The sequence below is a fragment of the Glossina fuscipes genome, unplaced genomic scaffold (genome assembly GCF_014805625.2).
Source record: "Glossina fuscipes isolate IAEA_lab_2018 unplaced genomic scaffold, Yale_Gfus_2 111, whole genome shotgun sequence".
Lineage (NCBI taxonomy): Eukaryota > Metazoa > Arthropoda > Insecta > Diptera > Glossinidae > Glossina > Glossina fuscipes.
Window position 1 is genome coordinate 2,071,670 of NW_023998454.1, and position 51,992 is coordinate 2,123,661.

Consider the following 51,992-nt stretch of genomic DNA (forward strand, 5'->3'; position numbering starts at 1 on the left):
CTGCGTTCTACTGCTCCTTGTACCTTCTGTGGCTACTAGTTATTAGTGCTGTTGACGTGGCGATGTTGGGCTTGCGCGATTACTGCTTTAATAAGAACTGATAAGTGCGCCTTTCTCCTGCGGATGATCTACGGATTTTATTCAAAAAGAACGTCCATGATGAGTGTCGTTAATCTCATTAAAAAAAAAAGTGACAGCCTTGCAAATTGAGGGATCAGAAGACCCATAGACATAAGAACGGAAAGTATGACTGCAGAAGAGGAAAGAAAGTTGCAAAAGAATAATGCAGTATCTTACGAAGGTTCTTGCCCAAAGTGATTTCGCGACTTTAATTATGAATCAGTATATGGGTCCCACATTTTTTCAAATCCTTTGTGTTAATCTAAACATTGCCCCTTTTCTTGTCTGTAATAATATATTTTCACCAATCTTTTTTTTTACACATTTGCTTTTCTTATAATTTTCCAAGAAGACAGCAGCAATATAAACAAGAATAATGACCCACACTGCTGCTTGTTAAATGCAGTACAGCTTAAAAGCCTTTCAATCATTTGTTGCCGTCGTTGCTACTGCTGCTGTTGTTTTCATCATTGTTGAAATATTCATGAAATCTTTACATTATAATGATAATTCCCTCTTTACGCGCATGAATGCACTTATAGCAAATATGTATATCTATCCAGGTACTTATAAATATATAAATTTGCACATATACATGTGTTTCAAACTGCCCGTCATCTTTTGTAATGCATGTATTTAGTTATTTATTACAAATTGCACGTCCGGGCTTATGTGTGTTTATTTTGTATAGATACGTGTGCACAAATTTGTGGTATTAAAAACTGTGAGGCTGTCGTCGTTGCGTATGTAGTCATAAAAGTGTACATCTTGTTTGTTGGTGCTATTGTGTGAAAGAAAAGAAGATTAATGTGTGGAAAACGCATAAATGAGGTAAGTTTATGAAAACACAATTTTCGACTTTTTATTCACTTTTTTTTGGAAAAGTTGCACTCTAAGCTCGACTACTATCTTTTATAATTTTTTCATATAACGATTTATGAAATGTGTAACGGATGCGCCACACTTCCTCACGTGATGAACAGCTGCTTGCGTCGCATTCTGCAATGATGGAAAATGTAGTTACAAGTCAGGAAAGGAAAAAGGCTATTTTGGTTGAATTTGAAAACACATGTACTCTTGGCTAGAAACTTCGGCCACCAAGCTTTTAAGCCACCACAAAAAGGCCTTAATTGGAAACAGAAAGAAGAAATTTGCAGTGCTATCGTCGTCAAACGAAAAGCGCGACACTGATTTGAGTTGCCCTGGAAGTGTAACAAGCGTGAATGTTACGTTTTACATCACATTCGATCAATTAACTCGTTTCGACAACGATCGGTAGACAAATTAATTCTTCAGAGCTTCCAGTGTAGCACAGATAATATGGTTAGGATGTAATAAGGAATCATTAGAGGGCACATTCCATACCGACCGTACCGAACGTACGGTGAAGCGACTGCGCGGACTGACGAGACAGTTCGTTCACTTTTTCCAAATACACGTTCCCAGAAAACAAAAGATTTGAAGTCGTTTTCTAGCATAAGATATGGTGATGTAACGAAGCAAACGTTTTATTCTGAACAATGTAAAAGAACAGTGACAAGATAACCCCAACTACGAAAATCACAATAAAGCTTGGAAGGGTTGCCAAAAACAAGAAATTTGAATGACAACACAGCTCTACTTTGTTTTATGTCAAATATCAAATTACCTCATAAACTATTTTATAAATCAAAAATGGCTAATATTTCTTACATAGCTTTATATTATTTGAATTGTGGTTTCATTTATTTTACAGCTGCACTGCATAAACACTCTCTCAAAGTCAATAATATTCAAATTATTTGAAGGTTAATAAATTTTACACATATGTAATGTTTCCTTAAAATTGATGACAATGTGAAATATGCTACGATCTAACGTGGCTAGGGAACTAGGGAAGACTTGTTGATTTGGCGATCGTACTTCCTCTACTCGGCTGATCACCGCTGCCGTCTATCGAACTGTAGCTTACCGCTTACCGGTGGGTGACCGAATTTTGTCATACCCTCATCGCTGGCCCGGTTTTCGGCGTCTCTCGAAGTCATATTTAATTTCTATGCCGTAAACTATGCTTTATAATGTTATCTTGAAAAAATATCTACGACTATTGTCGTAATGTCTGTTAAAGAAAATGCTACGTTAGATTTTGAACAAGTTTCCCTTTTCGTCTTTCTCTATATCTTTTTGTTGTCTTTATATGCACGGTTAGGCTTCCTGTGAAAATACTCTATAATTCGTTATTCTACACAAATTTAATTCCTCGTTTTTGTCTTTCAGAAAGCATCTCAATTTTCATGTCATTTGTAATCTGTCTTAATTTGCATAAAACACGAATATTTGCTTGAATTTTGGCAAAAGTTCCAATTAAAATTTCAAACATTTTGATGAGCATATGTTGTAAAGAGAAAATTAAAAAACAGGAAACCGAAAAGTTGTTCAAATTTACAAAAGGAAATTCACAAGCTGTTGTAATATAGATGGATTTATACGTTATATTTATGTTAGCTTTAAATCTTTAAAAATAGCTATCTAAAAAACTAGTCAAGCTTACAACAAGCTGCAGAATGAGGAAGGTGAGTAATTCACATCAGTAAAATTTGTCAATTTCGGGTGACATATTGAAACTACTTAGGTAGATAAATATTGTTAGACAATCGAGTTAAGGGTCTAGTTCTATATAGTAGAAATCTGCTATGATAGTAGAAACAACTCAAATTTGCTTAAAAAAATCATTCTATGTCTACTGGCAATTTGGTTCCAAGTTTACAACAAAGGGGAAAAGACAAGATACTAGGGTAAGGAGGTTTAAAAAATAGAACATTAAATTAAGTTTGAAGTTATCAGAGGAATTGTTTTTTTTTACTTATCATATTGCAAAACTATTATCGTGGATTATTATTTAATACATTGTTCAATGATTCGCGGGATTAGGTTAAAAAATTGACTTTATGACTGTCCCATTGTCACTCCTGTCATCAAAATAGTCTTCTTCAAGAGAAACATAGCCAATCAATATCAATGGCTTTTTAAAAGAAGGGCTGGCCAACGCCCTCAAGACCCTGTGGTTTGGAGCAATAATTCGAAGTTTAATTCATAATACTTTGGTCTATTGTGGAAAAAACGCGGTATTCATTTGAATAATAGCTTTCACTTGCTCATATTCTTATGCAAAATATTGAACAGCCTTTTGATATTATAAACATATCAGTTATCCCCTTCAATTTCGCTTTCCGAATATCGAGAATAATTGTCAGGATTTTTTGCATTTTAAGGAGCAAGCGTCTCTTGTGGGTCTCGATGAGATTTCGTTCAAATTCAATAATCTGCTGAAAGATTGCTCACTACGGGCGAGGAGTTTTACTATAATACCCAATGTTAAATTTGTCCGTTTTGTCTGACCATCGATTGGCAATGGTTTATGCAGACATGAAATTCCAATTTTTCCGTTGTCTTTATACTAAAAAACCTAGCGTCACTAAGATCACTGAAATTTGTAAGAAAATGGTCAAAAATAAATGAAGTTTCTACAGGCGTTGTTTCAGGATTTTGAGTTTCTGAAAAGAATGTAGACATAAGCATTGTAGGCGTGTCCTTTCAAAAGTTTAGGTTACAACTAAATTCTGTTGCAAATTTTTAGGCGATATCTTTATTTTTGCGAACGGTAGAATGTTTACCGCAGGTACTACACAGTTGGGCAGACGAACAGATTGACAATCGAACTGAATTAGATTCTTAGGTGCCTTTCAAATTTGAAACTGGCCAAGAATTTATATTACACATGGAGTTTTTGAAGCTTGTTTAAATTTGATGCACTATAATGTTGAGTAGGCGTGGTAATTTTTTCATTTTTGTATAGGCGCTACAGCATCGCTCGCAAAACGTGCGTTCAAATTTTTCTACATTTCCTGTTACAGTTTATCAGTAATGAGTAAAAAACAGTTATTTATTCCTTTTTAAAAACAGAGATGTTCTTAGTTTACGTGGTGTTGTGGGCATGTTCTTCGGTTGATGTGGCCTATTTTCAATACCAATCTGCGTGCAAGAACTTCCAATGTTTTGTACCCTTCATCCTTCGATGATGGGCACGAAAGAACCTTCTGTATCTGTATATTCGCAATTGAATCCAAATTAATTGAATCAGTTCAAAACAACAATCAGAACAAAGCAACGATAGAAAATTGTGTTATACAAACCGATGTAAGCCCAAATATTGCTTGAAATAAATTTAGGAAATATGGTTCTATCATGGATTGATAAATGTTCTTACGCGAAAGGGACATATATAAGAACTCTTGTGTTTCCACGGATAGTCTTGACGTCCGTTAAGAAATCTTCCTTTAGTGCCTCTCTGATGTGGATGGACTAACTGTACATGAGTTAATTAGACAAAAAAGAACTTCGAAAAAAGCGAGGCATAGGAGTGACGAACTGGTATTAAATATATACAGTGTTTATTTAATACAATGCAAGCTTCACCTGATTTTCTTATATCTTCATATCGGTTACATTTCACGCTAAGTTGTATTCTTTGTTTGTTTAAAATATCAAAAGTGATTTTTTCTTTGTTTACGTATGGTATTTACGTCAGTGTCTGAAGCAAGACCCAACATTTTCTCAAATACACTGTCTTCAATGATCTTTTATTTTGTTCTATTTATGCGGTAAATATTTATACCTATAATAAAATTAACGCTTAACTGTGAAAACGTTAATTTCATGTCTAAAGCATTACAGAAAATTGATGCTTTAAGAAAAATACAATGTAAGCGTTGTAAATTAAACGGTCATGACTTCGTTCTGATATTTGCGCCGAAATGACCTAAATTTTATTATATGTATAAGGAAGAAATTGTTAATCGGAAAAATAAATAATTTATTTAATACATTTCGAATTGTATGATTGCATGTAACTTTATTATATTATTCTTATTAAGCGATTCACCGAAAAAGGTAAGCATATGTATGTCAAAATCTTTGCAGAAGCATTGAAAGTTCTTGCGTAACCCTGTCTTGTATACAAAAATCATCCTCTGATGAAGTATGTGGTGTTATTTCAAAGATTTTTAATGTTTCTCTTAAACCAGATGCTTTCCCTTTATGTTGGAAGAAGAGTAGCTTTCTTTATCCACGTCAAAAATGTGGAGAGAGACATCTCTTTGAGAACTATAGAGGCATTGCCAAGTTGACTAGTATCTTATTTAAACTATTTGAACAAATTGTTACTATACAGTTAGTTTTTGTCTTGTATTTCAAAATTTCAACGTGGCTTTCTAAAAGGAAGATCAACTTTTAGGAATCTTTTAGCTGTCACGTTTTCAACGCTTTCTCTAGGGGCCTACGTATGGATGTCGTGTACATTAATTTTAGTAAAGCCGTTAATTTAGTTAACCATACATTTTCTTCAAGGCCTCCTTTTTTCTTTTGTACTTATTGGAACCGTCAAATCTCTTATTTTTTCACAGATTATTCAGGCTCCTGTCCAGGGTCCAGGAACTCTCTATCTCTCTCTTCTCTCTGATGAATTGGCCGTGGAGTTAGGTGCCCGTCAAGGCAGCTACTTAAGAACCTTTTATTCACCGTACATATCAATGGCCTCCTTTCATCTTTTTGATGAAAACGCCTTCGTATCATTTTTAATATGAATTTATATCTAAAAATTTTAAGAAGCTTTCACTCTCAAGGAGGACATCGCTCACTACTGAGTAGTTCCTCGATTCGCATAAATACAAATACAAATACTACAAATACAAATATACGAAATACAAATTTGTTCACTGTTTTAGCGGTTTCATTCGACTAATGTCTATTTTTAATTTCTATACCGGCTCCCTTTTTAAATAAAGCTAGATCAGCGCTTGGTTGCATTAAACGGTAGTCTAAACAGCTTGAGTATCCTTACATTACAAACACGCTACATATGAGATTGTGAGACTGAGATACCCAGCAATGTCTCTGTTCCGTGGCCTCCTTCCTATACGTGCTATGTGGACTCGATAGTATTCGTTCAACAGCAATTTGTGCTCTTGAACCCGCTTGCCCCTTTGCCCGCTTATGAAAATAGATAGCTTTTATTAGCTTTACCAACATTTGAAAAATGTTGATTTATCCTTGTTCTTGGGTTCTTTAAATTCTATAATATCAAGTCTTCTTATAATAATTCGTGTGATTTGCCTATGCCATATTTGAACTAACTTGTAATCCTGACACTTTAGTATGATTCGAAAATGAACTGAATTTGCTTACTATTATCGATTGCCAAGCTTTTGTATGCTTGCAACGACTTGGGGGTTCGCTCGCACATCAGATCTTTACCGACTGCAGAAGCGCCTCTATGCTCGACATGTTCATTTTTTTCTCTGTTCTTTACCACTGCTTTATTTATACATCAATTTTATTGTTTTTATTTTCTCTTCACATTTGTTGAGATGCTTTCTAATAGTTGTTAATAATAATTAGCATAAGACTTACTTCTAAGAGTCAATTGAATTCGTCTGTTAATTTATTTTAGCAGAACTTCATGTGCAAATAAAATACATAAATAAAAGTTGATAAAAAAAATGAACTAAATGAGTTAAACCGCACGCCTATGGTGCAACATAGATTGCAAACACATCTTTATTTTCGGAAGCACGTTATTGCTGCTTAGTTGTAACAGCAACACACATGACAATAAAATATTTCTTTATGTGTATGGGCAGTAGTATTGCGCCTGTACAAGAATAGAAAAAATCGGACAAACCTATCCAACATTATAATATCGCACTGGAGTATTGAAATTTCATATTCTTTTTCTTCTTCAATGCTCGACAATAGCCGTATATAATTTTCTTTGGTGTTATTGTTACTATTAACTGTATTAGAGTTGTTTATTTTAAAAGAGAAGGAATAGTTTTGTGCAACAAATACTTTTAAAATATATATTGTTTTCAAACAGGTAGAGGGTGTTAAGTTTAATAGTTTATTTAAAAAAGAAGGTTTTAAGAATAGCGCTTCGAGTTTCATTTCATTATAAATAAATTTTGAAGATTGCTTCACGTCACGGAACGGCGATTTACGAGTTCCCCATCTAAAAAAGAAATATATCTAATCCCAAAGACAAATCGAAAAAATTTTTTCTTCGGCTACATTGACTAAGGATCATAACTTCCACAGAGGTCAACGGCTCACTCGATTATAAGTATCCTGAGGATGCGCTTATTTTCAAGCAGAATCCAAGGCGAAATCTGGAGATTTAAAAATAAAATTTGGAGTCAACTAATTCGGTAATCGGATTAAGCTTTAAGCATAACAACAAGTTAAGGGATTACCAAGCCATATCAAACTACATTTCTAAAAGTTCTTTTAGACGTCTGAAAGCTTATGGACTCATTATAAGTTATTCAACTTTAGCGTACCAGAATATTTGAGGTAGAGCATTGGAGGCTTTTTAACAAACCGCTAATTTTTTGCGGAAACAACATAAATAGGCAACTTTCTTATGAAGAACATTGGAGACTTTTAACAAACCGTTAGTTTTTTGCGGAAATAACGTAAATAAGCAACTTTCTTATTAGTGAGACATTTCTGTCCCCTGGTGTTCGTTAGGTCTTGGTGTTGGATCAGTGTATTTATTTTGTTGTCCAGATTTGCAGCTACCGCATTCAGTCAGATATGCCCGTTTCGTCGATGACAATGGTGTGGAATGTTTCAGAATTTGCAATGTTCTCTCAAGGATTTTTTTCCTTATTTGTAAAAATGAGAGAATAAGCTATACAACAATAAATGTCAGGCAACCTATTTTAGAAGAAAAAGAAGCCTGTGTTTTTCCTAATCTACACCAAAACAATAATGAAACTGAATGGCTGGAAACCATTGAATATTTGGGAATTATTTTAAATCAAAAGCTTATTATGAGTAAACACATATCCAAATGTTTTTAATGAAATAACTTTGTATATCAAAATTCTTTGCCTAATATTGCATAGAAAATTGGAACTAAGTCTTAACAACAAAATTTTAGTAGTTAAAACTATTTTTAAAGTTATTTTATTATAAATATCGTTTTCCCAAACGTCACACCAACAAACTAAATATGTCACGGAACAAGACTATTCAATTAGCCTGGGATTCTTCGTCTACGGGGTTTGCAAAAATCGTGTGTGTACTCCGCTGGTTTTTATCAATTGCTTTTTACTTTTATTTACTGACTTTGTTTACTTACTGTACTTTTATTAATAAGAGTAGATTCAGCTAACTTTAAGAAAAAAAAAAATTGATTGGTTGTAATTTTTGATGATAATTAATTTTATGATCGTCATTATTATTTTTTGAATATATTCTGCTAGCGTAAAAAGCTGATGTTAATTTATTTCTTCATTTATACGCATATTTGACCTTAAAACTTGGTCTCGATATGAAGCGGTACGCATTACCTTAATGTACTCCGTATCTAAATTTAAATAGTATTATACTCTATTATAAATAAATCAGAAAGTTTCATATAACACGGTTTGAATACAGTGCGCTACAAATTAAGCGGGTTCTACTAGGGATGTCTGTCCTCACCTTCTTTATTCTTTTAGTAGCGTTTATATGTTTCTCAGTGTTTGTAACTCCGAAAAAATGAACGCATCGATTTAGATATGGCTATTTTCCCAAACTATTTTATTACAGGTCTTCAGAAGATGTTTATAGTCTGAATGTTAATAAAAAATTTGTAAGCAATTTGGCTTTTGTATATTAAAGTTTTAACGATTGCTAACTATGCACTTTCTTTCTAGATATTTCTATTCTTTTCTTAGTCTTAGTTGTTAGTACTGATCCTATTTTTAGTCCTAGAATTCATCCCTTTGGTCCAAATAAATTGTAATAATAAAATAATAATAATAATAAGAACAATATAATTTTTGAAATTCGTCTTGGTCCAGGTCCAAAAAAATAGGCCTTTCTCTTGAAACATAAAGAAAAAACTCCACCCCCCCGCCCTACGATATTGAAAATTACTATATCTATTAAATTATAATAAATATTGAACTTGCGAAAAAGTTTAACAAAATTTGCCTAAAAAATAAGTGAATATATAATTTAAACCTATGCAAAACTATACGCGATGTATTATATACTTTATACAGGAATGCCTGAAAAAGAATGTAAGTAGTGGCTTGTCGTAAAAAGCCGCCGTTCACTGTGGTTAAAAACCAAAAATGACGTTAATCACATAAAAAAAGCACATATTGAGCCGTAGTAACTGAGATTTTTTTATAAGTGCATTGTAGCTACGGAAGCGAATAGCTTGAAAGGGATAAGTAGCGCTAACAACTACTTGGAATGAAATACTGAACAGATGGTAGCGATTTGGATACCGATATAATTTTTATTTATAAAACGATATATTCAACTTCATTACATTAGTTTAGAAAAATGCTAGTGAATATTCGGAACATTAGAAAAACACAATGTATGTAAAACAGTTTAAGCGATTGATTTATGTGATGTGTAAATATGTGTGAAATTTCTACAAGGTTTGATTTCGATATGCTTTTATATTATTTGCATATAACATAATATTCAATAAATTCGTAGGATGAGGTACAGGCTGCTTCTGTGATTTGACAAACAGTGGAAAAAAATCTAAATGCCGAGAGTTGCTTTTTAATGAGGAAAAATATCATTCAGTTTGAAAGCCATAGCTTGACATGTGTTATTTAGACTCTGCTTCGTTTAGACAAATTGTAGAGAAGTGCTGTGTTGACTTTAAATAAGGTCGTATAAACAACGATGAATGCTGTGCTCGCCGGAATTCGGGACTTGTTCCGGAAAGCATAAAAAGTACATGAAGTCGTTTTGAAAGGCCAGCGTTATTATTATGGATGAACATTTTTCTTTGAGAAATCTGTATTCGAGACAGGTGCCACGTTTCCTCAAATTTGATCGAAAAAAACTCGGCATTGATGCTTCAGAGCGCTGTTTGGAACAGTTTAAGCAAAATAAAAGGTATGATTACACGTGAAATTCGATAATATTTAGCACTCCAAGGTCAAACCGGGAGTCAATCGAGTGAACAACAACCGGCGAAAGCGCAAAATCGGCTAAGAAGGTTACGGAGCTTCTATTTTGTGATGTGCAGGGTATAATTTTCACAGAACGTCTTGAGAAGATGGATCAATAGTGAAAATTATATCGCCTCAAATGAAGAAGTCTACGAAAATGCACAGGGTTACGCAGGGTCAGTTACACGAACTGCATTTCGGCTTTCTACCACGTTTCTCGTTGTCTCCAGATTTAATCGTAACCAATCATTCCAGTCGCGCGAACCTCGAAAAAATGCCATGATTCCAATGTAGAAGTGATCACCGAAACGGAAGCGTGTGAACTAACGTGTTAACGGCATGTGATCTTGTAAGTACTTAACGTTTTTTTATTTGATTTGAAATAAGAATGTTAGTAATTTTAAGACTTATCATGGTTATACTAGATCTATTATTGCTATTATAACTTTTAGAAATAGTAGATAGAAATAAATCAAATCTGATAATAAATTTACTGCCACTACAGCTGTCCACATTAGAGAAGGCTATGTGCACAACAATCTACATTAGATATTTATTTAAGACTTAAAACGGTGTCTGGCGACTTCTCCATTAGCCTGAGAACGATTGCAAACAAAGTTGAATCGTTACGAATTTCGCGTTTTTGACAAATATTTCGGGATTTTTCGCTCAAAATCAATGAAATATCGATACCAGATATATCGCTAGCCAGTGGTGTAAATGTAATAATATTTTTAACACCGTCTCTTATAGCTTTAATATTAAATTGTTTTTGAAATTTTTTTTTAACCCTCGATTCTTGTTGAAGCTACACATTTAAAAGGCAACATTTGTTACAATTATCCCCTTATATAGATATGCTTGTATATTTGTATAATAGTCATACAAAACAAGTGTTGATTAATTAATTAAATTGTAAGTTGTAATTACATTAGAGATTTCATTACGATCTGCTGACGACGGGACCATGTTCATATACAATATATCATTTAATGGAATATATTGGCAAGCATGCATACACACGCGTATGTTCGTATTCCTATAGAGACCATTGTGCCATTGGAATTGTTTCAATCAGTTAGCAATATATATTATAAATACGATATTTATATATCTTCGTACATAAATTTAAATGCGTGTATGTAAGCAATATATGCACGCTGTGTGATTTGTAAAGGAAGGACTTGATTGAAGATATTTTGTGAAAGTCATGCATAACCATGTACATCAATACCATTTGCATGATTATTAATAATAAATGCTCACACTTCACAAAAGCAACAACGGCAAGGATAACGAAAACAACAACCGAACCTGTCAATCTTAACAATGAAGCATTTATATTTTATATGCGATGAAAGGTTGCCTTTGTTTAACTGAAACATCCATCATTCTGTTTGTGGACCCCCACTGGAGAGACAGTTAAACGTAACTTTTATTAAAAAATTACATTCGAATATCAAAAGCAAAGGACTTCAAAAAGGCAAAAAATACAACTTATCTTGGTACGAGGTAGAAAAATTAAATTTGCAAAACTGGCCAAGTATATATACTCGGCATATAATATTGGGGTCGTTATGACTACTAGGTAAAACGTTTCGAGAAGAGTACATTGATGGCAGTCAGTGTAATTATTATAACATGGAGAAAAGAGCTTCTCGTTTAAGCCTTTGTTCTACCATAGATTGTTTAGATAGAGTACTTTTACAATGAATGTGAAAAATGTAACATTGCATGGATTTGCCCTCCAAACTCCAACTTGCTCACTTTGCAATTAGAAGATTTTATACAAAATCGTTTCAAATCAGAATTTAACAATGCGATCTTTCGAATTATTTGAGTGATTAATTTTCGCAGCCAAAATATTATAATTCTTATATTAGTGAAATATGCATGAAATAGTTATGAAATAATAATAAACGAATTATGGGGACACACAATAATATTTATATATTTCAAAACCGATAGCGGAATGTAAAGAATTGTACAATAAGATCAAAACAGTAGCAAGGTAAGATTTTGTATGAACAGCTACGTTCCTTTATTTTCATTAACATAACATTAACGTAATTAGATATATCTTGTTAAACAGGCCAAACTAAGTCAATCAGAGAGTCCTCCACTACTTTTAATTATAGTTTACATGGAGAGCTTTTGGACTCGGTTTCTAAATTTAGCGTATATTTCTTACTACAAAGGTAGTAAATATTAGGCCATTTTTGATAATAAGTTAGAAATGGGAGTTAATATTATAATATATAATTTTCATTAAAATTATTTCCGATAAGTTATGGAACTGAAGACCATCTTGTACACAAAATTAGATATTCTGATGAATTTAATATTACAGTATTACAGGCATTTTTGCGGTTGCTCTGTTGATATAATGTGATCTGATTTTGTATAAGTCATCTAGTTTTACCCCGTTATAAAGTCGCTTGGTATTGGCCGCATATTAACTAATATCTTAATGTTAAATAAATAAACATATAAAGGAAATAAAGCAAATAGAAAGCATTTCCACTTGAACCGAAAACCTGCGTATCCCTATCCATCTATCTCCATGCATCTATTTTCACTAAGTGTACGTGTGTCATTCTCCCACCAGCCATCAAGTGTATAGACTAAAAAATTAGTTTGAGAATTTATAAACGCCGTGTAAAAATCTAAGATGAAAATTTCAACTTTCAGTTAGAAGGTAACATATTTATTTGCATGTGCGGATTTTAACGGCCGAGGAATTTCATAGTTAATTCAAAGAGTTTCGCATCCACGATGTTAGTCTCGATTATATCCTAACTCTGTGCCGTCAACGCCCACGGGACAGATAATATCAATCGTATGACAAGAAAGTTTGGGCTTAAAAGTCTTTATACGTTATATGGCTTTGAATATATGTCGTTTCCTTCCCATCGTTTGTATGCTACCGCTTTCTTTCGCACATTATCTCCCTAAATGATAATCACAGACTTATTTCCTATCAACTCATTATCGTTTTCATGTTATTCAATTTTTGTGCTCGTTCTGTTTCAAGTTCCGAAGTTTACACAGTTTAGCCTAGAACCTACCGATCTTAATAGTTATAAAAATGAATTATCGAACCTCGTATGTAATAATGAGTTTTTCTTTCTGCTGAACCATTCCCAATTAGTTTCTGATAATTTGTAATTTACACATTTTTCCACTTGAAATGTTTGTGTGCTGCTTGTTTACTTTGTGAGAATTGTTAACGTAACTCTTAGGCTGTCAACTTAAGGCTCTCGTCTGTACTCTTGGTTTGAATTCTATGCTTGTCACTTATGGTGACATATGAACAACGTTATGTGTAAATGCAAGCCTTTCTTACTATATATACACAAGTATATAATATGTAGAGCAGTGAGTTATTAATGAGCTAAAAAGAAAGAGAGACAAGACAAGTCGTTTAACACGACTGACATTTCATATTGTTACAGTTAACATTAAGGTGACAGATTTCATGATGTCTCAAAGTTCCCAACAATGTGAAGAATTAAGGAAAGTAAATAAAATTAAGTGAAGGAAATACACTGCTTATACAAAGCAGAAATTTATCAAAGATTCTTGAAGTACATTTTAAAAAATTTCATTATTTAGAGACAAGATCATGGTTGTGCAGCTTTTAAGTGAAGTGAAAAATTAATTTAAAAAAAAAAACAAAAAAAAAAGAAAAAAGAAAATAGAGAAAAACGTAAAAAAGAGGAAACCGATAAAAGGTGAATTTATCACTTGAGCGTGTTTGGCGACTTGATTTGCAATTAACTTCAATTTTATTATGTGGTGAGAGAAAACAGTGAAAATGTTCAGGATTTTATGGCTTTTCGTTTGTTTAATGTTATTCGCAATTCAAGCTGATTTACAGGAAAGAAATGCAAACACCTTAACCTCCTTAAAGAGGGGTAAACGCTATTTAGACTTTACTAAAGGCTCCCGTATGTCGGTGAGGGATATCTTTTCTTTATTTCGGCAAAACGTTATATCACGAAAATTTTCGTTTTATGTTAGTGGCGTTGTAATGTTAAAAATAATATATTAAATGTCACAACCATATGGGGCTATGGCTATGGTTTTCGTGTTAATTTTCCCTTCCCGGATAAAAGTGAACGTCATCATGGAATATTCAAACGTGATATTTTTCAGGCTTTGACTGATATTTTAAATGGGTATGTAAATCCTCACAAAAAATATACGTAACTGATTTGTTTGCATTTCTTTATCTACCATTTATGTAGCCATGGTCTGGATGGTCAAGCTTGTCTATTGAAATCATTTTGTACTGCTTTATTAGATGTTAATAGCGATCTAAGCGATGGCATGTTGTATAAACTACTTAAATACATGTTTACGTAAGTATTTGTACAAGTGAATATGTAATGTTTGTTTACTAAAGTTAATTAAAGGTGCCATTTAACTGCCTCGAAGAGAGCCAGGATATTTTAACCTTTTTCATTTCCTGATGTAAATTTACTCTATTGCTGTATGCTATCTTGGGCTGTGTCGTTTTATACACTTTTTTTAAAATATATGAAAAAGATATGTATAAACTTTTATTCTGCGTCTTATTCTATGTTAGAGCAGTGAAGATAGCTCATCAAGATAATCCACATTTTTTCAGCTTTGTGTTTTTGTTAAAAATTAAAAATTTTCTTCTTTGCTAAGAAATGACTTACTTACGACTAAATTATCGTAAAAATTATATAACTGTAGAAACCATACATATATAAAAAAGAAAACGAACTCTTATATTATCATTACAAAGCCAAAGAATGAACTCTAGATTTTTGATATAAAAAAGCTATCGGAAAAGCTTAATTTCATCTGGAGAGATTTTAATGCTTTGACATTTTTTTGTAACATATTTTGCGCGACAATTCTTGTAGCATCCTGAAAATCTCAAAAAGTGAAAGTATTTCCTTTCAAAACATAAACGACCTTATCACAGAAGTTAATTAAAGAACGGCGTTTATGCCAACGCTTAATATTATCGTAATACTATTAGGCACTTTTCGTAGTTGCCTCGAATAGCTTATTTGGCATCAGTTGAAATGCGGCCCAAGTTGGATGTAATTATACCCGATCGATATGCTGTTTTTTCATATTTCGAATGAATTGCTGTACCCGTGACGTTTTTTTAGTTTCGCTTTGATAGGTTGATAAAACCACACAACTCCGAGTGGTAAAACGTTTGAAATTTAGTATTAAACAGGTAAGAAAATTATATTCGGTTGTGACGGAATAGTTATCGTAAAAAAGGGTAAAGAACTAAGTTTTCATACTCCACAATATTGCGTTGATTTTTTCTATTTTCAGAACAGAAGTGGAAATTTATATAATGTGTGTGTTGTGCTCTATGAGCAACAAGCATTTTTTGTAAAATAGACGTGTGGGCGTTGTAGGTATATCCTTTAACTTGTTTGAGCCAGTTTCAAATAGTTTTGCAAATTTGTAAGCGATATCTCCATTTTTGCGAACGGGAGAAAGTTTACCGCTGATACTACGCAGATGGGCGGATGAACAGATGGACATACGAACATGGCGCCATACTTACGTGCATTCCGAATTCGTAATTGGCGGAGACTATACACACTTTGTGAGGTGTTCGAAGCTTGTTTCCACGCGTCATAAAGGTACTGAAAAAAAAATTTTGTTTGATGCACAATAATAGTGAGTAGGCGTGGTCTATTTCACCCATTTTTGTACAACTAGATTTATCTGCGCGTAGTGGACTAAAAACCCATTCTTTATTACTTTTGAAAAGCAGGTATTCTTAGTTCAAATAGGCCTGTCCCTTTATCGATTTGGCCCATTTTCAATACCACCCTGTCTTTAAGAACTTCCAATATTTTCACCAAACTGGTCACTTCACTTTATTATTGCGGTCAAGAGAGTTTACGACAGACATTATGTAGACTTATAGATGAACATGCGTTTTAATCATATTCAAGTGGGCCTTAGTGGGGTCTCTAACTGTTTCTTTTGGGCCTTGCAAGCGTTTTGACAAAACGAATTTAATCCCCAGTGTTCGGTGACGTGGGTATAAAAATAATTGTATATATATTTCTAAACAGTTCTTCCAACCCAAAGGTGATTGCATTTTTTAACAAACTGTATTCACCTTTCGGGCTGGATCTGCAAGATCTTTCACGAAATGCATAAAGTTTGCTTTATATGCTTTGTTTCGGTAATGGATTAATTTTTGACTGCAAAATTACCTGACAGCTTGTCATAAATTTTCTGACTGGTTTTTATTTAAAATGCTTTTCAGATTTTGTATCACAAAAGTGACCTTTTGGTTAAATAAATTCCCGATGAACCGACCTTTTAAGTGATGATGAAAATGTCACCATTCACACTTTGCAGAACAATCGTCACATATGCTTTTCACGATTATTTCATACTACAAATGTCCACCGCAGGCGTACATGCCCGCAGATTATCCTGAAAATTTTTGTGACACGTAACATTTTTCAACAGTTAAAGCGTAGCATTTACATTAATTCCACCATATAATATATACATATATATATATATATATTGAAAGACTGAGACTCCATATAATATAATACGAAATTTAACTTAATTACATTTATAGGATTTTTATTGATTTTGTGATAAATTCTTGCAGTGTGAATATAAAACAGTACAAAGGTTAATTAGGAGTATTATTCTTTTCGTTATTGTTAAGCATAGTGAAAAGTGAAACTATGTTCTCAATAATAAAATAAGTATTGAGCTCATTATTATTCTCTGCAGAAGATTTTGTTTAAAAAGGATAAAAAACTTAAATGAAGTTGTTTCGTTCACGGACGTGGTTGGTTACTTTTACCCTTTTTAAATGCACACTTCTTCTCCGCAAATTCTAAGGTATCGTTTAGTGGAGCAGCTTAACGGGAGCGTGATGATGATGTTAACTTAGCTGGTTTGCATTAAGTTCTACTAGCACTAATAACATCATATTTACAAAGGAAACGAGATTTACGTTTGTTTCCGTTGCGAATAGTAGCTGAACATCCAAGAAGGCATATTTAAATAAAGAAGGTAAAATAAACAAGGAATAAAGAAGATATTTAACTTAGTTAGTAATACTGCTTTTTCTTTTGCTGGCGAAAACTGACACACCTGTTGATATATATCGTAATTGCTTCACCATATTTCTCCGACTATGTTAGTCAGATTGCACTGATACCATGATAAAACACGACGTTTGTCTATATTTGATTCGCATTTGCTTAATTTTATTGGGTTAGTGTTGGTTAAAAAAGATCGCAACCATTTCCTGTTAATGCATTTTTAACAACGCAATTGAAATTTTTCTTAAACGAAGGTAAAACAAGTAAAAAAATTATATTCGGTCGTGACCGAGTCTTTTATACTCATGAATTTTATCCTAAAAGCTAAAAAAGCAAAAGAACTAAATTTTCATAAAATATGGGCTTGGCGCAGCTGATTTTTTCTGTTTTCAAAATAAAAGTTTTTCCCGTACAGGCGTGCGAGCATCGTAGACGTGTTCCTTGGAAGGTTTAAATCAGTTTTAAATTCTTTCGCACAATTCTTCAATTCAATTGTATTTTCGTTTTCGCTAAGAAGAGAATGATACTACCGTTAGGCAGACGAACATACGGCCGCGCTTAAGTGCACTCCGAATTTGATGCTAATCAAGAATATATATACTTTAAGGGGTTTTTGAACCGTGGTTCTGTGCGTTATAAAGTTGCTGTGAAAATAATTAAATTTTGATATTGATGTTGGGTAGGCGCGTTCCATTTTTCCCATTTTTTCCGAGTACAATAGCATCATTCGTAAGTTTAAGTTTTTGTAGATTTATCGGGTATGGTTTAAGAATAATAAGCAAAAAACAATATTTTATTATTTCTGAATAACAGAGATGTTCTTAGTTTGCGTGGTGCTGTAGGCGTATCCTTCGACCGATTTGGCCGATTGTGAATGCCAAGCTGCTTCAAGAAGCAATTTTAAAGATACCACCTACATATTCGGAAAACGCTCTGGAAACTACCCAAACTTTTCGAATGACACGCCTACAATGCCCGCTTGTAGTTGTAGAAGCTCATGTTGCATGATTACATTTCAATCCCACTGAAGAAAAAGCGTTACCTTTCGTGTCATTAACTCTCGCAGCTTTGCCACTATTTATGCTGCTTCATCCATCTTGGAAAATGATTTCCTTGCGCATTATTGACGAATATGGTTTACATTTTAATCGCCCTTTGTCAATCATAGCTCAAAATCACGTATTAAATTTTTCACTATTATTTCGTGTGGTATATATGAAATGTATTGGTTACTCTTTTGAAAAATTTCATCGAATATCTCAAAGATTTAGTGGGCCGGAGCAAGCTGCTCACTTTGGTAAAGTACGTTCACCATAAACACTATTCGCTTAAGAACAATTTTGCTGAATTTATTTAGGCTTGCGATTTTATCTCTTTGTTTGCTTATGCATTTGATGTCTTTCCAAGTGTTATTCTGTCTGTTGTGTTGCAGGTCGCATATTTTGAGATATTTTGACAAAATTTGATGCACTGATGTATTTTGCCAAAAAGACAAACACTCTTGAAAATTTATGTTCATTTGAGAACGCATTTGCACTGAATTTGCATTCGACGAAAATTGCTGGGCAGTAGTATTTCGTATATTAGATTGGCGCGATTACTTTCGATTCTCCGCGCCAAATCTATATCAAATATATAAGACTTCTCATATATAGTAAGTCCCCACCTGGCAATAAAGTCTAATTTTTAACACTTTACGATGAAAATAGGTGAAGAAGAATAGTAAGATCTTCGACAAGACATCTAATTTAGCCATATTTAGACTACGTCTGCTCAGATTTTGAAAATCAATAAGCAATTATATTACGGAAATGTGGTCTATAAGTCGCCAGTAATGTTTTTACTTGGCTTAGCATATATTCTTATTGACAATATATTTTAATAACTTGTCATATAACATATTTGGAAATTCCCTTTCGTGATATAATCTTTTAAATAAACTAGAAATTAGTGCAGTGACGGATGGTCGAAAATATCGAAAGCTTTAATTAGTTCATAAACAAGAAAACATAACATAGCTGTGAGCGGATGTCCAGGGAAAAGCTAACGAGTCCACTGAACACTCTGCAAACGTATTAGGTATTTTCGGTAGTAAATTACGATGGATTTTACAGATTGGGCTCGTTAATCTCCACAAAATCATAATAATTGAACAAACAAAGACATTTCCTGTAGATTTGTTACCCGTAACGATTCGGTCATATTTCTTAGGAAATCACTTATAACATTTTTTCATCTGAGCAGCCATCATATACTGAAACATGAAACTACGTCATATCTACGCCATCAAAAATTGACTATTTACACCAGGCACTTCTCGGATTGGGTCAATTGTTCATGTGCAATTTAAGACTTTAAAACTGACATTGGAAATTACACTAAAACTTGGTATGAATGATAACTGAAATCGTAACTTTTTGTATATTTGCATTATAAAAACTTTTCATTCACATTTTTCATAAACACTTTTCATTATTTAAAGATTACTGTAAATACTTTGTCTATTTATTTGGTTTTTTGATGCTTTAATGTTAGGAAAATTTACCTTTTTAATAACAGTCGTGTTTTAATTAATTATTGTACGGCTTGTGTTTGCTTTTGTTTCAGCTTAAACGACGAAGATAAACGATACTTCCCATATTTGCGACGCGAGAATTGCCAACAAATTTTACACAGCCACTGCCCGCTAAGTTTTAATAATATATCGCCATATACGGACGATGTATGACAAGTGTATTCCAATTTTTAAGATAATGACGGAAAATTTTTACTCAAGTCGACCAATAAATGCGTTAATAGAAAAATGCTTTAAATTCATTTACAAAACTTTATTTAAATATTTTTTTTTTCTCTTATTCACTTTGCACACCCATCATATGTTAACCATTTTACAAAGGCATAAATAAACAAAAAAAATTTTTGAAAAAAAATACAAATTTTTTTTTGGTTTGATGTCGAAACAATTTAAACAACGATACAAATCAACAGAGTTTAATGGCGAAAACTGTTGCTTTCGCTCAATGTGGTTAATCAGCGAAAAAAATGTGTATAGTTGTGTGTAGGTGTAAAAACATTGTTGTTGTTTTCAGTCGTTGTACACTTTTGTTAGAAAATAATAGCGACGGCGACGTTATTGTGTTTGTTAGTCATCAACATTGTCATAAATTTTCATTTCATACATCCGTTGTCATCATGTCGTATTTCCGCTTATGTGACTGTTTCCGCCATATAACTGTGAGTTGGTAAATGCGCGTTTATATATCTTTACATATATATGTGCATGCATGTGTTTGTGCAGCATAAAAAAAATTTAATTTCACTCCACTCAGCAAAATGTTTCGGTCATTTAGTTACATCACGAAATGAATCTTTTGAATGGCAAATGAAAACACGAAAAAACAAAAATAAAATAAAAATTAAAATTAACAACTTTTCTATACAATCTTTGTCGCTTAACTTCATAGTCTGGCGATGAGATATCACCTTTTTTCCTTTAAATTAAATAAGATGAGTTTTTTTTTGCAAATTATTTATTTTTAAGATTTTTAAGAATTCAATTAAGTTTAATATCCTTTAGGTGCTTTCGAATATCTACCGAATGCTAATTCGAGTAAAGAGAAACCACATCGATGATATTGTTCTTCGCATCTGGTTACTGAATGTGCCTCGCGATAAGCGTGATCATAGAGTACAATATCTGAGTGTTCGTCTAATTCTCTCGTGAAAATTCTTTGCTTAGGTAAACTGTTAAAAAAAAATTAAAGAAAAATATTCATTAAAGAACCTGTGGCACTTAGTTTATAGGGCACTGAACAAAGGAAAAGGGGAGTAATGACCAATAATACAGCTATTTCAAACCTACAGTCGTGCGAAAGGGATTATTGATTTTCCTTCTTATCCCATATCATTGCAAGCAAAGATTTTGATGAGAAGACAAAGGAATCCCAAAAAAGTCAGGAAGATATCCGGCGAGAATACAAATGTTACCACCTAAAATAAAAGCTTATTTGCAAAAACCCTTGAATCCGAAATCGATTACTTTAATCATTGTTTGTTGATCTTATACCAAACGCGTTTCTACGAGATATATTCGTTTCTTTCTAAAGCGTAATTGTCCTTGTTATCTTCCCATCAGTTAGTTATCCTGAGTGCCTAATACGTTCTTTGCAGGGCTGACGATATCATAAGAAAGTTCTGAGATCTGGATTACAGAATCAGCCTAGATTTTAATCACTCCAATAGAAGTCTTTTGATGACACTGAGCAACTATGCTTCGGTTACAGAATATGCGAACGGCATTCTACACTTAGTTATGTGTGTTACAATGAATAAAATGGATTGTTGTTTATCGGGCGCATTTCTCTAGTGAAGTGCCTGTTGCCATTCAGAAAGTGATTCCAAATAGATCGGGTTTATTTCAAGTCCTTCTGAGTATCGCTTACACTCGCACAAAATTAATATACCCTTAAATAGTAAGCTGTGTTGTAGGGTATGACCATCGGAATGCCTACAAGAAATTTTCATATGCAATCATTACCTTGGATATGCTTTTGCAAGAAATGCTGGTTGGCAAAAAAAGCAATAATTCACGCTTTGAACATACAGAATCACCTCGCGTTTGTGTGCGTCGCAAAAATCGCAGAAACAAAATTTTAATCCCCTTGCAAAATAGTATTATGAACTTTATTTCGAATGTAAAGACAGTGGCTAGAATAAGAAATGTGCTGCTCAATTTGGCATGCGTTGTACATGTTCGGTTGACACGTTCTGTACTGTTGGCGTGATGTGGAGGTAACCAATTGATCAAGCAAAGTATTGCTATTTCTGTTTGATGAAAACAACAGGAATCAATTTAAGATCTGCCAATTCAACATTTCGGGTCTTGGATGCCGATAAAGTCACAAATTGTGTTCGAAGGGCTTTTCAACGGTCTTGGACGTGATTAAAGTTTGTCGGAGGAGTTTTTTGCATCGTGATTAAAAGAATGGAACTCTTCTTCTCTTACCACGAAAGTGAGTGTTTCTCCTCACGGTCGTGCGGTTTTATGAATACTTTTCTAAGCAAAGCAAATTAATTTTTTGTAGCGATATAGAATTCGTTACGGAGATTTCAGTCTAACCGAGTGATACTTGTTCACATATTCCACCAAAGTTAACCTGCACTAGCACTTTTTCTTAATGGGATAGAAATTCCTTATATACCGATAACTAGTTATGAGTTCAGGAATGGATCATTTTGCCGAAAAACTGCTTAAAAATTTCTCTTTTTTATGGAGACTAGTGTTATCGAAGATGAAAAATTGATGGAAACATCAAACAAGGCTTGACCGACATAGAAGAGCTAATGAAGTAAAAATGGGTTAATGTTCCATTTTGTTCATCGGCGCTTTACAAGTAGCTGATTAGTTATAACTATTCCGCAGATTTTCCTGACACCAATTACAACGGAAGTGAAAAATAAATTTTCCTTCAACTATTTTGGAAATCAATTCTGACTGGCATCTCGCTGGTATTCGATAAGGCGGAGCGTAATTGCTACGTGTTAACTGAATATGCGTAGTAATTGAAAATGTATTGGTCGACTTGCTCAATTTTATTAAATATATATAAATATGTATATATATAAAGCGGCTAACCTGAATATTGTCCTTAACATTTCACCAATCATACTCATCTTCTGTTGCCGAAAATATTGACGACTCTCACACAAAGCTCTCAGTACACAATCACGACCATTATAGCCCATACTGTGAAAGATATATTAAAAGAAAAGTTATACTTAAAAACCACATTTTTTCACGTATCTCACTTGTCCATTACGATTTCTATTTCCTTATATAAATTGCGACGATTACGACGATGCCAAGTAGCTAGGGGTGCAGGATGTTTGCCGAAGCCACGTAAATGATTTAAAATCCACGTAGTATTAGGAAGATCATAAGCTACGCCCCAATTCAAACCGAAACTCATGTAATCAAATCTAGGATTGCCAATAATGCCAACCGTAAAACATACAGCCACCTAAGACCACAAATAATAATAAGCCAACCACGCCTAATAGCGATTGTCTTTATCGCCTATAAATGAAACGTTACTAAACTACCTTCTTGATCTAAAAAAATAACAAAATCATATTCGGCGGGGGCCGAATCTCGCATACCAATCACTGTACTCTTTGCATTTTACTCTCCAAGTTCTTCCATTTGATACTTACATCACTGGTATTATGAAGAAAAAATTAATCGCGATGTCTACCATTTTCATTTTAAAACTAACCTATTCTTAGCCAGATAATATAACTTGATTTGAACAGTGCACAAAATAATTTTAAACATTCCGTCTTGTTTGCTTTATGGTAAATACGCATGAAACCTCAAAGAAGTGAAAAAAACAAAATTTAATTACTTGTAACTTTGTGTGAGGGGGTAAAAAATAGAATGTTTTGTAAAGTAAATGTGGAAATTGTCAGCCTAGTAGCCTTAATAATTTTCGAATAATGAGCGAATATCCGAAAATTCTTCTTAAAAAAACGGAGCTGCGTTCAGTTTACGCTCCATTGCACGCTTCTGCTCTGACCAATTTTGCCCAACCTGCGTGCAGAAACTTTCAATATTTCTATCAAATTTGAAGTGTCGATATCTTAATTTTTTTGACCAGGAAAGTGCCAGCAACACCCACCATACCGTCACACAGACGGACAGACGTGGCTAAATCAACTCAGAATTTCACGCTGATCAAGAATATATATAGGTATATACATATATATATACTTTATGGAGTCTCTGAGGTTTGCTTTTGGGTGTTACATGCATTGTGGAAAAGAACAAAATGAGTAGTAGTGGGCGTAAAAAAAATCATAAAAATAATTAAGGATACCCTTCCACGTGCATGAATAAAGGAAGAAAATTGCCCAAAGACGTTGAGCGCCGAAAAGAGAAAGCGTATTCAATATTGATATGAAAAACAACCGTAAATCAAGTACTAAACTCAACATTGTCCAAATATGTTAAGAAGAGAACTTTCCTAGTGTAGAAGAGTAGGTGATATTTAGGATTGAATTTCTTTTCTCTCTTTTCTTCAATTTCTTCAATTTTTGTAGACGTACAACACGACAGTTCATGGAGTATACGTTAAAATTTTTGTAGATTTATCTGCAGTAGTTTATGAGTAATGACGGAAAGGCCAATGGTTTATTCCTTTTGAAAAACGCAGGTTTACATGGTAACTGTAGGCATGTTCTTCGACCGATTTGGCCCATTTTCAATGCCAATCTGCGTTCACGTCGATGTTTGAAGTCAATAGCTTCATATTTGTGGCCAGGGGAATACATACAACAGACATTACACAGACGGACATGCTTAAATCGATTTAGAATTCGATGCGAATCAAGAAATTAGATACTTTGTGAGGTCTCTGAAGCTTCCTTCTGGTTTTTTCAAATGTTTAAACAAATTGAGTATATCCCTCTTCCTTCGGTGATGAATATAAAAATGAGCATAGAGTAATAACGAAGGAGTTTATATAACGGAATTAAAGGCCAGAAAATTGAGAAACAGTTCCAAACAGTGTTAATATAATTGCCCGGTAAATTGAACCACATACCGATGATGGTTGTTTTCTAAAAGTCGTGCTTCTTAAAAATGGTCGACCTATGTGCTTTATAGGAAGAGAGGTCAAGAAGTCTGATAGACCGCTCATCCCAACGGCTAAGATTAAGATTTCGACTAATCTCGACCAGCATTTTTCGTTTATTCAAATCGGATGTGACCTCATCAGGCAAAAATCCAGTGTTTCATCTTTTTTGCGGAGATTTTAAATCACTTCAAAGTTTTTTTGGCCCAACCAAAATTTTCTGTAGGTGACATTGCTTTAAGCTGATATGAATATTTTTTTCTATCCTATCGGGAGGTTTGTGTAGCCTTTAGTAACATATTAATATCAGGTTACATAAACATTTGCTTGCAAACCACAATTTACGGGCAACTCGCCATGTTAACGTACACATGCTTACACATGCATACATATGCTATCAAGCGTAGAAGTAACATATCACATACCGAAAATGAGGATCCTTCCGGAAAGGAAAGATAACGTTTCGGACGTGAAAGTAAATGTTCTTGTGCTTGTTGTCGCTGCGTTAACGTTGTTAAGAGTGGTGATGATGGTGACGACGATAATGATGATAAATGCGGCGCTGTTCTGCCGGTTAATGTTGTATTTTTTAACGACGGGTCTAACAGTGAGGATTCGACTACGTAAGCGTTCTTTGTTCTTGATTGAGTTGAATTTAATAATAAACCATTTTTTGCGCGTAGTTCAAACTGTAAATTTCTATTAATAATTTTATGGAAACTATTTAGCTTTAACTCGTCACTACAAGCAACATTTTTGCAATGATTACTTTTAGAATTAATTGTAACTTCCTTCGCACAGTTTGCTGAATTTAAACACGTTTCGCGTACCGTCAGAGTTAGGATATAGTATTTGGCCAAATAATAATAAACCAGAAATTTTATTGGCTTCTCAAGCATTATTGTTGGTGACGGAGCTATGATATACCTTTGATAAATACTACAAACACAATGAATCACAAAAGTAAACAATATCGATGGGATCTGCTCTTCTTTAGTAAAACTCTGAAATTGCTACGCAACCATGCGTTGCATTTGCCTTAAACATATCATGAGTTTTATGAGTTGTTTCGATATTAATTAGAAGAAAAAGTTCTTGGCGCTTGCTCTCACTATATGCCTTTAGACTTTGCTAGTACTGTCAAGTTAAAAAGGTGAAAGTCCATACATAATTTCAAAAAAAAAAAAAAATTGGCGACATTTTCCATTTTACATAAATATTTATTTGTTTGCAAAAATTTTGGAAATTTCAATGTTACAAATACGTCGCGCTCTGTTCTTCTCTTTAAATAGGTTGACAGTGACCAAGCAAAAGTGCGCCACTTGCGAAAAGAATGGACGAAAAAGATGTATGAAACTGCACAAACAGGATTGAATTCGGGATTCCCGCGAAAGGTCATGCTTGATGTTTAGTGAGATGGGAAAGGCGTCTTGCATTATGACGACAATGGCAATGTGGGTCGGCAAATGTTTAAAGAATTTCACTGGAAAATGTTGATGAAGATGACTTTAAAGAAGGCACGGTTAAGTTGCTTCGTTTAGTTTTTCGTCCAGAAGTCCCAGAAGTTGTACAATGATGGCATAAAGGTTTAGCAGAGAAAAGGTCATCGAGCAAAGTCGCACATATTTGGTTTTGCAAAGTTGTTTAAGTTGCAAAAGGCTACAAACTTTTTCTTTAATCCATTCTGTTTTTCTTGGAGGAGAACTTAATAAAGAGAATATTGTAAAAGAACATTTTTTTTTTTAACATTTTATCATCATTTTCTAATTTTGCTGCCATTCTTTTCTAAGTCTTTTAAAGAAATGGAAGATATATTTATGTTAATTGTTAAATCACGCACGTTGCATATGCACATATGCATTAACGAAATTCTCTTTAAAGATTTGTAGGTTTACGCCTTAGCGAAATTCAAACCTTTCACAAGTTAATTGTGTTGGGCTTCTTAAGATGTTGATATTATTTTAACAAACCAAACAAATTGGTAAAAAAAATAACCACATTTTTTCACTTAGTACTATATCTCTCCCACTTTCTTGTTTCCCAAAATACACATTTCCTTCTATTAGTGTCTAACTATTTTTTCTGTGTATGATCGAAATTGCAGTTATAATTAGTCTATATGAGCAATTGTTGCTTTGCAGTGCTGTCTGGTTAACGAAAAGTGAATCAACTGTCAGTGTTTTTGACGTCAGTTTTATAAAACAGAGCCCCATCTTACTATGAAAATTGGTATTTCGTGCAAAACGCTTTTCCAAAAATCCTCGTTGGGTTCAGGCTATATAAAGGTTCTACTGGACCAAAAAATTCAAAAAATTGAAAAGATAGCATCTTTAGATAAGCGGTTTCGGTGACAGAACACGGCAAAGAACAATAAATTAATTCTATTGCTCTCTTTTGTGAACAAGAATTCGGAGTCATTGTGAGAGAAAATCTCAGTGAAGTGCTAAACAAATTTAACCGTTTGAGTACCAAGCAGAGCGATCGCGCTGTTCAGATTTCATGTCGAGAAGTACCAGACAGTTTTGATAAAAAACTGTCGAAGAATCCCAAGCAGCGCGATCGCGCTGTTTAGGTTTGATGTCGAAAAATACCAAGCGGCGCCATAGCGCTTGTCTTATTTTATGTATTTAAATGCATTTAAATTGTTTGTTAATAAATATTTCAAGTTTGTTCCACAAAAATTATAGAAAATACAACACCAAAATAGAAATTTCTATTTTGTAATATATTATTGCACTACTATAGTACTATTGTAATTGTATTGCGCTCGACTTCGACAATACGTAAGGCACCGTCAGTTGTCGACAATGCTGGTAATGTGCTGGGTTTTCTCGACATAAAATCTAAACACCGCGATTGCGCTGCTTGGGATTTTTCAACAGTGTTTTTTCAAAACCGTCTGGTACTCAAACGGTTAATTGGCCACTGTTGGGAAAAATGGGAAAGGGCGTCAAGTCTGTGATATGAAATTTTCAAAACTTGTAAGCCACTAATTTTTGGCGATTTCGCATTAGGAAAATGCAGAAGCTGTCCAACGAGTGAAAAGTGCTTTCACTAGTGTTAACGGAGAATATCTTTCTTTCTAGATAATCAATTTGTTTGCGGTTATTGGTTTGACAGTTTAAAGGTTACGAATTACCATATTTGTTATAGTTACATCCCGCAATACTGCCCTCATACATTTCTTCCCCCAATACTGCCCTAATACTGCTCGTTATGTGCGAATGAAAATGCAACGCTTACATATATGTGGGCCGTTTAGTCTTGCGTAACATGCTAATTATATTCTCTGCGGTATAAAAATTTGTTTGCAAAAACAAGGAAAATGAAGAGCAAGCACTATCAACAGAAACAGTTTAGCTCAAACACAAATTCTTTTTTATTGTTTTAAAAAGTATTTTTAACAAATTTTTACAATATATTGATATTTATTTGCATGAGGAAAAGAGTATAAGCATATGTATATATGTGGTATAGCAATTATTTGCATATAATGCCGATATACTTATATATATATATATATATATATTTAAATACCAAATATTATCTGTTGACCAGAATAACCTCAACAAAGTAAAAATGTGCTAAGATTAAAATAATTTTTATACGAAAATTTAGTTATATTGGGACGGAAAGAGAAAGAGAGCTAAATACAAACATTTGATATGCTCGACCGCACCAAAGGCCAATTTAAATGCTAATAAAATGTTAAGCAATGTTTTATTGTAACAGAAGCACAATAATAGCAACCAAGGACAACAACTATAATGGAATTATTTTATAAATACCATTGCATTTACAGATGTACTGCTATAGACTTTGTTTGCGTATATGGACATGAACACATATTGGATGTTGTTTTATATGGAATATCCAGATTTTTCTTTACAAAAATTGTTTACATACAATATTGATGGCAAGTGAAAATTTCAATATGGAAATTGTTAAAATAAAAGGATATTTATCTTAAGGCCTAGTAAGGACATGTTTATAGTTTTATTCTAAATAAATAAGAATAAAAGTCACTTGAGGCTCAACTGAGCGAAAAAGCCTAACCCATGTGCCTCTCTGATGATGATTGTATGCAAATTATGTACAAGCAAATAAGATCGAATTCTGTGCAAATACATTCGCAGCAGCATGCTATTTTTATACCCGCCACCAAGAAAGACAAGCCAAAGATGCTTCATTTTAATGAGACTATAACAACCCATAAACTTAAGTATAAAAAAATTCGATTTGGGTCGGTTTGAAATTTTCTTGAACTCCCTGGAATTGATAGGCGTTAAAAGACTTGAATTTGGACATATCTTAAAAAGAGTCAGTTTGCGTTTGGAGGTAGAAAGAAGTGCACGTGCTGGGCGAAAAACATTCGGTTAGAATCTATAGCAAATTTCTATCTTAAACTAGTTACAAATATTACTGAAGTCATGTAATAATTCAATGGAAAGTATAGGCGGATAGCTAGTATACGCGTTCCCGTTTAACAAAATGCTTGGCCATGTTAACAAACTTGCTTAAAGAGTTTACTTGCTTTGATTTTCGGCCTTGACTCTCTGGAGACTAAGACAACTTTTAATACAAATTTTTCATATTTTTACTCCACAAACTGAAGACCGAGTAAATTTATTTTTCCATACGCAGAAGTCCTAGAAAGACACATGTATAATTTTATTCGAACTGCCCATCTGAACCTTTGCTTATTAGTTTCTCTCTTGAATCGTTTTCGTCGTGAAACTAAACGCTGGCATACAGACTCTTTCTTAATAAAATTTAAAATTACTCGCAATTAACTAAATCGGTTGCATATCGAATAAATCGATTTAATAAATGAGAAATTACTGTGCATGCGAAACGTGTATGCAGAAAAGGAAACTTGTCGGCTTTTTAAACAAGACTTGCGCACGGCTAAAAAATATTAAAGTTTCCTATTCAATTATAAATTGTGGGTGAGAACCAAGCAATAACTAAAAATTTATGTCAGTAAGCCAGTGTTGGGCGTGCTCACCAATCCACCTATTTACTGCATTTGTAGTATGACAAATCTAATGTAAGTGATTTATAAAGGACAAAAAATAAGACTTATGTGTGAAAAGGTAAATCTTGAGATTTGTAAATACTAAAAAAAAAAACGCAACAACAAGAATAAGAAATACCTCGCAACCCAAACACACAAAACGCTGAGAAGTTATTGTCTAAAGCAATAAAAGATTTTCCATTAAAATATTAAAAAAACATCTCGCCCGCTTTGGGAGCAGTGGGGAGATGTTGTTCGTATGCACAGACCAAGTTTAACCAAGGGTCATAAATATTTGTCAACTTGTTGTGATTGCGGTTGGCAATATTATTTAGACATGCCAACTACTTAAAAGAAAAAAGCCTACAACATGATTACATTATAATAAAGCAGGGCAATAGCTTATGCTCAAAAACTATATGTTCTTAAATTTGTATTAAAAAATGTAATGTTGGAAACAAAAGATTAAAAAGAGGGCAGCAGTTTGGAATCTTTCCTTGTCTATTTCCTCATTTTCGTTATTTTAAAATAGAGCGATTGAAAGATTCAACGAATTGCTCGCACCAGCAGAGTTTACAACTCCTTTTTGATCGCAGTTGTCGTAAATTTTTACTTAGAAAACAAATAATTTGAAAAAAGAGAACACAAAGGCGAACAATTGTGATCAACAAGCCACAAGTTTTCTGTGACCGAAGCACTCTACTACATTTATCTTAAAAAAAATTAAAATGAGAAACAAACACTAAATTCCCATACTTTTCTTTTCCATTTTTGTAAGATATTCGTGGAAATTTTTGTTTTTATTTAACGGGTAAAAAACTCCAGAAAGCAGAGGTGTTCTCAGTTTTGTTTGCATTGCAGGTATGTCATTTGATCGGTTTGATCTATTACTAAACTTCAATGAGTAATATTTATTCTTGCGAACACGAGTATATTTGCCATAGACATTTCAAAGGTTTCTGGATTTCAAGTTTGATACTGTCCAAAACTACAAGCATTTTAACAGAACTAATATACTACCATGTTGCGGTTGTACGTATAAAAAATGAAAAACAAGAAAGTGGAATTAAAACTTAATTGATTGCGTATAATTTTCATCAGTGTCGACCCAGTAAAAATTTGTTTTCTCCTTTCATTGCGGCTCCGGGGCTACCGAATGCCCAACAAATTCCCTATTTTATCCAATCTAGGTCATGCTTCTCAAAGGACTAGTTCTAAAAGTTCAGATATTCAAGCGTTAACACAAATAGACACCCCCTTAAGTGCTACAAAATTGACCGTAATTGCATCTAAAGACTTTAACAATTTGGTCTCTCAACTACTGTAATCAAAAAAGATCTGCAGCATTGTACCTGACATTGATACTATTTCGCAATTACGTGATAGATATTTACTCGTTCTTGTTCGCAATCTTCGCGCTGTAAAGAAATCTTAAAGGCCAAATAATTTTTCAGCTTATGTCCAATCTTATCCAAATTTGAGAAAATTTCCGAGATTAAATGCCAAGATGCGATTAACGTATATATAAATTCAACAAACCTAGCGAAGGACAAATGCGCTCCCTTATAAAGAAAATTATTCTAACTTTTGACCGCTATTGCCTTCTGCAGCTGTTGCTTGATAACATGCAAAGTTCAATATCGCATCCCAAACCCCATGAGATGCAAAAATTTCCGATGCCCATACAATAAAAAGATTTAGGATTTCAATGCTTGCCTTTTGCATCAAAAACAATAATCCCCATTTGTGTTTGGAAAAAGACTGCCTTCCATACGTACAAATGCGGAAGGTATTAAAAACAAAAATTGGAAGCTATTGTAATATAAGAGAAGTTTGAATTGTTTTCCATCTAACATATAAACTACATTTGCTGTGATCGAAGTCAATCTTAAATCGCATATCCCTACCCACTTTGGAGACGTATGGTCTGATCTGAATACCGCTTAGGCTGCTTCTCTAAAAGCTTCATAGCAGCTCGAAAAATTTGATATCGAGAAAACTAAGTTTAAATTTCAGATTGTAATCTGGATTTCTAGCACAATCCTGTTTGTTTATTTACTTTGAATACTCGACGAGAATACTATACGAGCATATTCAGGAAAACGACTTTTTTGACGATTTAATATCTCAGCCCTTTAGTTACTTGTTTATACTACATCTGTCAACGTTGAAGTCGATAAAAGGAAAACAACACAATATGATATCATACTTTAATTTAGATGAGGATTTATCACTGTTTTCTTACTTATTTACGTATTCATACGTCGGCGTAGTTGATCTTTAAATCAATTTAAGACTAAGTGTATTCCTCCGAAAAAATGTTTTAATAAGTAAGCGCGCAGACGTAGATGGACATGGCTAGTCAAAATACTTAATGGCCCCCTTAATAGCTCTCTAAATTGACCTAACAAATAAAAACATTTGGCTTCCACAAATACTAATAAATTTATATGTTCTTCTGTATTTAAATAAAATAATGTTATTGGCTTCCGCAAATACTACTAAACTTATAAATTCTTCTATATTTAAATAAAATATTGTTATATGGTGATTTTAAACAAGCAAACCTTTCCATAGAAATCGATATCGTAGTGGAATGGAATGAGAAAAAATGTGTGGGCTCGATTTCTTTTTCTCTGGCACACTCTCAATAATATGTTGATAATAAATGTTTTTTAATTTATTCTCGATTCGATTTTTGTTGTTGTGTTGTAAGCATGAATGTGTGAAACTCTTACCTACTGATGGCAACTTCCAATTTGTTGTAAAGTGCGCGTCTGTGTCGTCTTTTAATTTGGACATCCATCATATTCGTTTGCTGCCTGGTGGATGCCTTAAAGCCATGGGCATGTGCTAGCACCCATGTAATATTTGGCAAATCATAGGCAATGCCCCAATTCAAGCCCATACTCAAATAACTTTGATTCGGGTTGCCAATGACACCAGTTGTCATACAAATAGACGTCTATTAAATGTTTTGTTATTTTTATTTATGCAAAAATGTTATATTAATTTAGGTGAAAAAGTGTAATCACTTACTGAAAATGACGAGCCCAATGGAAAGGATATGAAACGCTTGCTGCGTGATAGCAGTGTTCCTTTACTGCTTACATTATGAGCTTTATCATCATTATGGTATTGTTGATGGTAATGTTCAATATTCTGTAATGTTTCCTGCTTACATTGAACAGTTGACCAAGCTTTTGTCTTATACCACAACAACTTGAAAAGTAATAAAAACCATAAAGTTCCACTCGCCAACAACCAGTTTTTTGCAATAAAAACTTTCATGTCCTTTTTATAAAGTTTTACTTCTCTAATTTCTATTTTTATTTTTTTTGTTTTTATTTTATTTTATATTATTTTATTTTTTTTAGGTTAAGAGTGCACTCATTCTAAACTGATATTCAATTGACTATAACTTCGTCGACCAAACTCTACACATTATCGTCACTCTATAAAATCCATTGATTTTTTATATACGCATATACATATACATCGATATTTATACCAGTATGATGCCTGGTAACCATTCCTCTTCATTATCATTGTCAACAACAGTTGTTCGTTGCATAGTTCGTTCGTTGTTTTGGGAGAAGACAAATACTTTGGCTTGTTGTTAATTGAATTAGTTTCAAATATTTTAGGAGTTAAAGTGGTTTTTTGTTTCACATTTAATTTCATTATATTTGGTATTGGTGGTACTCTTCTAAGAGCACTTACAATATCCCCTCATTCTCTTACATGAACGTTAAGTTTCTGTTTCATACCAAAGTCTCGTTCTGGATTGAACGAATGAACGGATGACGGGTTTAGATTGTAATTAACTTTAAATAAAAGCAACAGAAAACAAAAACTAAACGTTGATTATCTACCAAGAAAATAAAGAATACTTGTCAACTCGGGCTGCTCTATTCGATAATTAACATTATTTGTGAGTATTTTCGTATTAACACCTTTTCATTACATTGGTTTCTTTGACAGCACTTGCTTACATCGACCGCACCTCAAGTTTAGTGTGCGTTCAATGCTTACGCGGTAAAGAAAATACTTCCAAATGCACAAGTTTTTAATTTACTTACTTCTAGCTGACGGCCTTCGTTCAAACGGTCTGTGGGCTAATAAAAGTTGGCTACATGTCGACAATTCTTATGATGTTTTTCTCAACAGACAAAAGCGTTACTTATTGTTTGAAAAAAGTGCAGCAGTTACTGTAAGTGCGCATACCGTGAATCGTCTAATAATTTTTTTTTATAATTTTATTGAAATGGATTAGTAAAAGATACTTGTGTAATTTTTGGGTGACCTTTGGTAGTTTAAAGTCTGGCTTGGTTTCAGCTTTACCATCGAAGGTGTCCAAAAATTTGAAAAACATTTTCTCGTTATTGATTTAAAAGTAATCGGTTAACATCCTTTTATAAAAGAATGAACAATAGCTTATGTTGTTTAAACGTCTTCGTTCAATTGCGTCTGTCTTACTTTCAAATGCTAACTGAGGACAACCCATTTGGAAGGAGAATGTTTAGGTTTCGTAGAACATCTGGCCGGTGGATTGTCCCATAAATGATTCTCTTCGATGATCCAACCGTCCGAAGTCATTTAGCTATCATCGGCTTTTGTCTTGGTTTGCTTATCGTGCGACAATTTAGGCACCCGCCTTGCCCACTTTTCGCTTTACCACAGGTCTTTACTTATAAACGTCTGCGCAAAAAAAAAATATAAGGGAGATAAAAACGTCTCATGGGGGGATCCGTTAGTTTGTAAAAATTTTTTTTTTGATGGCGCTACACAAGCAGTTGCAATGCAAGCTATAGATATAATTAATGAGTGATGAGTTCTGAGATTATCCCCTCTTCTAGTAGGCGGCTTCATCATATTTAACCTTTGTTGGAATATTTTTTACAAAGAATTAAACGTCTTATACGACGGAAAATATTTTTCATCTGAAGCAACAATTCAAATGCGTTTATCGTAAGATACGTAAAACGGTTTATCGATAAGGAAACAATAAACTATTGTTTTTCGCCAAGATTAAAAAACTGTCAGCTGAAAGATTATTGTAGCTTGATGTAAAACTTTTGATTGACGACTTTTACGAAAACAGTTCCAGGGTTTTGTTGGTAAATCAATAGTGTCAGAAACGCCTAGAGGTTTAAATCAAATTGTTGAATACACTTTGATGTATGAATTGCCAACGGAAATACAACTATTAAAAACCAAGAAAGCTTCCAACACCACACCGACAATAGCAGTAGCACCGGCGGCCGAGTCATATCCTATCGTAATACCGTACCATCCTTCATTTAATAAGCATAAGAAATATTCTTATTATCATGGATCGAGAAGAAATTGGTCACCGAATCGATTGAATACAAAAAGTTTTAAACGCAATTTGTATGAATACGTTAACATTGGCAATAATGTATGTCAAGAACGCATAAAAAAACACAAGAGATTACAACGACAACTGAAATTTGATAATGCCGGACAACGTATGCTGTATGACATTTTGGAGCAGTGGTCATTAATGTAAGTTCATGTAATTTTAAAGCGAAAAGCTGCGAGTAGTGAGTGTATCATTTATACTCTATATGTTAATGAAAGTGAAATTGTCTGTCTTTCACATCACTTTATTTCTTTCTCTTTGCTAATTGTTTTTTTAATTTATTTCATTTTTTATTATTTTTTCTCTCTCTTCTTTGTTGTTTTTCTCTGTTCATTAACAATTCATAATGTGAATGTTTCTGACGGATTTATTTATTTATTTTTTTTTTTTGCTTTCTTGTGGCATGGCAAAGCAGGCATGGTTTTATGCCGCATTATTGTTTTATGCGTACTTTATGTGAAGCAACTCATATGCTGATGCCTTATGGTTATTCTTTGTTCCATGACATCATCTCTATACTATTAAGGTATTTGCATTTATATATATAAATATATATATATGTATATGTATGCATATATAGATACACGATTGTGAATGTATGGTGGTGTTAGTGTTTGTTTGCCTGTATGTTATTTCATAAATTTTAAAAAGCTTCAATATTTGCAGTTATGTCCAGCCTTGGGCAGAACAATATGCCACACTTGGTCGCTCGTTAAGGCATCGCGATGTAGTAGAATGCGCTCAATATTATGGTCCCCACTGCCGTGTAAGTTGGTTGCATTACATTACCGCAGCGTTGCATGACAAACACCACCAATGACAACAACAATAACAATAATAACCAACAACTCCGGACAACCGGAGGCACCATAAGCTTTAAACGTGAATGTCATTTGTAATAAAAATAAATGCCCAGCATAGTAAATATTAATATTTGTTGTTCTTTCAAAGAGAGAAACTCTTCACACACACGCACACAGAAACAAATATTCGCGTACGCCCATACAGGTTTATGTAAAATTTATGTATATTGATTTTATTTAAACAGAAAGCCAAAGTATGCTAATATATGGACTGTGTTAGAGTGCGAAGCAATTCGCATGTGTATATATTCGCACAATGGTGTTTACATATTTGATTATTGTTTAAAATTTTCCAGTTACTACTGTCTTCGTTTTCTTATTTCCAATTTTCATTGTATCAAAATGGAAATTTTATATTGTGAGATGTATATTAAAAAACAAAAGCGCAATAGCGTTTAGCACAAGACGAAGTATTTGATACCCAGCAGCGGTAAAATTAAATTTCACTACTGTTTGCAAAGCCCTAGACAAAGAAGCCGATACGAAGTACACTTAAATAAAGGTAGACTGTGTAGGTAGATCTTTTCGTTTATCTTTATAACCAGTTCAATTGAATGCAAATGTATAGAAAAAGATACCACTTAATTGCTCGTGACTATCTTTATAAAGCAGGAACAGAAATTTGAAGTAACCCGTAGTCTCGTTCGTTGTATAAAACTTTATTCAGACTAGATTCACTTGAACGAGTCAATATGTAAAGTAAATTTTGTAAATCGTCACAGTCGCAAAAATGAAGGTAAGAAGTTGAAATTCGGCACAAATATTCCATGTTCAATTAAAAATACGGAGTTGAAAAATGAGCGCGATATATTTGCAGACACGCCCACATTGGAGGATCACCACGTCTGGATCAATATAGCAAAAGTGAGCGTGTCCCAAAAAAAAAAGAGATAAATATTTGCTGCATTATATCGTTAAAAACCAATGTTCAATATCTAAAGATATCGACTCCTTTATGCTGAATTTTTTAAAATGAAGAACCCGTCAAGCCGGTAGCAATAATAATAATTGAACAAGATATTAAATGTTAATGGATGGGTGTATTAAAAAAAATATATAGTTTTTCAATAAAATTAATAAATAGAGATACAGCAATATTGGATCGCTTTTGTTATATACGTGAAAGACAGAACAGTGCGTTTTACACTCTATCTACTACGAAATAACGGAGAATACAACAAGAATCCATAGCTAAAATGATAATTAATATCAGAATGTTCATCACAGCTCTAATAATCATAGGCTTCTTTCGAATTACAGCGTTTACAACGTTTATATATTTTAGGTGTTTTGAAGGTTTAATAGCTCTCGGATCAAAAGTATGAATTTATTAAATATTCTTTTTAAAGGGCTTAATAATTTCTAGACCAGTGTATATACAAATGTATTGAGTGATTCTTTGATGACTTGATATATTTTAGACCTCCGTTTACGCTTTTTTTAAGGCTCAATAATTTTTGACAGCATATATATGAATGTATTGAATAACTTTTTGCCGAGAGCTTAACAGTTCTTAGACCAGCATAAAAGTGCAAATTTATTAAAAAATATTTCGGATGTTTATTTCTATTATGATCTTTTATTATTTGACCAAAAGTTTTCCAAATAGGATACGCTATGAGTGATGTTTGTTAGCTAGAAACATCCTAGTATGCCCATGTGAACACCATTGAAAACAAAGATGACCTTATTGCCAATTTATAATCTCAGCATTCCTTCGGATGCGGTTCAAAGGCTTTACGAATGCCTTACGGATATACGAATGATCTCTTATATATTCAACATATTTCTAGGTTGATCCCAGATCTACATTATCGTGATGCTAATTTCTCTCTGCAACAAATTTCGATAGTTTACGGACTACGTAGTTATATTATATATTTGCAATATTTTTGTTTTAAATCAAGAACATGTACAATTTAGAAACTATACATCACAAGGTCTCCAAAATAATGAAGCTACGCTAGGAAGTGTGTCCTCTCTGTCTTTATTTCGCCAAGACATCTGTTAAGGTGCTAGAGAGCTTAGAAATAGACAGGTCAGACATGAGGCTATAACTTTACAGTAGGGATTTAATTGGCAGATCATACATTAAGCCAATAAAGGAAATTGATTTTCTAAAGTTATATGGTACCGCTTTTCGTGTTGTGGTGCTGCTCTCGTTATATCGACCAAAATGGTAGAACAATTTTGAAAGACTCAATTATTAATGATCTTCTTGTATTTAATGAAAACATGTTAGTAAATTAAAAAATAAAAAATCAATACTTTGATATGTTTAAAAAAGATTTCAACCACAGTCATCATATACCAAAAATAATCATGTGAAGATATATGTTGAATATTGTTAAAACCTAATATCAATCGATTTCCAAGCTGCAAACTAGTGCCAAATTGAAATATTGAAAAATCAGGCCTTACGAATATAAAAAATAAAAACTCCTCTGCTAATAATGCGAATGCCTCTGTTAAAACATTCTCAGGGCATTGAAAGACCTACAATAAATAGAAAATTCCAATAATTTCCCTAAACTAAAGTTAGGTCTGAAAATTGTCATCGCAAAAGTTATCACAAAAAATATTTTTATTTCCTTTAATGTTTTCACTTTTAAAAACGGAGCATTAAAATAAAAAAGACTTTTTCCGTTAAATCTGTCTATTAATGTCTATTACCTAATCCAAATATGCCTTCGGAATATGACAATCGCAAATCGTAGATATGCTATCGAAAAACGACTAATGAAAAAATGTAAGATGTTATATACACTCTGTACATTGTTCTATATCTCTCAATAATTTTTATGTATAAAAGGATTTATAACTTTACACTAAAGTGGCGATGAGCAGAAATACTTCAAATCAACTCTTCAGATCTTCTTTCGGGCGTTGTTACTTCGTATGGTCTGTGAAATGCAATGTGTTACATAAAGAATGATGAAAACATTACGCTAATCGTTATAAAAGAACTTAAATGAATTTGAATAGCGTCTAACCATTTAACTGGAAATGTACGTAGAATGAGCAAAAAAAAAAAATAAAAATAAGAATTAAAAAAAATTGATTTGTATTTAAAAAAACCTTGTTCACTCTATTTACATGGCGAAACAAAACGAAAATAATCATAAAATTAAATTACGCACACATACTCATATGCACACGCAAATATGCGCAAATAAATAATGAATACAAATAAAAAAATAATAAACAGAAAGTGTGTGTTGGCAAAAAGGCGTAAATAAAAACAAAGAGTTTGTTAACATTATTATATGAATTATTTGCCAGTATCAACGCATATAAACACTTACTCGCATACAGACGTGTTCCTGTCTGCATGCATGCTTGCATGCAATTTATCTACCATTTGTCAGAATAAGCACATAGCATATATATAATAATTTTCTATGTATAAGAAAAATATGCAAAATAAATTGTGTATCGTCACACAAGGAAAAACAAAAAAAAAAAACGTTTATATTAAAATTCGTTAAAATATTTATACATTTTTTCACAGTTCGATTATTTATTATTTATTTTATCTTGTATACATTCACATGCTGACTGTATGAATATAAGCCTGCGAAGTCGTAGCTATATGCCCGCTGTAGGCCATGCGAAAGTTGATATTTTTAAAAGTTTCACTGTTTGCGTATGTTTTTTGTTAAGGTTATGTTTGCCTACCACTTGGGCTTTAGTAAATCAGTGTATTGCAATTGTATTTATGAATTTTGAACTACTTGTCGCCGCGTCTGTATAATTCAGACTAATGCTTTCTGCAGTCCATGTTGATTTATTTAAATAGAAGATAGCGAACAAGAATTAATATCAACTACTGGGGAAAGATAAGTTGCACAAAAACAGCGGCAAATACGTGTTGTTAAACCAATATTTAGGGCCGTTTATTGAAACCTCTTGATTGAGAGAATTTAGAAGAAGTATGACTTATGGAAAAAATCACGCAAAGCTACTTTACTTAAGAGTGATTCTATCTCACAATGTACCACACAAATCTTTAAAAAAAAACGAACTTCTTTCGTCCTTGTTACAATCCTTACAGCAGTATACATTAGAGAAAAACTGTCTGCCTTTTATTCATTAAAATTCCGTGAATGTTTGTTGATCACAATCTAAATAAATCAATTAATGTATTGTATTGACCTGTTAATGCCGTTCTCAACTTACACTGCGGTGAAAATTGGGCGATCGAAAGAGCTTAATGGCGAAAGATGTTTTCACGCCATTTTTCCAGTTTTTGGTTGGTCTTGATTTTCGGTTAGATAGATTGTTCGATTTTGCGACAAAAAAAAAGGAAAAAAGTTTGGTGCGGGTGACGGTAGATAAAAATAAAAAATGTTGTAAAAACACTCGAATTGTAAAGAAAAATTTTATTTCCATTAATTTTTACTGAGTGGCTAATATGACGTGTGCGAAGAAAAAACTACACGAAATAAGAAATGTTTAGAATAGAATCCAAATAAAATAAAGACAATTTTAAAAATTAATTACAAATTTTTAAAAAGTTACTAATAAAAAAGATAAAAGCCCAAAACTATTTAAAACATTTTTTTTTTTTTAAGAAATGCCATATTTATTATCTATGCAATCATTGTATTGTATTTGCGCATAACGGAAAATATTAGTAAATATCCCCTCTGAAATGAATAAAAAAAAAACAGGAAAAATTTATGTTTAATAAAAAAAAAAAAAAAAAATCTTGTTTTCAACTTATCTAATCATCGTCTCTATCGTAACTATATGCACAAAAAAAACCTAATAGTTTAAAGGAAATTTTACAATAACAAGAAATTATGTGAAACCATAAAAAAAACAAGGAATATGTACCCAAAAACATAGGACAATAATATCTAATATTGGGGACAAAGAAATAAAAGAAAGAATATGCCGGACATTTTCTTTTTTTGTTTTTGATGTTGATTGTGTTTAGACACTTAGACAATAGAAGATCGTGATTCTAAGATTAAAGAGCAATTAAAGTACTTAGGAACGATAATATTTGTGCTTTGAGTTGATGTTATGTTGAATAGAAGTTTTTATAAAATTAAAAATAAAAAAGAAATTAAATTACGAGACCAGAATTATTATCGAAAGAAGAAGCACGTAGCATTTGATTTGTGACGTAGGCATATAAACAAGTATAACCTGAAAGTTGCATTTACACACAACATCTGCAATATCACTTTATAATCTGAAGATGGCGTTCAGGGTTTTCTAAGAATGTACCATAAGAATGTTCTATATGTATGAACAAAAAAACAGCAGCAAATCCAAGTATAACCAAGTATAAGGGTATGCGTTCGATTTTTTTTTTTTTTTTTTAAATTAGTGTTATACATACATAGTACATGGTATAAATATTTCTGTTAATGGTATTATCTATACATAATATATGTTACATATGCATATATGTATATATATAGTAATAAAATGAAATGAATCAAAGAGTGAGATAATGATATAAAAATGTGCCAAGTTCTTGTTTTTGTAATGAGAGGAAGGTAGATTGGCGGGGTTCTTCTTATCCAACTTCGAGGTCTCCCACAACCTTTTTGGGCCGAAGAAAGACCAACAGGCAGGGTGGGTGCTCTAAGGTCACATAGGATCTCCGTTCGGTAGGTCAGAGTTTCCTCAGTCCGCATATTTGATAAGGGGCAAGCACGTGCAATTTATTTTGGTTGTAATATTCCTACGAGCGGTTGTAATATTCCTGTAATTAAGAATATAGAACCCCTCCCTCATCTCACAGATCAGCTATGGCGCGTACGCATGATTCATAGGTCTCCATTCCTCTTATAGTAACACTTCAAGGTTGGCATAAAATTTCTTTAAATAACGACTTTAGATACAAGAGGACGTAGATAGACTTACTACTTAAATTGGTTAAATAAAATTGGTGTAATGGTGAGGTTACATAAAACTAATTGTGGTTACACAAAATTCATTCGCTATCCAAATATCGAAATTCTTTTTCCGCCAACTTTCAGGTAAATGGTTTCAGATTAATTTTTGGTCATGTTTTGGAAGACAATGTCATAAGAGAAAATTTTGATGTCTGGATAAGTACTATCCACTCTATCAACAATTGACCAAGCAGAGCGTGGCGCGTCCCTAATTTTGCAATTCTTAGAGGAAAGCAAACGCATGCTGGTGGGTTCAGTAAAGCAAGTTTGGAAAGCGTTAACCCCTTGGTTGAAGTTATACAGTAAAATAAGAGCATTTTTTCAGAACTTTGGCTCAATTTCAGAACGTAGTTACTTTCGGATGCGTTAAAAAATGTTAAAATATTTTTTTTTTTTACTATCGGAAGAACATAAATATTATAAACAGCTAATACTGTACGAGTAATTCATAATGTTCCACTGTTTCCCACAAATAAAAACAGCTTTACTAAAACAACTAAATCTTATAAACGAATGTTTCGAACATGAAGTTTTGACATATTTCTTTTGATATATATATGATATTTTTGGGGGAAAAAGGCAAGGGCCAATATTTTTGGGAATACACAGGGCGAAATTGTGTCTTGAAAAGGAAAGTACGATGTCAGGAGTTAATAATCCCGCATTATTGAGTCGGGCGAATAACAATATCAAGAAAAGACGACTTCAGTTGAAGAAAAAATCGCTATCACGCTGGTGCTCGAGCTCTTCCATTAGATACCGAATGAATTGTGATATGAATTGCTTTCGTAATCAGCGTACTCTCGGAATTTGACTTTACGCAACTATTATTTATTTAAAAACCGCAAAAGTTTGTTTTTTGCTAAACGTTTTCCGCCACTTGAGTATCTTGGAACAGCTATTTTCAGCTATTGGAAAATCGTTAGATGCTAGGTATGTTAAGAAAGAATTACATAGACTTACTTTACTTACCAATTTAATCATTTACACCTTTTGTCTAAGTACCACACAACATTCGTGTTTCCCGACAAACATATTCATGTCCATGCTAACTCATTCATGCACTGTAGCATGTATCCATATATAATCATTTCTATATACATTTTCTACGTGTGTTTACATGTAGGGTTCTTTATACATATACCATAGCTGACCATTTATATTTAAGTACGTTTGCTATAAGCATAAGAAGTGTATAAGGGGTCCTTTGCGAGGGCAATAAGAGCATACATATAGGATAGCACCGCAACGATGGTGTCAGCACCTATGAGCGATGCATGTACCAGTCATTCTTATAGTTGTGGTCCGGCACCCGAACAGGTAATTGGTGTGAAACCAAGAAAACAAAGTCTGGGCATAACTTCGATTTCGCAGACAGGAGACTGGGAGTGTTAGATTATGACTGATGAGGTAATTGGGCTAGGACTTTTTTGAGGCTTAGCTTGGACGCCATCCTCGCCTGTTCGACTTCATGGATAATTGTTCGATAGTCTTAGCTTAAGCGAAAACCTAGCAGCCCTGACCTTAGTAGGTAGATTTGAACCTCTGATAATGCGTGGATTCAGGGCAGTTAATGTCTTAACCGGAACTACCGATTTGCGATGCTGCTTACTGTAGCGCACAGGTTTAATTTGCAGGAAGTAGAAACCCTGCCTTATAATATGGGTGGGACAGTGAGTGATAATCGGAACTGGAATTAATGATCAGACCGCGAAGGAAGTACTTAATAAAAGGGTCATTGGCATTGGTAAACTAATATATATAAATGGAGGTTAGTACTTTTAATTCAACGAAATTTTGTCTCTTAAATTAAGATACCGTTTTCCATTTGGCGATTTTATGAGGTTTTAACACTCATTCTTAAACTAGAGCAATATAAATATGTAATGCTTTAAATTTATCTTTTAAGTTTTACGGCTCTTAGAATGTTCATAAAAGCAAAATATGCGCTAATTTGGTCTACATTTCAGTGTTGGATACAAAATTTATGAGGAACTATGGAACTCAATTAACGTCGAGCGTTGTATGATCGTTTTTCATTAAAAGTCCTTACCGTTTCACTTATAATTTAATTTGTTGTTGATATTTCTTCCCATGCGTAAAAATTATATGACACCGAAGTCTTTATTCATTTAAATTTTTTTAAAGACATTTTATCCAAGGCTGTAAATAATGAAATTTTTATTTTACAATTTTTCTTTTACTGTTTTATGCAATTAACTAACGAGAATCTCTGAAAAAATAAAAAGAAAATGAAATCTCTTTAATTAATAAATTCTCAAAAGAAGTCAAAAGTTTGTCTTACTTGTTTGATACGCTGACAAAATTATGCAGGCGGAGTAGGAACTATTGTTGCATAACATTAAAGTCCGGTGAGGGGACTAGATCCAAAAGATTAATGTTAAATTTATTCAAATGATAATCAGTTCATTTGAAATTTTGCAGTTTACACAGCCGTTAACGAATTTTTAATCCACATAGATTTTTTTTTATATAGTGTAAAGTAATGTTAGGGGTCCATTAAGTGCAAGAAACGAAAATGCAATTTTATTTTGATTTACTCTTTCTATATGTAGAAACGACACGGAACAGGTGTCTGTTAACGAAAAGCAAGATTTTTCAATACGATTTAATATAACATATTTATCTATCATGTGTGTGCGATAGATAGGCTACTATATATATTTTCCTTTACAAAATTTATAGGATAACTTTTATATTTATAAATCTTCAAAGAGATATTGATAGGTTATACTTTTTCCTTACGTGTAACCCTAAAGCTACGAAATCTTTTGTTTCGCCCTTAATACTGTCTTAATTTTCTTTAAGAACAAAACCTTTTTGTGGAGATCGAAAATCAGCTTCATCAGATATGGTGTTCTCTCAAAAATACTGAAAGGCCTCATGTAAATAAGTGATGGAATATGTAAAAATATCGCATGAAATGCTTACGATTTACAACGTTACGATACGTTATGTTATATCATTGATATATTAAATGAAAAGACTTACTCTGTCTTATACGATCAACTATCGAGGAAGTTATTATCGTTGTTTTCAGTTCTATATATTTTCTTTTCGAAAAGTTGATAAAACTTCACAACCTAATGCAATTTGAGTTGCCAGATAATTATAAATGTGCGCAGCTATCCATGATGAGGTCACAATTCTGGAATGAAAGAAATTGGTAGGTACGCGAGAAAACTTGGGGTTTTACGAACTGTTGGGAATGTGAAAATGATCAGGGATGTAACACGGCCCCAAACATGCATTTCAGGCAAATTAGTACATGTTTGTTGGAATATGTGTAATATTCTATTCATTGTGGACGTTAACTATGGGCAATTAAGTAAAATTTAAAAGACTATGACTGCACTTTTTGCACTGATACCTGCATATTATTGCTGTCAAGAAAATGTGCTATACAATATCAGGAGCAAACTTCTTCGCACTCCTGCATGATACTTGACAAGTTTTCTCACAAAAAAAAAAAAAAAAAAAACAGTCTAACACCAACAAAGAAGTTTCAGAGACTCCGCAACGTATATATAGTCATGATCGATCCTAAACTAAATTTTACACGGGTAAATGATGTGCCCTATCGAAAACCTTACTTAAGTTAGTACAGGTGTCGTCAGGTGTGTTTTGCGTCCTACAGATGTGACAGGGCAGTTTTAGTAGATTTGTTGCAATAGATAAACAAAATAATTGAACGTAATAAATGTTTTGCTACCAAGTTCCAAAAGAGCTTGGGTAGAATGTTACATTTGGATATAGGCCTACAATTCTCAATATCATTCTAACAATAATTCTTAAATGTAGCAACGATGGGGCGATTTTTCCAAAGCTCCGGAAAAATGCCAGATCATAGCGATAAACTGACAACGCAGCTTACTTGTTGACCGTTTCTAAAATAAGAATATATGATGATGGAAGTTCGGACTCCACCTGGACCAGAACCAGTGGTAATACTTTAGGTACGCTAAGCCTTCGAATTCGAAGCCCAATTTCTGATTCAGACAAAACTATGATAGAGAAAATTTTATTGGACTGATTATGATGTTTAATTTGATATAATCGACGGGTTTGTTGAGTTCTCCGCTTTGAAACGCATATATGAAGCATATCTTCTATCTTTTTTTTTATGCTTGAAGACTTTTCGGACTCTTCCTAAAGTTAATGCTCCATCATTGTAAGTAGAAGTAGCATCACTTTTGCTCACTTCCGCGAGTTTATTTTTGTCAATGGCATGGAATGGAAATTCAGGCTAAAACCTCATTTCTACGACTCCGTCTCCGCTTAATTCCTTACTAAACCGGGCTAGGCAAGTATAACCACTGAGTTAACAACAGCGTGCAATAAGATTCCAATAGCGTTTTGCTAAGGAATTTTCCTCTCTCTTTTCGATTTTACAACCAGTAGTTGGTGAAAGACAGTAAACGCAATGATAAATAATGCATGAAAGGCAGAAGGATTTTATTATAACCAATCCCTTTCTTTGCCTTGAACCTTGCAACTTTACTTTAGATACGCTTTAGCTTAAAACACCACTTGTTTGCAATAGTTTTCATGCTTATGAATAATTCACCAATTTCCCATGTCTCATTATATATTAAGCTTATCTCATAATTTTTGGACTGTTCAGTGTTTGCTGCTCAGCAGTGGGCTTCTCAAAATGCTCTTTAAATCTAACGCAGACATAAGAGTCGATAAAATTTTCGAAAGTAGACAGTAAGATTGCTTTTATGGTTTTTTTTCTGCTTTTTTTCGAACTGACTACATAAAATTCATCTAATGAGAACGCATATTAAATTTCTAGGACATAGCTATGGCAACATAAGTGAGTTAAAGAGCTATGACAAATATTTAAATAGTTGCTATAGCAAGACAGTCTAATTACGAAAAGTCTACAGAATAAGATTCAATATGATACTGAAGGTATCTGGATTGACTTACGAAACTACTGACGCTTTAACTTTAATATTCAATTTAGTTTAAATATGACACCGGTATCGACAAGAACTCATTTGACATTGTTTGACGATTCTAATATTGAGATTATAGTATAGAGGCAATTTTGATTTTACCAACGGCTCAAAGGACATTAAAGTCTGCTTTTTCTAATAAGGTCGACGAGTCAATACCTCCATTTATTAACTTATTAGGAAGGAGTCATCCAACATGAATCTTCGCTTCTCTAGTTAAGGAAGGGCTAATAGTAGCAATCCAATCTCATAAGATAGAGGAAGAATTGGTTCTGCACTGATTCTTTTGAATCGATGCAAACCCTACAGGAAGGACACCGCAGAACAGTGGCAGATGGCACCACCAAACTCGTGTATAACCTTTAAGGATCGTCAAACTCTGTCTCTTTCTTGCCTTCGTCGAATATAACCCTCAAGTCAATGAATAACTCTACATTATCCAGTTTTGGCGAATGAGTAAAGTATTCCGTAGGCAATATGTTCCTCTAAAAAAATGAGAATTTCTTATGTTTTTTAAATTGAGCTATGTAAAGTTAAAGCAGCAGCACACAGCCAAATTGTCTAAGAGGATTGCAGACTGTTTTACATTGATAGAAGAGAGCAGCTTAACATCGTCGTTCATACATAGCTGGGCTTAATCACCGATAGAAGATAAATTATATAAAGAGTAAATAGAAAGTGACCTAAGTGACTGCCAGTAAGTAGACCTGAGGTGAAAGAAAATTCTTCAGGTGAGGTAGCGTTAGCAGGACTGCAGTCGATCTATTTTGAAGATAGGAGGATATCTATCCATTTCAATATATCGAAACCCGAGGACTGAAGTTTAAATCAATAGCTCGCAATTAATGCTATTGAAAGCCTTACTAAAATCTGAAAATACTAGATCCATTTATAAGACACAGGATAATGTCTTGAAAACACAGCAACATGTAAACTTAATACGATGTCGTTCTGGTTAACCTGTCCTTAAGGACGGCATGCTGAACCGAAGAGATTTAGTAACGATTCGTTCAAAAAATGGAGGTAAAATACCCAACTTGGGAATGTCTCTGTAGTTCTCTGTAGTGTCTTTTACTCTTTTGCGAAGTGGAAGAAGAAAGCTAGCTTTCCAACATAATGGAAAAACACCGGAGAGAGAACGAAATATTGAAAAGTACCCCGTATAGTTCCTCGGCGCACGATACGCCGTTCGGTCCTGGAACACAATTATGATTCCATGTCTTTAACTCTTGATGTGCATTCAAATCCGAAATAGTAACATTTGGAAAAACAATACAGTCATTTATTTGGTACGGGTAGTTGCTCTTTTTCTGCGAGCTGGCGAACCTATAAAAGTATGTAGAATTAATAGGAAGTGATACTTTTACCTTTGGTATGTGTCTGCAATACCATTGGTTTTCCTATAGTTGAATCTATACTTAACCGCAGAGTATTTGCCATAACTATATGCACAGCCCCTTTTCAAATATCTGCTGAAAAGTTCGTTTTTCTTACTCTTATAGTATTTAAGTATGCCATTAAACCACACCGGACAGGTATCCCGTTGAGACGGTTCTCTAATGGGAAAGGCTACTAAAATAGCTAACATTTATAAGTTACAGAACGAAAATGTTCGAATATCTAGGTTCTCAATTGTCAGACTAACATTATTATTGGCGAGCAAATTTTAAAGCAGAGCAGTACTTGCTTTGTTAAACGCATATCTTGATTTTTGACGAAAGACGTTTCACCTTTGAATATGATAAACTAGTTCTCTACTATTTTCAGAGCTACCGTGCATGCTTCGAAAGTATATATAAACTGATGGAAGATATGCGTCCGATCCTGCTTTAACGCTTTTGTCGTAATTTATTTTGCTATTTCTGGTATTAGTTTTACCGCTATTTTATCTTTTTTTGTTGTAGTTGTTGTTATTGCTCTTGAGAAACTGAACGATACATCCGCAATGCATACTTGGGATAGTATGGAAGCGGAGCACCTTCCGGACCATTGACGGAAATTGCCTCATCATTTAAATAGAAAAAGAATGGCGAATATAAAAGTTTTTTCCTTATTTTCATCTTCTGCTGAATAAAATTGGATTTCCTTAAAAGCAGCATTTCCGCTTATAATAGCTTTACGAGTCGTTGATTTCATGTATCTGTATACCTTGGCATTATCACGATAACTAACAAATCAAACTTCTTCATCTGGAGGATTAAGCTTTGTTCGTTTTTCTTTAGGAACTTGCAGGACAACCAAAATTTTTTCGTCGTTTCAGTTTATATCCAAACAAGGCTTTTACCGGTGTGTAATTTTGAAGATTTTTACATGGCGAACTATTAGTACGGCATACTGCAATGTAATTGGCTTCGGTCCAGATTTTCTTATTCTGGTTTGTTTGCAATTTGTATGATTCTTACTCTCTGCTAGCCCTTTCTGTTCTGTAAGTACTTGTTGAAGGCTGGATTCTAGCTGCCTAGAACATCTATTCCTTCTAACGATTGCAATATTCGCTTCCATTGTCCGCACGAAAGTTTTTTATTTTTTACCGCAGTAATTCTCCATAGCACTCTTGAATTTCATGGATACGGTCGCAACTTAGTTTACAATACAAATAAATAAAAGGCTAACTGTCGTTATCTCCATAGGATCGCATACACCAGACTTGCATACCTCCACCAATTGTTTTGGTCTTGTGCCTTGTGCTTTTAAATAATAAAGGTCTTATTTCTGCATGTGTATTCTCGCTTTATGAAATTTTATGTAGTTATCGAAGACTGCCGCCTTTTTTCATATTTGTTAGGTAAGCACGCTTCAAACGCTATGCTTCGCAATTAAAATATTTCGAGTCATAGTTTTTTCAATATGTTTTACTCAACTCGCACCCCATGGTGTCTAGGAAGACTTTGTTGTAGCAAGCATGAAGTAAATATTAAATTCTTATGAATTTCGGAAAGAATTTAATATCATCTATCATTTTTCCAGCTAAAACTGTCATATTGATGTTTTCTATTCACTTTTCCAACATGACCGAGTCTTTAACGGTTACAATTTAAAACTCACAGTACTTCTTCAGATCGTTGAACTTTACTTTCTCTCAAATAAAACACCAACCGTTTCCTCAAAAATTATTTACTGATAACATAAGAACATTTGTTTTAGGGCTACTGACCGCAAAATGTCTCTTCTTGAGACAATTCACTTTAACTCGACCATATGCAACATTGATATCGTTAATTTTTCCTCGTAAAGGAAAGTCATGCTTCTTCAAATCCTTCGTACCTCGTTGTCTTCACGCAGCCACAAGCGAGATCTTTCGGGGTTAATAACGTTCAGGTAGCCACGCCTGCGCTATTGCGCCATATCCTTCGTCGTCGCTGCATTTTCGTTGCTGCAATGATGCTCACGAATTCTTCCATTTGGTTTCATTCGTTCGCTTGGTATTCAAATAGCCCAAAGAATGAAGAAATAAATCTACTTCTTCTTCTGTTAAGTGTGTAAAAAAACACCAATGTGAATATAGAGTTCCTTTTTTGGGTCTTAGTAAAGTTGGGGTTAGATTTGGTATATAAATATTATTATTTATTTACTTTACTGATTATTTCATTAAAGTCCTTTTTTTTAATTTGGCATGTTGTACGTCCCCCACGTTTTTATTTTAGTTCTTATTAAAATATGGATATTACTCGTCTACCACGTTGAATAGAAGAGCGAGGAGTAAATTCCAATGTGTAAGATATAATGTGGAAAATGAGTATAAAAAGTTATATGAGGGAATTGATGGTAGTAAGAGCAAAAAAGTGTAAAAGAGAGTAGGTTCACATATTGACTGTAAACGCTTATATGGCTTGACGATGTGATTTAAAAAAAGGAAAGATAACGAGTTAAAAAGTTAAATTGAGAGAATGGAAAATGTCAAGAATGCTGTGAGCACGAAGACCGCTTGTAGTTAATTTGCAAAGTGTGGCGAATGAAAGCGTTAACATTCGGACAGACAAATAGGGTATGATCAGGAGATTGTAAGACTCCACATGTGCATAAAGAGTTGTTTATTATGTTTATTTTGAATAGATGATCATTACAACTTGTGTGGTTGAACATTAGCCTGTTAATAAGACAAGCAATGTTACGTCTGGGTGCGCAATTGATAAACCAAGGGTCTTTATTTATTTGTGGATGTAGGGGTTATAAATGACGACCATAAGGTGAATTATCACATCGCTTCTAACAAGAAAGAACTGAATGTTTCTTGTCAATTGTCCTCAATCAGAAATTCAATGACATTCATTGCAAGGAACATTTTTGAGAGATGCTTTGGCTTATATAAAGTTAGTATTTCCCAATTCATTTATTATTAGAAAATCTATATCAAGTCTGTTCGGGAGTGCGTTTCAATCGAAAAGCGCGAGAATAAATATAATCGAAGAAATATAGCTCCCTTTTCTGTGCCGAAGGTGGATAATTTATACAACATCAGAAAAGAATCGTCCATTAAAATTATTCTGGTCGAGCTGTAGACAACACGGCCTTCTCATTGCGACCAGAAAACTCCACCCCTTGCTACTCTGTTCCTTGAAATAGGTATTATGTAAATCGCAATAACGCGACTCTCATGTTATGAGTTCGACCACGTAGTATTAAATAGTATTTTTTAATATCCTAATATTTGCTGCCAATATTTGACTTAAATAATCAACAATCCCTTTTAATTAACATAATAGTTGCCGTTAGCCATCTGGTATCCAGTATTTTCCTTAAACGAGTTCAACGTATTTAAGTATATATGACAAGTTTTATTCAAACATTATTCAACATCGGATGGTCAGTATAAAGACTAAAAACAACTATCAACTGCTCGTTATTCATAAACCACGGTAAATTAGTCCACAAAATTTGAACATATATGCTATTGGAAATGCGGTAGTGCTTGCACAAAAATTCAAAAAATTGACCACGGCTACTTAATTTTATAGGGAATCAAAATTTTATTGTTTTTCA

At 33.4% G+C, this 51,992-nt stretch overlaps 2 protein-coding genes across 2 annotated transcripts; one reads left to right on the forward strand and one right to left on the reverse strand.

Moving 5' to 3' along the window:
• Positions 1-13,608: 13,608 nt before the first annotated feature.
• Positions 13,609-19,968, forward strand: LOC119639038. The gene is made up of 6 exons (XM_038036209.1): positions 13,609-13,647; positions 13,862-13,925; positions 13,997-14,085; positions 14,151-14,308; positions 14,378-14,491; positions 19,823-19,968. The coding sequence occupies exons 1-6, from the start codon at positions 13,609-13,611 to the stop codon at positions 19,941-19,943; spliced, it is 585 nt and encodes a 194-aa protein (XP_037892137.1). The 3' UTR covers positions 19,944-19,968.
• Positions 19,969-20,778: 810 nt separating this feature from the next.
• Positions 20,779-33,177, reverse strand: LOC119639039. Its single transcript, XM_038036210.1, has 6 exons — positions 32,903-33,177; positions 32,602-32,828; positions 25,272-25,485; positions 23,024-23,235; positions 22,851-22,961; positions 20,779-20,959 (listed from the first exon to the last, which is right to left on the reverse strand). The coding sequence occupies exons 1-6, from the start codon at positions 33,152-33,154 to the stop codon at positions 20,779-20,781; spliced, it is 1,197 nt and encodes a 398-aa protein (XP_037892138.1). The 5' UTR covers positions 33,155-33,177.
• Positions 33,178-51,992: the final 18,815 nt, after the last annotated feature.

Excerpts from the sequence above, each read along its gene's own strand:
- LOC119639038 (XM_038036209.1), top strand. The coding sequence starts at position 13,609 with ATGTCTCAAAGTTCCCAACAATGTGAAGAATTAAGGAAA. Across the intron at positions 13,648-13,861 it reads AATGTGAAGAATTAAGGAAA|GTGAATTTATCACTTGAGCG; the intron begins GTAAATAAAATT and ends AACCGATAAAAG. Across the intron at positions 14,492-19,822 it reads CTACTTAAATACATGTTTAC|CTTAAACGACGAAGATAAAC; the intron begins GTAAGTATTTGT and ends CTTTTGTTTCAG.
- LOC119639039 (XM_038036210.1), bottom strand. The coding sequence starts at position 33,154 with ATGAAAGTTTTTATTGCAAAAAACTGGTTGTTGGCGAGTGGAACTTTA. Across the intron at positions 32,829-32,902 it reads CATTGGGCTCGTCATTTTCA|ACGTCTATTTGTATGACAAC; the intron begins GTAAGTGATTAC and ends AACATTTAATAG. Across the intron at positions 25,486-32,601 it reads TTGGAAGTTGCCATCAGTAG|AACAAAGAACGCTTACGTAG; the intron begins GTAAGAGTTTCA and ends AACTCAATCAAG.